Source organism: Nicotiana sylvestris, chromosome 11 (genome assembly GCF_000393655.2).
Source record: "Nicotiana sylvestris chromosome 11, ASM39365v2, whole genome shotgun sequence".
Classification (NCBI taxonomy): Eukaryota; Viridiplantae; Streptophyta; class Magnoliopsida; order Solanales; family Solanaceae; genus Nicotiana; species Nicotiana sylvestris.
Window position 1 is genome coordinate 111206243 of NC_091067.1, and position 72089 is coordinate 111278331.

The following is a 72089-nucleotide window of genomic DNA, read 5'->3' on the forward strand; positions in this document are numbered from 1 at the left end:
TCCGAGAAAATCTTGTTAACGTATTTCTTATGCATTTTATGCATTTATACATGTACATTGACCCATGACCAGATGGAGTTATATACACGTATATATGTATATTATATTTATATGGGATATGGAAAAAGGTTACGTCATTATATACGCACCACCACCTGATCAACTGGTATACGTTGATGATTTTACCCACATTGGTCGAGATGATATGATGGGATGCCCTCAGAGGCTTGATGATGTTATGAACACATGTACATGTGCACGACATGACATTCATACGCAAATGCATGATACTATAAGAGCCCGTTTGGACATACAAATTTTTGCTTTTTTCCAAAAAAAAAAATGAAAACAACGTTTGGTTATCCATATCTTACCAATTTTTCCAATTTCACTTGAAAATGCATTTTCACTAGTTTTTAATTTTACAAATTTACCCTATACTTTTAAAATATGAAATGACCCCATCAATTATTAATCTACAACTACCCACGTGTTTCCCCTCGACTATTAGATGAAGCTACTGCAGTGGATAATGAACCCTTTTCTTATGACGGCTACCATGTTGCTAAACAATAGCATGTTTGATTGTTTATTTCAAGTAGTATAATTAAATTGGAACGGTTTTGATATTTTTTACAATTTATGGGGTATAAATCATATTTCATAGTTTTGCAAAAAAGGACATTCAAATATGTTGCAAAAATTATAACCAAACACAACTTCATCTTCAATTCAAATTTTAGTGAAATTCCAAATTTGAAAATATATTTTGGAATTCATGGCCAAACACCAACTAAGTATTTCATGATTTACAGAGTTATCCAAACTTACAGGCTGAGCCATTTACTCTATATTTCTTCCATGTCTTTTATGTGCCTTACATATTTAGTACATTATTCGTACTAACGTCCTTTTTGCCTGGGGATGCTGCGTTTCATGCCCGCAGGTCCCTATAGATAGGTCGAGATTCCTCCAAGTAGGCTATCAGCTCAGCGGAAGATGTTGGCACGCTCCATTTGCTCCGGAGTTACTTGTTTGGTCAGTATGATTTAAACGTGTATTGTTTGGTATGGCGGGGACCTGTCCCGACCTTTATGATAAGTATGTACTTTTAGAGACTTGTAGACAGGTATCATGTATACGTATATTTGTATGGCCTTGTTGGCTTATATTTAAAGTATATAATGGATTACATTGGCCTTATACGTTCGTATATCATATGTATAAGATTTTATATCAGGTTGGGTTGTCCTATATTGAGTAATCCCCTACGTTAATTCTGGTTAGGCCATGACGGCCCGTTTGTCCCACTTGTCAATGAGAGTACAATAAGAAAGATATGTTTTGTTATTACTCGGTTAAGGTACCGGGTGTCCGTCGCGGCCCATAGGTTGGGTCGTAACAAAAATAGTATCAGAGTAGTTCTGTCCTTAGGAATCTACAAACTGTGTCTAGTATAGTCTTGTTTATGGGTGTGTCGTACACCATACTTATAAGCAAGAGGCTACAGGACATTTAGGAATGTCACTCTTTCTTCTTACTCTAGATCGTATGGTAGAGCTCACTTATAAGAATTCAAACTCCTAGCTTCTATTTCATTCGTAATAAGACGATACTTACTATTGGTAAGAGATTAAATGTGGCTATGGAAGTGTAGAGTTAGAGGGACTCGATTTTTCATGATGTTTATGATGAGTAAATGTAAGGACTTCAGTAGATCATGTGTGTACTAAGACGTGTAAGGTCTTCAAAGATAAGGAGCTTTAAGGCAAGAATATCTATCCACCTTTATGGTAAAAGACAATAAGAGATTCAAAAGATGAATAAAATTTCAAGAAGCAAGATAAAGAAGGGTACAAGGCACCCAGTTAATGAAGGATAACAGTATCTAAACCTCAGGCGGAGAAATATAAGCCTTTTGAATTACCTTCAACAGTAACAGAGGTATGTACAATTGACCATACCGATCTATAGGAGCTAATGTATATGGTTAAGAAAAGGACGGGATATCAGAATTCGACTGGGGTTAGAGTAACCCAAAATGGTGTATGCATTGTTTGTATTACTTTACGTTTCTAAAGGATATTGCAAAATTGCTTATAAATCTCCTTGTGAGACATCCAGATGGTGCACTCTAAAATAATACAACTATATATGAGTACTATAAAGATAGACACTGGAAGCCTTTAAGGGATGAATACTACCTTAGTATGGCTCCCGTCACTAGTAAAGAGAAAACGATGAGCAAACCGAAGATTCAATGAATGAAGCAAGAGGAGATAAAAGCAAAAGAACGTCTTGTTGAAGTTTTCAAAAGAAAGGATGTAACGACCCGGCCAGTCATTTTAAGAATTAATTCCCCGATCCCCTATTAATTGTTTTTGTTTCTACTATTTTGATTCGCCGGGATGTTTGGTTTTGCGTTTCGGAGTATTTTGGGACACTTAGTCCCTAAATGAGAGCTTAAGCTTTAGAATTTGGACCGTAGTCGGGGCAGTATGAAGACGAACTCGGAATGAAATTCTGTTGGTTCCGTTAGCTCCGTTGGGTAATTTCGGGCTTAGGAGCGTGTTCGAATTGTATTTTGGAGGTCTGTAGCTAATTTAGGCTTGAAATGCCGAAAGTTGAATTTTTGAAGTTTCCGGTTCAATAGTGAGATTTTAATATCGGGGTCGGAATGAAATTTTGGAAGTTGGAGTATCTCCGTAGTGTTGAATGTGACGTGCTTTCAAAGTTTCAGGTCATTCGGACTAGGTTTGATAGACTTTTTGATCGAAAGCGTAATTTGAGAGTTTTGGAGTTCTTAGGCTTGAATCCGATGTTAAATTAGTGTTTTGATGTTGTTTTGAGTGTTCCGAAGATTGGAACAAGTTTGAATGATGTTTTGGGATTTGTTGTCATGTTTGGTTGAGGTCCCGGCGACCTCGGGTGTGTTTCGGATACTCAACGGGTCATTTTGGAACTTAGAGAAATTACAGAAAATTGTGGCAGCCCAGTTCTGGTTTCCTTCTTCGCCTTCGCAAGTGGGGTCTCGCGTTCGCGAAGAGGAGCTAGGTCTGGGGTAGGTTTAATGCTTCGCGTTCGCGAAGTTTCTCCCGCGTTCGCGAAGCTGGTAGGTCTTATACCTACGCGTTCATGATGGTGTTCCCGCGTTCACGTAGGAGGAGGAGATTGTGCACCGCGTTCACAACCAAGGCATCGCATTCGCGATGAAGGAAAGCTAGACCAAGCGAAGTTGTGCTTCGCGAATGCGAGGTTCCTTCCGCATTCTCGAAGAAGGAAATACCTAGGCAGAATGTTTAAGTTCAAAATCGAGGGTTTAGCCATTTTTGTGAAAACTAGAGCTTGAGAGCTCGGATTTGAGCGAGGTTTTGAGGGATTTTCAGAGATATCAATTGGGTGATTCTTAACTCCTTTTTGCTTGTAACCCATTAATCTAAACATGAATTCATCATTTAATTTGGGAATTTGTATGAAAATTGGGGGGAAATTCTTAGACCAAAAATTCAGGTTTTGATTGGGGATTTGACGTTGGATTTGAAAATTTTTGGTATGGTTAGACTCGTGAGAGTATGAGGATTCTGAAAATGTAAATTTTACCCGATTTTGAGATGTAGGCCTGAGGGGCATTTTGGTCATTTTGCCTAATTTCGCGTATTAGCTTAGAATTTGTTTGTAGAATCAGTTACTTGAAGTGTTATTTATATTATGTAATTGAATTGAATAGATTTGGGTCATTTGGAGTTGAGTACTCGTGACAAGAACGTGGTTTCGGGTTGATTTTGAGCCGGTTCGAGGTAAGTGGCTTGTCTAACCTTGTGGGGGGGACTCCCCTTAGGATTTGGTATTATTGATACTTGAAATGCCTTATACGTGAGGTGACGAGTACGTACTTGTGCAAATTGTTGAAAAATCCGATTTTTCTTTAAATAAATTTAATTGTGTTTTTTTCCTGTTTATACTACTTGCAATTTAAGCATGTTGTTAGCTTAGGGAAGTATGTCTAATTGACTTAATTGCTTTACTTGCTCAAACTGTCTTATTTGGATTACGTGCAGCATGCTAGGCTAGAAATACCTGTTTTACCTTGGTAAGGAATTTGAATTGAATTGTGTATTCTTCTTGTTGTTGTGTGTTTACTTTGGGACTACGGAACGGTATCCCGGGAGATCCCTCCGTATGTTTACTTTGGGACTACGGAATGTTATTCCGGGAGATCCCCCTGCACATTTACATTGGAACTACAGGACTGCACCCGGTAGATTCCCCCTGTACTGAGTATTTACATTTGGGACTACGGATCGGTATTCTGGGAGATCCCCTCGCATTATGAGTTGGATTACAGGATGGTAACCCGGGAGATCCACTGGATATTTATATTTGGGACTACAGGACGGTATCCTAGGAGATCCTCGGTTGTTATTTCTGTGTTGAGCTGTATTTCTCTCTGTGTTTACTTTGCCTCTGTAGTAGTTGATGTTGTTCTTTCTATTCTGTGCTACACCTTACTATTGCACTTATTATACTGTCTTATTTTTACACTATTATACCTTGTATTTCATTTAACCTCAGTAGGGCCCTGACTTTCCTCGTCACTATCCAATCGAGGTTAGGCTTGGCACTTACTGAGTACCGTTGTGGTGTACTCATGCCTTTTCTACGCATGTTTTTCATGTGCAGATCCAGGTACTTCCACTCAGTCTTATCATCCTTGAGGCAAGGCACTTCTGTAGAGACTTCGAGGTATATTTACTGTGTCTGCAGATCGAGGATTCCCTTTCTATATTTTTGTAATAGTATAGCCCTTCAGTATTTTCCTTTTTGTTATACATTTCTGGAGTTAGAGCTTCTTATGTATCTCTTAGCTTGTGATTCATGGGGTTCCGGATTTTGGGAAGTGGTAGGTTGAGATTCTGTACTGTTATGTGCCAGGCGTCATCTTAAACACTATTTCATTTTGTTATTTCGGTTTTATAATATTTTTTTCCTGCAAATTGTTACTTTTCCGCATTTGTTAGGCTTACCTAGTCGTAGAGACTAGGTGCCGTCATGATAGTTCACGGAGGGCGAACTGGGGTCGTGACAAGTTGGTATTAGAGCTCTAGGTTCATAGGAGTCATAAATCACAATTCGGTTTATTAGAGTCTCGCGGATCGGTACGGAGACGTCTGTACTTATCTGCGAGAGGCTATGTAACTTTTAGGAAAATTCCACTTCATTTGATTTCCTTGTCGTGTGAGATTTTGATGTCACAACTCTAAACTTCTGTCTTCTATTATCTCACAGATGGTGAGGACACGTGCTACCCGAGATGATCAGGCATGCGTGCCCCCTATTGCAGTCGCCAGAGGTCGGGGCCGGGGTAGAGGCTGAGGACGTGCATGTGGTGCAGCCAGAGCACCCGCGTGAGCTGCCGCCGAGGTACCACCAGCAGTTCCAGCTGGAGTCCATGCACCTGATATGCCTACTACTACTACTCCAGCTCTTCAGGAGACTCTTTCGCAATTCATAAGTATGTACACCACTCTAGCTCAGGCAGGGTTGCTTCCCCCTGCTGCAGCCATATCTCTGGCCGGGGGAAAAGCACAGACTCCGGCCGCCCACATTCCTGAGCAGCGAGTGCATGTTGATCAGGTCCTAGAGATTATTCCTGTCTTGCCTGCAGTCCCAGTTCAGCCCGAGGATAGGGCAGCGGCTTCAGAGGATGAGCAGCGGAAGCTTGAGAGGTTGAAGAAGTATGATCCTCCTATATTCAGTGGGTTAGCATCAGATGATGCCTTGGGATTTCTGGAGGAGTTTCACCATATCATCTGCACTATTGGTATATCAGGATCGAGTGGGGTTTCTTTCACTGCCTTCCAGCTTCGAGGAGCCGCCTATAAGTGGTGGCGCACCTATGAGTTAGACAGTCCGGATGAGGCAGTTTCACTAACTTGGACCCAGTTTTCAGATATGTTCCTGAGAGAGTTTGTTCCTCAGAGCCTCAGGGATGCATGGCGTGTAGAGTTTGAGCATTTGCGCCAGGGTACTATGATTGTCTCGGAGTATGCTGTCTATTACACCAGTTTGGCTAGACATGCCCCAGCCTTTGTTTATACTGTTTGCGAGAGGGTTCGCCATTTTATTGAGGGGCTTATTCCCAGCATCAGGTCTAGCGTGGATCATGAGTTGGAGGTGGATATTTCTTATCAGCAGGTAGTGAGCATTACTAGGAGGATAGAGGGTATGCATGCTTGGGAGAGAGAGGAGAGGGAGGCCAAGAGGTCTCGAGAGTCGGGCTATTATTCTGGTGCTTGTGCCCCAGCTACAGGTCATCATTGTAGGGGTTATATGAGTTGTCCCATTTATACAGCTCTTCCAGCAGTCAGTGGTATTTCAGCTCCCCCTAGGCCTCAGGAGCCTTATTATGCACCACCAGTATCTAGTGCGCCTCTTGTGCGGGGTGCTTTCAGTGGTCAGTCCAGCAGACCTGGCCTGAGCTAGTCATAGCCACCACATCCTCCCAGAGCTTTTTTGAGTGTGGTCACACACGCCATATGGTGAGGGATTGCCTCAGACTTAGGAGGGGTGCACCTCCACAGTCTTCTCAGCCATAGTATGCCCCGCAGAGTTCTTAGACTATGGTTACAGCTCCAGTTGTTGCCCCACCTGCTCAGCCAGCTAGAGGTGGAGGTCGGGGAGGTAGAGGTCTCCCTAGAGGGGGAGGCTAGGCCCGATACTATGCCCTTCCTACACGTACCGAGGTTGTTGCCTCTGATTCTGTCATCACAGGTATTATACTGGTTTGTCATATAGATGCATCGATTCTATTCGATCTAGGCTCTACTTATTCTTATGTGTCTTCTTATTTTGCTCCGCATTTGGGTGTACCTCGGGATTCTTTGAGTTCCCCTGTTTACGTTTCTACTCTTGTGGGAGATTCTCTTATTGTGGACCGCATTTATCGGTCGTATTTCGTTGCTCTTAATGGTTTTGAAATTAGAGCCGATTTATTGTTGCTCCATGGTAGATTTTGATATTATCTTGGGCATGGACTAGTTGTCGCCCCATTATGCTATTCTTGATTGTCACGCCAAAACCGTGACGCTGGCTATGTCAGGTGTATCGCGTGTTGAGTGGAGGGTGCTTTAGATCACACTCCTAGTAGAGTTATTTCTTTCCTTAAGGATCAGCGAATGGTTGAGAAGGGGTGTGACGCGTATCTAGCTTATGTAAGAGATGTCAGTATTGATACCTCTACAATTGATTCAGTCCCAGTAGTACAGGATTTTCCTTATGTGTTTCCAGCTGATCTTCCGGGCATACCGCTCGATAGAGATATTGATTTTGGCATTGATCTGTTGCCGGGCACTTAGCCCATTTCTATCCCCCTGTATCGTAGGGCCCCTCCTGAGTTAAAGGATAAGTTACGGGAATTGCTTGATAAGGGTTTTATTCGGCCCAGTGTATCACCTTGGGGTGCTCCTGTCTTGTTTGTGAAGAAAAAGGATGGTTCTATGCGTATGTGTATTGATTATCGCCAGTTGAGCAAAGTTACAGTGAAGAACCATTATCCTTTGCCTTGTATTGATGATCTGTTTGACCAGCTTCAGGGTGCACGAGTGTTTTCTAAGATTGACTTGCACTCAGGTTACCATCAGTTGAAGATTTGGAGCCAGATATCCCGAAGACCACTTTTAGGACTCGGTATGGTCATTACGAGTTCCTTGTTATGTCTTTTGGGCTGACCAATGCCCCAACAGCCTTTATGCATTTGATGCACAGTGTGTTCCGATCATATCTTGACTCGTTCGTCATTGTCTTTATTGATGCCGGAGTCGGGAAGATCATGAGCAGTACCTGAGGACAGTGCTCCAGACTTTGAGGGAAAAGAAGTTATATGCAAAGTTCTCTAAATGTGAGCTTTGGTTGGATTCCATGGCATTCTTAGGCCAGTGGTATCGAGTGAGGGTATTCAGGTGGACCCGAAGAAAGTGGAAGCAGTGCAGAGTTATCCCAGACCATCTTCAGCTACAGAGATCCGCAGTTTTCTTGGCTTGGCGGGTTATTACCGTTGTTTTGTTGAGGGGTGTTCATCGATTACAGCCCCTATGACTAGGCTGACCCAAAAGGGTGCTCCGTTCTAGTGGACAGAAGAGTGTGAGGTGAGCTTTCAGAAGCTCAAGACAGATTTGACTATAGCCTCAGTTTTGATATTGCCTACAGGTTTGGGGTCTTATACCATCTATTGTGATGCCTCGAGGATTGGCCTTGGAGCGGTATAGATGCAGGACGGTAGGGTGATTGCCTATGCGTCCAGATAGTTGAAGGTACATGAGAAGAATTACCATGTCCATGATCTCGAGTTAGCTGCCATTGTTCACACCCTGAAGATCTGGCATCATTATTTGTACAGTGTTCCCTATGAGATTTATATTGATCATCGGAGCTTGCAGCACCTATTCAAGCAAAAGGATCTAAATTTGCGCCAAAGGAGGTGGTTAGAGTTGCTGAAGAACTATGATATCACTATTTTGAATCACCCGGGCAAGGCCAATGTGGTGGCCGATGCTTGGAGTCGTCGGGCAGAGAGTTCGGGAAGTTTGGCTTATTTACCAGCATCGGAGAGGCCTATGGCGATGGATGTTCAAGCCGTAGCCAGCCAGTTTGTGAGATTGGATCTTTCGGAGCCAAGTCGGGTTCTAGCTTGCGTGGTTTCTTGGTCTTTATTATTTTATCGTATCAGGGAGCGTTAGTTTGATGACCCTCATTTGCTTGTCCTTAAGGACAAGGTTCAGCATGGTGATGCCAGAGATGTGACTATTTGTGTACCTAATGTTGATGGGCTTCAGGAGTTGATTCTAGAGGAGGCCCATAGTTCGCGGTATTCCATTCATCCAGGTGTCACGAAGATGTACCAGGATTTGAGGCACCACTATTGGTGGAGGTGGATGAAGAAAGATATAGTCGGGTTTGTAGCTCGTGCCTCAATTATCAGCAGGTGAAGTATGAGCACCAGAGACCAGGTGGGTTGCTTCAGCAGATAGAGATTCCGGAGTGGAAGTGGGAGCGGATCACCATGGACTTCGTAGTTGGCTCCCACGGACCTTGAGGAAGTTCGATGTCATTTGGGTGATTGTGGATCGGCTGACCAAGTTCGCGTATTTCATTCCTGTGTGTACTACCTATTCTTCGGAGCATCTAGCGAAGATTTATATCTGGGATATTGTTTGTCTGTATGATATTCCAGTTTCCATCATTTCAGATAGAGGTACTCAGTTCACATCACGGTTCTGGAGGGCTGTACAGCATGAGTTGGGTACTTAGGTGGAGTTGAGTACCGCATTTCACCCTCAAACGGACGAACAGTCTGAGCGCACTATTCAGATTCTTAAGGATATGCTTCGTGCGTGTGTGATTGAGTTTGGAGGGTCTTGGGATCAGTTCTTTCCATTGGCGGAGTTTGCCTATAACAACAGCTATCAGTCCAGCATTCAAATGGCACCGTATGAGGCTTTATATGGTAGGCGGTGTAGATCCTCGGTGGGTTGGTTTGAGCCGGGTAAGGCTAAATTATTGGGCACAGACTTTGTTCAGGATACTTTGGAGAAGGTTAAGGTGATTCAGGATAGACTCCATACAGCCCAGTCCAGATAGAAGAGTTATGCGGACCGAAAGGTTCGTGATGTTTCCTATATGGTTGGAGAGCAGGTTCTGCTTCGGGTTTCGCCTATAAAGGGCATTATGAGATTTGGGAAGAAAGGAAAGCTGAGTCTGAGGTTTATTGGTCCTTTTGAGATATTGAGGCGTGTTGGGGAGGTTGCTTATGAGCTCGCCTTACCTCCCAGCTTGGCAGGGGTTCATCCGGTATTTCATGTTTCGATGCTCCGAAGGTATTACGGTGATCTGTCGCACGTGTTGGATTTCAGTTCAGTTCAGTTGGACAAGGATCTATCTTATGTTGAGGAGCTAGTGGCAATATTGGACAGGCAGGTTTGAAAGTTGAGATCAAAGAATACTGCATCAGTAAAGGTTCAGTGGCGGGGTCAGCCGGTCGAGGAGGCGACTTGGGAGACCGAGCAGGATATGAGCAGTCGTTACCCTCATCTTTCACTACTTCAGGTATGTCTCTATGCTCGTTCGAGGATGAACGAATGTTTGAGTGTGGGAGGATGTAACGAACCGGCTGGTCATTTTAAGAATTAACACCTTGATCCCCTATTAACTGCTTTCCTCGTGTTTGTTTCTGTTATTTTGATTCGCCGGGATGTTTGGTTTTGAGTTTCGAAGTGTTTTGGGGCACTTAGTCCCTAAATGAGAGCTTAAGCTTTAGAATTTGGACCGTAGTCGGAGCAGTGTGAAGACGGACTTGGAATGGAATTATGTCAGTTCCGTTAGCTCCGTTGGGTGATTGCGGGCTTAGGGGCGTGTTCGGATTGTATTTTGGAGGTCCGTAGCTAATTTAGGCTTGAAATGCCGAAAGTTGAATTTTTGAAATTTCCGATTCGATAGTGAGATTTTGATATCGGGGTCAGAATGAAATTTCGGAAGTTGGAGTAGCTCCATAGTGTTGAAAGTGACGTGCTTGAAAATTTTCAGGTCATTCGGACGAGGTTTGAGAGACTTTTTGATAGAAAGCGTAATTTGAGAGTTTTTGGAGTTCTTAGGCTTGAATCCGATGTTAAATTGGTGTTTGATGTTGTTTTGAGCATTCTGAAGATTGGAACAAGTTTGAATGATGTTTTAGGATTGGTTGGCATGTTTGGTTGAGGTCCCGGGGGCCTCGGGTGTGTTTCGGATGCTCAACGGGTCATTTTGGAACTTAGAGAAATTGCAAAACATTGCAGCAGCCCAGTTCTGGTTTCATTCTTTGCGTTCATGAGTGGGATCTCGCATTCGCAAAGAGGAGCTGGGGCTGGGGGAGGTTTAATGCTTCGCGTTCACAAAGTTTCTCCCGCATTCGCGAACCTGGGAGGTCTTATACCTACGCGTTCGTGATGGTGTTCCTGCATTTGCGTAGGAGGAGGAGATTGTGCACCGCGTTCGCGACCAGGGCATTGCGTTCGCGATGAAGGAAAGCTAGACCAAGCAAAGTTGTGTTTCGCGAACGCGAAGGTCCTTCTGCATTCGCGAAGAAGGAAATACCTGGGCAGAATGTTTAAGTTCAAAATCCAAGGTTTAGTCATTTTTGTGAAAACTAGAGCTTGGGAGCTCGGATTTGAGCGAGGTTTTGAGGGAATTTCAGAGATATCGATTGGGTAATGATTCTTAACTCCTTTTTTCTTGTAACCCATTAATCTAAATATGAATTCATCATTTAATTATAGAATTTGTATGAAAATTGGGGGGAAATTGTTAGACCAAAAATTTGAGTTTTGATTGGGGATTTGACATTGGATTTGAAAATTTTGGTATGATTAGAATCGTGAGAGTATGAGGATTCTGAAAATGTATATTTTACCCAATTCCAAGACGTGGGCCCGAGGGACGTTTTGGTCATTTTACCTAATTTCGCGTATTAGCTTAGAATTTGTTTATAGAATCAGTTACTTGAAGTGTTATTTACATTATGCAATTGAATTGAATAGATTTGGGCCATTTGGAGTCGAGTACTCATGGCAAGAACGTGGTTTCAGGTTGATTTTGAGCCGGTTCGAGGTAAGTGGCTTGCCTAACCTTGTGTGGGGGAACTCCCCTTAGGATTTGGTATTATTGATACTTGAAATGCCTTATACGTGAGGTGACGAGTGCATACTTGTGCAAATTGTTGAAAAATCCAATTTTTCTTTAAATAAATTTAATTGTGTTTTTTTCCTGTTTATACTACTTGCAATTTATGCATGTTGTTAGCTTAGGGAAGTATGTCTAATTGACTTAATTGTTTTACTTGCTCAAACTGTCTTATTTGGATTACGTGCAGCATGCTAGGCTAGAAATACTTGTTTTACCTTGGTATGGAATTTGAATTGAACTGTGTATTTTTCTTGTTGTTGTTGTGTGGTTACTTTGGGAATACGGGACAGTATCCCAGGAGATCCCCCTGTATGTTTACTTTGGGACTACGGAACGGTATTCCGGGAGATCCCCCTGCACATTTACATTAGAACTACGGGATTGCACCTGGTAGATTCCTCATGTACTGAGTATTTACATTTGGGACTACGGATCGGTATTCCGGGAGATCCCTTGCATTATGAGTTGGACTACGGGACGGTATCCCGGGAGATGCACTGGATATTTATATTTGGGACTACAGGACGGTATCCTAGGAGATCCTCAGTTGTTATTTCTGTGTTGAGCTGTATTTCTCTCTGTGTTTACATTGCCTCTGTAGTAGTTGATGTTGTTCTTTCTATTCTGTGCTACACATTACTGTTGCACTTATTATATTGTCTTATTTTTACACTATTATACCTTGTATTTCATTTAGCCTCAGTAGGGCCCTGACTTTCCTCGTCACTACCCGACCGAGGGTAGGCTTGACACTTACTGAGTACCATTGTGGTGTATTCATGCCCTTTCTGCGCATGTTTTTCATGTGCAGATCCAGGTACTCAGTCTTATTATTGTTGAGGCGAGGCGCTTCTGTAGAGACTTCGAGGTATATCTACCGCGTCCGCACACCGAGGAGTCCCTTTCTATCTTTCTGTAATAGTATAGCCTTTCAGTATTTTCCTTTTTGTTAGACATTTCTAGAGTTAGAGCTTCTTATGTATCTCTTAGCTTGTGATTCATGGGGTTCCGGATTTTGGGAAGTGTTAGGTTAAGACTTTTGTACAGTTATGTTCCAGGCGGCATCTTACAGGCGGCATCTTAAACACTATTTCATTTTGTTATTTCAATTTTATAATATTTTCTTCCTGCAAATTGTTTCTTTTCCGCATTTGATAGGCTTACCCGGTCGTAGAGACTAGGTGCCGTCACGATAGTTTACGGAAGGCGAACTGGGGTCGTGACAAAGGGATAGGCGGAAATATTAGCAGGGAAATAAGAATAGAGATAAGGAAGCATTATGAGTAAGATGCGATACATGGATGACAATGGTAGATCAAAAAGATGACAGTACTACAGAGTCTATAGTCAAGTGAAAGAAAATACGAGAGGTGACGGGACTTGAGGCAACAAGAGAGTATAGGTCATACAGTCACATCCTCATTTCGAGAAATAAGTTCGCGACTTTAACATGATTAACTGAAGGAAAAGTTAGACCCAGAGTAATAGAAACCAGTATGGATTTGTGAACAAGATAAACTAAACATGAATTAGGAATTGAGTGATTTGATAATAATCGGCATCATGAGAATTTTATATTTCATTCCGGCGATAGTAGAATGGACAACAGAAGAAGACTTATGAGAAATTCAGAGAATGATCATTCAGGAAGACGCTTCCCTAAAGCAAGCAATGTGAGCAAAGTTAAACTTAAGGGACTGTATGTACCAGTTACATTAAGTGTCACCCTCGCGAGTAAGGAATTTTGTTATCCTTGGTACAGAAGGATTATTGCAAGGCGAGTAAGGAATTTTGTTATCCTTGGTACAGAAGGATTATTGCAAGGCGAGTAAGGCTCATCGAGGATGTGAAAAGACGCCAGAGATGTAAAATATCTATACGTAGATCATCATAGCACTAAATCTTAGTACTCCCCTAAAGGGGGGATATGGAGTGATATGGCATTAAGACAGAATTAAGTTGTTCTAGTAACTATGGAATGGTAAAGGAAGAGTGCGATAAAAATGAGAAAGGAATAATATTGCACTTATCCAAATCCTACATATATGCTATGATTCCCAGAATGTTATGTAAGCACGACGTCATAAAAAGGAAGTAAGGGTTCCTGTCTGGAAGGTTATTGATAAATAAGCAGCCAGTGCAAGAGCTAGACAAAGAAAATAACCCAAGAGAGATTATGCGGAATATGGATATGAGAATGGGTCGACGAGTAGTTAGTAGTTGATTCAGGAAGAGCCTAGTCATGACTAGATAAGAAGTTATGGACAAATCAACAGATCATGCAAGATAAATGTAGTAAACCCCAACATGGAGAATTCAGCCTCGTAGTGATGTCATTAAAATACTTGAGATATATTCAAATAGGAGTCGGGGTAGTTAAAGGTACCGTATGAGTGTTACGGAAATAAAAAAAGAGTGCCACTGGGAAGACAGTCAAAATATCAGTTCAGAAGCAACCCTACAAGCCCAAGGGCGTGGAGGTAAGTAACTATGGATAAGTATAGGCAAGGAAGGACATCAGAAGGTCCGTCGAGTATACAATGTAATAAGCTCGCAGATTTAAAAGAGTCAGAGGGTCCTCCCTAAGTATTATAATGAAAGACTAGCTAAGGAAATAAGGAATAAGGCTACAACCTAAGCACAATGACCTAAAAAGGAAATGGTCTTGTAACAACAGTCTCACAATAACATTGTATGCACTCTATAAGAAGGTGACGCCTACCTTGGCTATTGAACGGGGAGTAAAATCAGAAGTGATATTCAAGATCATATGAGTTGTATGGAATTCCAATATGTGTGGGCACTAAGATAAGCTAAGTATGCACGCAACAAGTGGCAGAAAGACCAGGAGAAGTAATAGCTTACATTAAAAGAAAGCTAAGAGGGAACAGAAGGAATTATTCGAGCAATGATCCAGAGTTAGTTACGTTATGAACGCACTTAAGATTCGGAGTATTATCCATGCAACATATATGTTGATAATCATACAGCTGTAGAAGACTCCAGTATGAGTTAAAAGAAAAAATTGAGTCCAGGTCATAGACAAAGGATTGAATTGTTAAAGAATTATATCATGGATATTCCATAGCGCCCATAAAAGGCTATAAGTAATAACTGATACCATGAGCCGCAAATTGGAAGATAGCTTAAGCCTGCATAAAGGTTGATCAGAGGAAAGAGGAAACCAAAGAGTTACATCAACTAAGTAAATCAGGAGTTTGATTATTGCACCCAGAAAATTATGGACATAGTGATTGAGAGCATTGCAGCATCACTCTTAATATCAGAGGTACAAGAGAGATAATACAGTAGTCATATTTAATAATGGCTCTACGATAAATCCAGTTAGAGGAAGTACCAGCTTCATAAGAAGTCAGTATGAAGCTCTCACCAAATTGTGTATGTGCATCAGAGGTGCAAGTATTATAGTAGAGCTTCAGTGAATAATCCATACTTTGGAAAGAAGGCTAGAAGCGCTGAGATTCAGTATTGATAGTGGCGTCGTCAGTGCCATATCTTCCAGTCGATGATTTTTAGGTATCGAGAGGTCTAGTTAAAAGAGTAAAAGAAGAGTTTGAGATGATATGATGTCTCATTTGATATTCCAGAATAACACAAGGAAATTTATGGTGCAAGCAAGTTGAAGAAAGGTTGTGAGTAGTATAAATAAATATGTGTAGGTCACAAGCTAAAGTATGGTAAAGCGATAAGGTTTTAAGAAGATAGGAGTAAGGATAAGAAAAGGGCAAATGAGAAGGCAATGAGAATGGATAATACCTCAGGATTAAGCCCATGAAAAAAAAAGAGTTGATGGTTTCTCTAAGTTATAGAAAGTTCAGTATTTCCTGAATGAACTCAAATGAGTCTAAGACTAGTAGCGTTTGGAGGAGATGGAATGCTACCCTGGTAGTAGAATGAAGGTGTAATTGTGATAGATGAAGGATAATGTTTGGGCCTTCGATTGAGTAATGATTTCATGAATTGTACATGATTAAAATACCCACGTAAGGTAAATCATATTGGGATGCTATAACATACGGTTATGGAAGTATTTTGGAGGAGATGGAATGCTACCCTGGTAGTAGAATGAAGGTGTAATTATGATAGATGAAGGATAGTGTTTGGGCCTTCGATTGAGTAATGATTTCATGAATTGTACATGATTAAAATACCCACGTAAGGTAAATCATATTGGGATGCTATAAAATATGGTTATGGAAGTATAGTATCGCCCCTAGGTGGATCAATCTAATTACTCCAGATGTCCCTGATGAGACGTGTGCCCTAGCGGTAGTATTACATAAGAGATCAAGTTATCAGTGGTAGATGATAGATCAACATTAAGGTGAATCAACAGTGGATGGACAAAAGTCACAAAGTATGAGGTGATATTAGGCTGTCATTCTTAAGATGAACAAGTAATGAGGAAGCATTAAAGGACTTAGATTTATACATATGGGATAAGTAACGAAAGTAACCTGGAGTTCGGTAGTAGACCTCAGTAACGATAAATCGAAGTAAGAGTTATGGTATAGTATGACGAATGGATAAGCGGAACTGTGAAATAAGGTATAACAATATTCGTAAGTTCGACAAAGTACCGAGCGAAGAACTTCAGTATACCTACAGATGCCCAGAGGGACATTTTATCAAGCTTTGTATATGTTTTCAAAGTGAGGCCTAGAGATTGGCTAAAAGCTGGAGGAGATAGGAGAAAAGAGTCGCATAAGCACACATACAAGGAAAAAGTCGTACATGTTGCATGATAGAAGGTAGCAAAAGTTACGAGATTGGTGCGACAAAGAGGCTTAAAGGGGGGAATGCCCTAGCCTTTGGATTTAGTCACAGAGCAGATGCCTAGATGGCAAGGAGATTACTAAAGTATTCGAAAGACATAGGTTATAAAAATGATAAGTGCATCAGTCAACATTCGAGGATGAATGTTCCAAATGAGATGTTATATTCCGCATTTTCGTACGTTAAGGTTTCGTCGTAAGTTAATCGACGTAAGTTTGGGAATGAGATTTATTTTGGGATTATAAGCATTATGCTATTTAAAACAAGTAATTAGTAAATTCGTGAAGGTGAGAGGGGAGGCAAGTCAAAGAAAATGAATTTTCGTCCAAGTTTGACATGTTGGGATAAAATATGGCCCGAGCTAAAATATTCGGTATTTATGGACTAGTGTTATACAAGATACCACATGACCATGATAGTAAGGTGTATAAGGTATGTGAGAAGTGAGTAGTATTTTAAGTAAGTTGAGATAATTTTTAATTATGTGGATAATCGGATAATTATTGATTTTAGTAGAAGATTAACAATTAATTAAGGTAATTGGTGGTTAATTGTTGGGAATGGATAAGCATCACGTGGCAGCCCAAGTTTGTCTTGATCAAGCCAAGAAATGACTCTTAAGTCATGTAAAAAGGTGTCACATTTTAATGAGAATTTTATGACTAATCCTTATCAGGTGGGGCCCACATCATTATAAAAAGGGACCTTTCTAAGGTCATTCATTCATTTCTAGGAAAGTTTCATATGGATCTTCTATGGAATAAATAGCTTCACTTTCTAAGGTCATTCATTCCAATTTAGGAAAGTTTCATACGGATATGCTATGGAATAAATTAGCTTCAACAAAATTTCACACGATGTTATACTGTGTAATAGCAACGGAATTTTGTAATTCTAAGGGAGTACATTGTAATCTTTCTCAAGAGAATCGACTCGGGTATGTTAAGGCTATCGATACCTTCTTTATCTTGGCATGATCCATACGATACAAACGAAACGAGCAAATGCACAACTTCCATAAATGACTCTATTCATAGAAATACTAGAGATGCTTATGTTCTTGATTTCCTATGTGTCATATTATTATTATATCTTTTGTTCATGGGTCTTAGAAAAATGCGTATTTGATAAAGTTTATCCGAAAGGCATATGAATTTTTATGGCATTCCGAGAAAATCTTATTAACGTATTTCTTATGCATTTCATATATTTATACATGTACATTGACCCATGACCAGATGGTGTTATATACGCATATATATGTATATTATATTTATATGGGATATGGGAAAAGGTTACAGTATTATATACGCACCACCACCTGATCAGCTGGTATACGCTGATGACTTTGCCCACAGTGGTCGAGATGATATGATGGGATGCCCTCAGAGGCTTGATGATGTTATGAACACATGTACCTATGTACGACATGACATTCATATGCAAATGCATGATACTATAAGTATTTCATGAATTACAGAGTTATCCAGACTTACAGGCTGAGCCATTTACTCTATATTTCTTCCATGTCTTTTATGTACTTATTTATGTGCCTTACATACTCGGTACGTTATTTGTACTGACGTCCCTTTTGCCTGGGGACGCTGTGTTTCATGCCCGCAGGTCTCGATAGACATGTCGAGAGTCCTCCAAGCAGGCTATCATCTTAGCAGAAGATGTTGGTGCACTCCGTTTTCTCCGGAGTTACTTGTTTGGTCAGTATGATTTAGACGTATATTGTTTGGTATGGAGTGGTCCTGTCCCGACCTTTATGATAAGTATGTACTCTTAGAGGCTTGTAGACATATGTCATGTATACGGATATTTGTATGGCCTTGTCAGCTTATATTTAAAGTATATAATGGATTACATTAGCCTTATACGTCCGTATATCATATGTATAAGTTTTTATATCAGGTTGGGTCGTCCTATATTGGGTAATCCCCTACGTTTAATATGGTTAGCCCATGGCGGCCCGTTTGGCCCACTTACCAATGAAAGTACAATTAGAAAGGTATATTTTGTTGGTACTCGATTAAGTAAGGTATCGGGTGACCGTCGTGGCCCACAGGTTGGGTCGTGACAAATTTACAACAAGTTTTATTCCTATCCCTTTACAAGTCTCTACCATTAACTCTTTGCCTAATCCTTTAGACAAAGGATCTGCTAAATTAAACCTGAACTTCACATATTGAGGAGATATTATGCCTTCCTCCAATAATCTTCTCATGATTGTGCTTAAGATGAACTTGTCTTGATTTGACATTATAATAATCACTTGAAGCCCGAAATATAGCAGCTTTATTATCATAATAAATAGTTAAAAGTGGCACTGGCTTACTCCATAGAGGAATATATACCAGAATACTTCTAAGCCAGTCAGCTTCTTCTCCAGCAGAAGATATAACTATAAATTCTGATCTATTATTGAGTGAGTAATACATGTCTGCTTCTTTGGTTTCCAAGAGATTGTTGCTCCACCCAAAGTGAAAATCCAAGTAGTAATGGACTTAGAGTCATTCAGATCGGAATTTCAAGTAGCATCACGATATCCTTCAAGGACCGCTGGAAATATAGAATAATATAGGCCAACATTAATTGTACCCTTTTAAGTACCTTAATAAAAGGCATTCCAATGATCAACTCCGGTGTTACTAGTGAACTTGCTCAACGTTCCTACTGCATAACCAATATCTGGTCTAGTACAATACATGGCATACATTAGACTCCCGACAATCTGAGAATAAGTCAACTGATCAACACCATCACTAGAGTTTCGCACTAGTTTGATGCTAGAATCAAATAGAGTAGGAGCATGTTTATCGTCAAAATGACCAAATCTCTTTAGAACTTTCTCAATATAACTTGATTGAGTAAGATTTAAGACATTAGCCGATCTTACTATGTTAATGCCCAAAATCATATCAGCTTCTCTAAGATCTTTCATTTCAAATTAAGAAGCAAGAAATGATTTAGCTTCCTTGACTCTTTCAATATCAATTCCAAATATTAACATGTCATCTACATATAGAAAAATTAGAACACCAGAGTTTTCTTAAAATTTACGAAATATGCAAATATCACCATCATTAATTAAATAGCCATTAGAAATCATGTTTTTTTAAAATTTCTCATGCCATTACTTTGGAGTTTGTTTTAATCCATACAGAGATTTAAGAAGCTTACAAACTTTATGTTCCTGATCAGGAATAACAAATCCTTCTGGTTGTTTTATGTAAACTTCTTCACCTAAATCTCCATTCATAAATGCAGTCTTCACATCCATTTGATGAATTATTAATCCATGAAGTGTTGCTAAAGCAACTAAAAGCCGAATGGATGTGATCCGAGCTATTGGTGCAAAAGTATCGAAATAATCAATATCTTTCATTTGAGTAAAATCTTTTACCGCCAATGAGCTTTGCACTTATCTAAAGTACCATCAGACTTCAATTTCTTCCTTAAAACCCATTTGCAGCTAATAGGTTTACATCCTGGGGAAAGATCTGATAAAATCCATATGTTATTTGACATGATAGAATGCATTTCATCTTCAATAGCTTCACGCCAAAAAGTAGCATCATATGAAGACATTGCTTCAGCATAAATTTCAGGATCTTTTTCTATCAAATAGACTTGAAAATCATGTCCAAAATCTCTTGGTATGATTGATCTACAACTGCGTCTTGGTTGACTTTCTTCTAATAATTCAACTAATTTTCTTTTAAGAGAAGGTGTAGGAGAACCTGTATCTTGTTTTGGAGATCCTTCTTTCTTAGAAAAAATATGATAAAAAAGTTAGCATGTACAGATTAAATAATTGTGTGCGGGCTTGGAGTTTCAAAATTTAAGAATCTATACGCCTTACAAGTTAGAGAATAACCAATAAATACATTATCAATTCTTCTATAGCCAACCTTAGTCATATGTTAATCGGGTAATTTAACATGAGCCAAAAAACCCCATACTTTAAAATTATTAATATTTAGCTTTCGATTCTTCCAAAGTTCATAAGAAGATATATCAAATTTCTTGGAAGGAATTCGATTTAAAATATGATAAGCTGAAAGCTTCTGTCCATAAATTGTCATGCACACCAGATCCATAAAGCATAGAATTAACCATTTCTATGAAAGTCCTATTTTTTCTTTCTGCTACACCATTTTGTTGTGGTGTATAGGAAGTAGTCAATTGGTTCTCAATACCTTCCTTTTCTCAAAAATCAATAAAATATGAACCCAAATATTCTCCACCTCTATCAGATCTAATTGAATTAATCTTCAAACTCAAATTATTCTCAACTTCTGCTTTATATGTTTTGAAAGTCTCAAAGGCCTCACCTTTTGTTCTTAATGAAAAGACATATGTATATCGTAAATAATAATCAATAAAAGTAATAAAATATCTCTTTTCATTACGTGACAAACAATCCATCTCACAAATATCAGTATAGATTAATTCCAAAAGTTTGGATTTTCTTACAACTATCTTAAAAGGCTTTTTTGTTATCTTGCACTTACTATAAGTAAGACACTTAGCAATATGTTCTTTTTCACATTTTTTTATTAATCCATAATTTACTATAAGTTGAATGGATCTAAAATTTACGTGACCTAGATGTTCATGTCATAAATATAGAGACTCAAAATATAAGCAAAAATATTTCCATTATCAATATTGAGTTTGAACATGCCATTTGTAGCATAGCCTTTTTCCCACAAACATGCCATTCTTAGTAGGAGTGTTCAAAACCGATCCGAAACCGAAAACCGAACCGAAGAGAAGCTTAATGGCTTACTGGTAACGGCTTCACGGCTTAACGGACGGGGAACGGATTGAAATTTTTTTATTAACGACTTATCGGTTTGGGGGCGGATTATTCAATTTTCTTAACGGATAATCCGTTAACCCGTTAAGAATATATATATATATATAATGAGTCCAATAATGGAATATAGAATTGATCAAATTTTGCTAAATAGGAGTATAGGAATATATTCAATTTAACTGGAAGTAGAAGTTAAATAAAAAGTTTCTGATTTATTACAACACTAACAAAGATAAAAGAAATTGATTCATTATCTATCACTTCCGGAGAAAAATGACATACATAAATTGCTTATATTTTATGAACATTAATTAGATGAAACAGCATATCTGTCCCCGAGAAATTAATGAGACTAGACCTAGCTTCTCTTGTAGAATTAGTGCAATACGATTTCTGCGATCGAGGGAAAGTTGGGAAATCTAAAGAAAAAAGGAACACACGTTTCACAAACCTTAATGATTTCAAGAGGAAGCTGTTGTCGAAGAGAAGCGCAAAGAGTAACCATTTCTTGTCTTCTTTTTTAAACCAAAGTCATGTCAAGTCTATATTTTTTTGCTTATTTTCCTTCTTCTGGTAGTACTGCTGGATTCCTAAAATCATTGATAATTTTGTTAGGCCGATAAATCACCCGATAACTGCCCGATAAGAGCTAAACCGATCCAATCCACCCAATACCTTATCGGGCGGCTAGCAGATGAATACATTTAAAAGCCGATAGCCGATAAGTCAAACTGTTACCCAATCCGCCCGATAAGCAGCCCTAATTCTTAGATAAAATAAATTTATCTGACTCAAAAATTAATTGAAAACCATACTTCAAAAGAAGTTTACCTGACACCAAGTTCTTTCGAATATCAGGTACATGCAATATATCTTTCAACGTGACCATCTTTCCGGAAGTAAACTTCAACTCAATAGTTCTTTTTCCTGCAACCTTAGTAGAGGACGAGTTTCCCATATACATGACCTTATCGTCCCCCATTAATTCATAGATCTTAAAAGTATTTCGGTCACCTGATATGTGACGAGTTGCACCGGTGTCTATCCATCATTCGACTTGATTTTCTGCTATAAATGCTTTAGTGACCATCGTTATAAATTCATCATTTCTATTGTTGTTGATTTTTCCTTTCTTCTTTTCAGCTTTAAGAATTTTACAATCATGAGCATGATGACCAATTTTATGATAGTGATAACACTAACTTGACTTAGAATTTGCACTTGCTTGAAATTTACTTTTTTTTACCTTTGTAAATTTCTTGTATCCCTTTTAATTGATTTCACTTCAACCACATGATCTTTCATGACAGGTTCCTTGAAAATATTATTGTCACGATTTCTAATCTCTTGTTTAATTTGTAAATGTTGCAACAATTGTTCAAGAGTCAAATTGTCCTTCTTATGTAAGAGTTTACTTCTATACCCTTTCCATGACAGAGAAATTTTGAAATAATAGCATCATCAAGATTAATTCCAGAAATAGCAGTTTTATTAGCTATAATCTGGAATTCTTGCACTTGATCAATGATTGGCTTGTCATCAATTATCTTAAAATCCATATAATTTAAAACAAGAAAATTCTTTGAGCTTGCCTGTTCTGCCAAATAAATAGTTTGAAGAGTATCCCAAAGTTCTTTGGCAGATTTGCACTTGGCAGAATATTGATCATAATATTTGTTGGTCATTGCTCTAAGAATATAATTCTTGCATAAATAATCATCATCTTGCCACTTAATAATTTATTCTCTAACCGAAGTAGCCTCATTAGTTGCTACCTCAGAATTAGGAACATTGGGATAAGGTTTTTCAAGAACATATGTTAACTTCAAACGCCGCAGAAAAAATTCCATCTTTCCATGCCATCTAGGAAAGTCTTTGCCATCAAATATTTTAAAATTTGAATTTGGCAAAGATAGAACACCACTCGAAATTGTTGTAGTAGTTATAGAGATAATTATCTTCAAATTGTTAGAACAAGGATTATTACAATATTAGAAAACAAAAAAAAACTTGATTGGCTTAGAGGCACGTAGAGAAAACGTTTTTTAAAGATAGTTGGAGTCTCTTCCACGAGCAAACGGAAGAATAAATGACAACTCTATCTCCGGAATTTAACTAAACCACACAACAAGTAGCATTCAAGAATGTTGCTCTTCTATTCTTGAATCTATGATTTCACCATTTGATCAATGTCTCTTATAATAATTTATGGGAAACGTAATTTGTGAATTGCTTATATTTTCCAAAGAAAATCAGCTCTATTTATAGGATAAAGACTCTTGAAAGACAAGTTTATTATTTAATAAAGATCATGAATTTGAAAGATCACAATATATTTGCTAAAGCCAAAACGTATGTAGTAAATCTAGAATGAATTCACATTCATTCACTTTGGAAAATAAAGAGCTTTTTGATCAAATACATTAACTTATCAAATACATTATTTCAAATTTATTGAAACACTTATTCCAATAGGTACAAGAAACATTAGGATTGTACTTCTTCTTTCCTTTGAATTTTTGTTGTGGTTTTGCAACCTTTTGAGCTGAATTGTTGAATTTTTGGGTTGTTATTCCCCCTATTGACATCGGAGTTCTGAACCTCTAATTATTCCTTCCTTGTCATGTGGCCATGAATGCTGCAAACTCAGCTAAAAGTTGTGCATTAGGCTGCTTGCCCTGTTCAACAACTATAAAAGAAGCAGAATCTGAGGTGAAATGTGCATTTGCATAAACTTCTCTTAAGTTTTCATCTTGCAAAAGAAGTGAATATGCACCATCCATACTAGGCAAAGGACTCATCATGAGAATATTTTCTCTTTCCTGTGCATACACATCATTCAAACCCAAGAATTGAATCAACCTTTGATCTTCTAAAGACTTAGTCAATTTTGCTTTTCTCCCACACACGCATACACATGAACAACATATGATTACATCTAATGCATCCATTTCATCCCGCAGTCATTTAAGTTTAGTAAAATATCCAGCAATGTCACGGTTACCTTGTATTAGACCTGATAGTTCCTTTTGCAGGTGATAAATTGGCACCATTTGATTTGCCAAATCTCTCCTTCAAACTGTCCCAAACTTCCTTTGTTGTCTTGGAGTATATCACACAGTCAACAATGTCCTTTGATAATGCATCCAAAATTCAAGATGTGACTATATCATTAACACAACTCCATTGCTCATATTCAGCAAACTTTAGATCTGGAGATTTGCAAGCTACATTGATGAAACCAAGCTTTTTCTTGGCTGATAAAGATAGATCTCCTCCATCCTGGATATCCTCTTCCATCAAACACAATGTTGACTAGAGTCATACCAGGTGAATAAGAGTTATTGAGATGATAGGAATGATTGATGTCATAAGTGACTGCCTTAGCTGCATTGCTTGATTTTGCAGATGATGTCATTGTTGATTCAGGCATTTTCCGTTATTGGGAAAACATAAATGAATTTGATATTGATGAAACGACTGTTGGATCGAGCTTCTTGTTATGATACCATATAATAAATTGAAGAAGAGACTGTAGAAACTTTGAAAAAATTTCTCTGTGTGTTTATTCATTGCTTTGTACACAGAAAAAAGAAAAGGAAAAATACTAATTACACTTGTCCTATTCTAATTTGTCTAATTGTAACAGAAAATCCCTATCCTAACTACTTATGTTCCCTCACGTGTTATTCACATGAGTGTAGGAAAGTTCTAGTATCAAAATCATCAAACGGTAGAGATTTAATCCATCATGTATTTGATGCGTGGTTGTGATGCATCCATATTACCAAATAGAATCGGACAACCAAATAAAGGAGTCGGGCACAAACATCCTAGGTTATATCGAACACAACATTAGTTTGGTCGGTTCTCTTCCCTTCTCTAATAATCTTGAACTCTAGTGATGACCAAATTGAAATGGAGTTTCTTCTTTTTAACAATACTAGTTTCTATGTGCGTGCCTTACACGTAAACCTTTAGTCTGTTTTGTGAAAGAATAACCGGGAATAACCTCCAAATTTTCATTACTATTATAGTTTTCAAGAAACTATATTTTATTTGTATTTGATTCAATTTTTGTTATTTTATTTGTATTCGATTTTCTAAAAAATTATCGATTTTTATAACCTTCAAAAGTTAACTTATTTATTAAATAAGATAATTCTATGTTGGATAAAATTGTACTCCAATATTTAAGACTTTACACAAATATTTACTTATCTAGTATTTTGAAAACAACTAAGTTTTTGTGTCTATGTGAAGTTTTATACGCTTCTAACAACTAAAATCGATTCTCATACGGACTCGTATACTTTTTTTAGTGGCTCTATAAAAAAGAGTTCTCTAACTTGTTTTCTCTATTAAAGTAATCCTAAGACTTCTTTTTTTCTTCTATTAATATATTTTATAGAGATCAATGTACTACTTTAATTTTTCATTCCATTTCGTGATTATAATTTTTAATCTTTTATTCCATTGCTCTCTTGGGTAATAGATTGATTACAATAAAATACTATTGTTAAATTGAATTATGACAATCATTACTTTTATATATGAAGTCAAAATTATATATATTACTATTCACAAAAATATTTGCATGTTTATTTATTAAAGAGAAGTATGATTTGATCTTGTCAATCTCACAAGTCACATCCGATTTTGCTCGAGGGTTTCTAGTTTGTTTCTTTGGTTTATCAATTCTTTTGCATTATTGTATACCTTCCCCCCCCCCCCCCAATTGCGACCCCAAGTTCTTGTTTTTCGTTTATTTTATTTTGACACGGGTAGGAGAAAAGCAAGTGTATATACTGGGTCACTGTTGTTTTTGTTATTTTGACACATACTTACATCACTATGCATCAACAACGTTAAAAAAGGACTGTCGCTCATAAGCCCCACCTCCTTATTTCCATGCAGGGCAAATTATGAGTTGTTGTTCATTCACTAAGTAAATTTTTAGGTATATTAACAAACTAATTTAGGTAAATTTAAGTTTGTAAATAAATAACCAATGCAAATAGCCACCATTAAAATATAAGAACTAAGCTAAAATATGTTTTGAAGCGCTGGTCCAGAAAACCAAAAGTTTAGTTTCTAAAACTTACAACCCATCAACTTAAAATTGGAAGAGAAGAGGAAGGCACACACAAGAGTCAAACGAATACCAAATTAAAGCTTAATAAGAGATGAAAAATAAAAAATAAAATAAAATAAAAGGCACCAAGCAGGATGACTTTGAATCAATGCAACAAAACTATATATTCTGGGTATGTTTGGATTATAAATGTAGAAACATGTACAATGCAAATATAAAATCATTTGCAATACTACACACAATAGTGTCACGACCCTAAAACTGACCCGGTCATGATGGCGTCTATCGTGAAACTAGGCCAGCCGATACAACTCCCGAATTAACCATTAAATCAATAACAATCATTTTTAAGCCTTTAATTACTGAGATATTTCATATTGAAAGTCTAGATGAACAGCGCGGAATAAAATACACAAGCCCGACATCAGGGTGTCACAAGTCACGAGCATCTACTAAGGTCTGAACACAATGAAGAGTCTGAAAATATGCTAAAACAATCTAAGGAAGACAAGAGGGAGAAGAGCAGGGCTGCGAACGTTGGGCAGCTACCTTGCTAACTCCGATGACTCTGCCACTGAGCAACTAACACTTGCTACCGGGTTCAGAAATACCTGAATCTACACACATGGTGCAGGGAGTAATGTGAGTACGCCAAATCAGTAAGTAATAAAAGTAAATGAAAGCTTAGCGGTAAGAAAACACGTAAACCACGTCAAAATGCTACAACAAATGCAGGATATTTCCAACACAGTACAAAAATCATTTACTTCGTAAATCATGTTCAGTTTCGGTAAAACCTTTTAAAATAATTTTTCAATAGTTTCAAACGAGTGATAAAACAGTGAGTAAACATGATAGAAACGTAAACAGACCCTCGGGCAAAACATGTACTATAAACCGCCCCTCGGGCACAATATCAACAAAACCAGCCCCTCGGGCACAATATCAACAGAACCAGCCCCTCGGGCTACCTCACAATCACTCGTAATCAGCCCCTCGGGCATAACATAAATTAAGAACCGCCCATCGGGCAAAACATGGATCAAGAACAGCCCCTCGGACAATAATACAAAACAACAACAACCCCTCGGGCTACATCATATCACTCACACTGGGTACCCGCGCTCACTGGGGTGTACAGACTCCGGGAGGGGCCATTTACGGCCTAAGCGCAATATCAATCCATCTCGTGGCATAATCAAACAAGCACTCAGCCTTATAACAAGCCACCTCGTGGCATAACAAATCAGGCCCTTGGCCTCATAGTCATGAATCAGTACCACACTATTGCGGCGCGCAGCCCGATCCCATAATATCCTCACAATACAGGCCCTCGGCCTCACTCAATCAGAAATCCCTCAAACCACTCGGCAACAGTAAAACATGATGCTCAGCCCAAAATATCATTGAAAATATAAAAAACGAAGTAAAAATGGCTGAGTTATGAAAACAGTAGAATACAGCATGACTGAGTACAAATATAAAGTCAAAACAGTGAGGAATAGTAGTAAAAATCCCCTAAGGGTCCAAAACAGTTGGCACGAGGCCCAGATATGGCATCCAGCCCAAAACATGATAATACTTTCCAAAACACAATGATATCAAACAAGTTTTAATCAAATACGCGACTTAACAGTCATACGGGACGGACTAAGTCACAATCCTCAACGGTGCATGACCCCACGCTCGTCATCTAGCGCATTTGTCACCTCAAAGTAGCATAACGATGTGAAATCCGAGGTTTCATACCCTCAGGACAAACATTTACAATCATTACTTACCTCGATCCGGTCCAAACTCTAGCCTGCGATGCCTTTGCCTCTCAACTCGGCCTCTGAATTCTCCAAATCTAGCCAAAAGCAGATTCATACCATCAAAATATGCTAGGGGAACAAAACTCACTTGAAAATAACCAATTTATATCAAAAATCCCAAAATTGGCCAAACCCGACCCTCAGGACCACGTCTCGGAATCCAATAAAAAAAATACATCAATAAAATCTTTATCCTCTCACGAGTACATACATACCAAGAACATCAAAATCGGACATTAAATAGCCCCTCAAATCCCCAATCTACACTTTCCAATTTCAAGCCCTAATTTCTCAATTTTAGGCTTTAATTCCCACAAATTTAATGTTTAAACAAGTAAGAATCAACATAGGATCGAGTATTGAGTTCAAAAATCTTACCTCCAAGTGTTTCCCTTTGATTCCCTCTTCAATCCTTCTCAAAAAGCTCCAAAATCGCTCAAAAATGGTGAAAGATAGACCAAAATCGCGAACACGACTATTTAAACATTCTGCCCAGGCCAAAAATTCCTTCTTCGCGAACGCGGTCAAAGCCTCACGTTCGCGAAACACAAATAATTCACAGCTCAAATTTCCTCTTACGCAAACGTGAACACTACCCTCGCGAATGCAATGCCTTACTCAACTCAGCCTACGCGAACGCATTTCTTCAGTCGTGAACGTGATGCTTTAGGGTCTGGTGCCCAAGTCTACTTCACCCTTCTACGCAATGTGAACCATGCCACGCGTTCGCGATGCACAATCAGATTCAACCTTCACGAACGCGGGACCAACATCGCGAACGCGAGAGCCCTCTCGCAAACGCGAAGAGCAAAACTCGGCAACACTGATCTGAAGAAATCTGCAATTTTCAAAATAAGAATTTGATCCGTTTAACCACCCGAACCTCACCTGAGGCCCTCGGGACCACAACCAAACATGTCAACATATTTTATATCATCATTCAAACTTGTTGTAACTTTTGGGATGCTCAAAACAATATCAAAACACCAAAATCACATCGAATTCACGCCTAAGAATTCCAAAAACTTCCGAATTCCGAATTCGATCAAAAAGTCTATCAAACCTTGTCTGAATGACCTGAAATTTTGCACACACAACACAAATGATACAACGGACCTACTCCAACTTCTGAAATTCCATTCGGACCCCTATATCAAAATCTCACCTATCAACCGGAAAACGCCAAAAATCCCATTTTCGCCAATTCAAGCCTAAACCTTCCGCGGACCTCCAAAATACATTTTGATCATGCTCCTAAGTCCCAAATCACCTAACGGAGCTAACCAAATCATAAAATTTCAATCCAAGATCATATACTAACAAGTCAAAACTTGGTCAACCCTTTCAAATTTTAAGCTTCAAACTGAGAACTGTTCTTCCAAATTTATTCCGATTACCCTGAAAACCAAAACCGACGATTTACATAAGTCATAACACATCACACGGGGCTAGTCATGTCCGAGAACTGGCGAGTGAAGTGCAAAAGCTCAAAACGACCGGTCGGATCGTTACAAATAATTATTATTGTGAATACTAAATACAAGGTAAAAAGAACACAAAGACGTAAAAACTTACCTAATATATGCTTTGAAAATTGGATTCTAGATACCCAAAAAATAACGGCGGAGTAGCTCAATTAACTCCTAAAAGTATATGTAATTATAGTGGGTCCTTTATTCAGATTTGGAACAAAAATATTGAATAACTTCATAATAGAGGATATAGAATAAATCAAAATTCACTATAGTTGTTACAACATCAAAGAAAATACCGCACAAGACTAATCTTTGAAAGAAAAATCACGTGTTGAGGGAAATTAAATTGCCTATTGGCTATAGAAAGACCAACATTCCAACATTCCAACATTCATAGGTACTGCTTGTTCATAGTTGGTATAACTTTGGAATTTTAAACATGGTAGGAACTGATTTAAAGATTCTCAACAACACTTTTGCCTGTTAAAACTAAAGAAACAACAACAACACAACAACAACGACCCAGTATAATCCCACAAGTGGGGTCTGGGGAGGGTAATATGTACGCAGACCTTACCTCTACCCCGAAGGGTAGAGAGGCTGTTTCCAGGAGACCCTCGGCTCAAAAAAGCAATAGGAGATGATATATTAGTACCATAAAAATGCGTAATAAAAATAACAACAATATATAAGAGATATGAAATATGAAATACAGAATACGAAATACGAAATATGAAATAGATGGCTGGTATAGTACAACTAGAAGGTAAAGCCCTGCTTCAATAGACGACCAATGACATTCCTAATCAAACTCCTAACTGGATAGTCTCACTCTATTGTGCTGTAGAAATATTCACACTCTCCCCTAACCTACAACCTTAATGCTCGACCTCCATACTTCCCTATCAAGGGCCATGTCCTCAGTAATCCTAAGTCGCGCCATGTCCTGTCTGATAACCTCTCCCCAATACTTCTTAGGTCTTCCTCTACCTCTCCGCGTGCCCACTACAGCCAGTCGCTCACACCTCCTCACCGGTGCATCAGTGCTCCTCCTCTGAATGTGCCCGAACCATCTGAGTCTTACTTCCCGCATCTTGTCCTCCATGGGGGTCACACCCACCTTCTCTCGAATATCTTCATTCCTAATCTTATCCATGTTAAAACTAAAGAAAACCCTTTATATATACAGACAACATAAGCTTCGAATTGTTCTTCTCCTAGTCGGATTGGAATGGTTCTAGAATTTCAACATAAGCAAAAGTTCTTGTCCTCGTGAGATTGGACTGGCTTTAAAATTTCAATACAAGTAGAAAAGAATATCGCAAATAGCTAAGAAGTTCAAACTTAAGAGATATTATTATCTGAAATCTAACAATTATGTCGTAAAACTAATAGGATTATAAGGCTAAATATTTAAAATTTCAGTTATCTTCTTTTATTATGAGTTATTATGCTTAATATTTTAAGATTATTTTTGTAAACCGATATTGTATTCATACTTTTATAATAATATAAATAGATATAAATATAAATATAAATATAGATAAATAGATATAGTCTCTAGCTATTTATCCGATCCAAAACTAAAAAGAAAAGGACCATCTAAACTATTGCTTGGTCTGCGTGCAAAGGATCTCAAACTGACATAACATTCCATATTCCTTGTCTATTTCCAGTTTAAGCAGTTAGTGGATGATTATTTGAGTTAATTTTTATATAAAAATTTTTTTATCGATTTTGAAATTTAGAATGGACAATAATAAAAATAAGAAGAATTACTCTTCTTTTAAATTTATGGTTAGCTAAAGCACTAGCATGATCAAATATTTCTAGTGCCTGAAGTATATCTATTAAATACTTATATTATCTGTTCCTGCAAAATTTATTTACAGCCAAATTTTTTTTGCGATAATGTAAATCACAGCCCAGCCATGAGGGTAAATTAGCTCAACAAATCCTTACAAAAAATTTCTAAAGATAAACAGTGAACTCCAAAAATATCATTTTCATGAATAGAGGCACCATCAACAGATAACAGGTTTCTAAAAATATTCTTTCTATAAATAGAAGGCAGGACAATATAACTCCAATCTCCATTTGCTCAAAATTTCTCCCCAAAAAAGATCAGAATTCCAAGTTTAGGACTCTTGTCTCCTCCTCAATTGTGGGTAATCTCAAAAAGAAAAACCCTAACGAAATTCATTCTTTCCCATTTATCACCAGTTCTTTTGAAAAAATTCCGTTCAAGTCCCCTTTCTGCAACTATAGCATCAGGAAAATAGGGGAAATTCGCAATGTCGGAGCCGCCAACGATCACTCACGTTTCGGATAAGAACACTGTCGGCGAATTATCACCGCCGACGAGCTCAAAATCCGTGACCGATACAATTAACGGCTCGCACCGTTTCGTGATCCAAGGTTATTCGTTAGCTAAAGGGATGGGAGTTGGAAAACACATCGCTAGTGATACTTTCACCGTCGGTGGTCACCAGTGGGCGATTTACTTTTATCCGGACGGGAAGAACCCCGAGGATAATTCGGCGTATGTTTCGGTGTTTATTGCTTTGGCTAGTGAAGGAACGGATGTTAGGGCTTTGTTTGAGTTGACTCTGGTTGATCAGAGTGGTAAAGGAAAGCATAAGGTTCACAGTCATTTCGATCGGTCTCTTGAGAGCGGGCCTTACACCTTGAAGTACCGTGGCAGCATGTGGTAATTTGTTGTTTCTTGTAATTTAGCCAATTTCTTGAACATAGTGTTGCCTTATTCAAATTGATTTAAGTTATATACACAGACAAGTGTAATGCATTTAAATAGAGTTACCTGCATTTTAAATGACTTTTTTTTTTATAACTATGGTGTTCGGACTAGCTTGTGCGCGCCTCAACTAATTCCACATGATACATGTCACTTTCCTCCAGCAACATGTACTAGGTAACTTTGTCCACCAAGGCTTAGATAGATGGAAAGAAATCACCTAGTATTTTTTGCCTCCGCTAGGATTTGAACCTGGGACCTCGTGGTTATCACCTACTTCATTGACCACTAGGCCACATCCTTGGGTGCAAATGCATTTTAAATGACTTGATTGTGTGAAAATATTTTTTTTACACCATCAGTGCTTACAACTTAAACTATCCAAACTACTTCCAAAGATATTGCAAATGAGGAATTAAATAAAATACATGTTAAATGTTCAAGATATCTTTGAGTTCCAATTTGATACTCAAGCAAACAAGAATAGTTAGATTGGTTGAAGTTGATCACCAAGATAGCTAGCACAATGCTGCAGTCGTTGCTTTCCAAGAAAAGTAAATTTTTGGGGGCTGGCATAGGCATTATAGAATTGATTAACTGAAAGCTACTGTGGCTGTTCTTATAATAAGATCAAGTCATCAGAATTTTGTTAGAACCTTAATAACACTCCAAAAGCTAGTTGTCGAGTTGGTAGAGATAGAGCCCACATTGAAATCATGTTTGTGTTAAGTCAATTATTGTTGCTTTTCATTTACGGTCAGAACCAGAATCAGTATCATGAATCCAATCATAAAAATAGGTAATGATGCGGTCCTCCAAATTGCCTTATTCTCCTTGCTAGTCCTCTTACCCCAAGTGGTGATTGTCTCATTCTCCGTCCTTGGTGTGACCCTTGTAACTCGAACAAAGAGAGTGGAAGATGCCATATCTGTGCTGCTAGTAGTCCTTGTCCTTTATGGACCAAACCTAAGGTTCTACTGCTAAACCTATCCAATTAGCGTAATCGATCATATGCCTCCACCCAAATAAATACGCGCTAACCTGCCTAAAATAAGGTAGGAAACTTTTTCTTATACCCTTTGTACGGGACTCCTTTCTCATACCGTTTCCCCCTATTGCTAGTTGCAAACAGAAGTGCTTCCCTTTTGGGCTAGGAATCAAATGCTCTCAATTGACTCGGGGCTTTATCATCAAGAAAATTTGTTGCAGGCTGAGGTATCTATTTGAGTGAAAAGTATTTGAGGTATCTTCCATTGTGGCAGGAACTTGAAGAAAAAAGAAAATAGAAGAATCCTGTTTATTGCATCTTGAATAACTACTTGAGCAAACTTTTCTCCTCTTTAATTGTTATACTTCAACTCAAGACTTTCTCTGAAGTTGTTATCTTATCTGTCTGATATGTAGGGGATACAAACGGTTTTTTAGACGAGGAATGCTCGAGACTTCAGATTATCTGAAGGACGACTGCTTGAAGATTAATTGCACTGTGGGAGTTGTGCGCTCTACGATAGACTGTTCGAGCTTGCATACAATTCAGGTCCCAGACCCTGACATTGGAGCGCATTTTGGCATGCTTTTGGAAAATATGGAAGGCTCTGATATTGTCTTCAACGTGGCTGGTGAAAAGTTTCATGCCCATAAGTTGGTATTGGCTGCTCGTTCTCCTGTATTCCGCTCTGAATACTTTGATAGACAGGATGTTGATGAGCAGGAAATTGTGGTTACAGATATGGAACCTGAGGTCTTCAAAGTGAGCATTTACTTTTATCATATTATGGCTATTTCCGTCTTAGAAATTTTATTTCTTCTTGTTTTCTCAATGTAAATCTGTTTTTAATATCATTATCATAATTCTCCGTCTCTCTTGCTGTAATTGCTTCTTCAACAAAACATTTGCTTTTGGCAAAATAGATTGAACTCTTTCTAACTAGAAATGGAGCTCTAACTCGCTGTTCTTTGGAATGTTCTATTTCTTCTCGTGCAAGGTTATGCTGCACTTTGTATACAAAGATGCTCTTGTAGAAGAAGAGCTAGAAGCAACTAGTACTTCTTCTTCTGCCCCCTGCATATCTGATACTGTGACAGCAAAATTGCTATCAGCAGCTGATCGGTATAATTTAACACGACTCAGGAGGTTGTGTGAGTCTCATCTCTGCAAAGATATCTCTGTCAACTCTGTTGCACAAATACTCGCTTTAGCAGACCGTTACCATGCCACTGAGCTCAAAGCAGTTTGCCTAAGATTCGCTGCTGAAAATCTTGCTGGTACGAGGCTTTTTATATTTGCGTCATGTTCCCTTCTATGCAGAGAACTCATGCTTTTGGAATAACAATTCTTTTGCATCACCACATGGGTTGGATTGGAACAAAAATAAATGTTATAGTTTGTTATATCTTCTCATTTCATAGTCTTATCATGTTTGTCATTGTTGTACCACTCTAAGTTGCTCGGACTCGGGTATCCGAGACGGGGACGGATCCGAGTATCGGATTTGGAAAAATCTAAATTTTTAGATTCGGGGATGCGGATGCGGATGCGGATGCGGATATGGATACGGGTGCGGGGATTCGGCTAATAAAAAATAGAGCTATAAAAATATTGTAAATTTTGAGAGATATTTTGTGAAAAACTTACGTGAATATTGTACAATTCAATCTTTCATTCTCCAAGATGGACATTATTCTTTCATTGTTCTAAATATGTTTTATTTTTGATTTTGAGAAATCAAAATCTCAATTTTTCTCCCAAATTTATCGATGGACTCCGGTCAAAGTGTCCGAAGTCAGTTGACCGTATTCGGGACGTATCCGTCCTGTATCCGGACGGGGCACCAAAATCGAATAGTCCGTGCAACTTAGGACTACCACTACTTCAGTCAGTATTCCTTGTCAAATATTGTTGCCATCCACTTGTCTATCTCTTTTCTTTTATCTCTGTAGTGTAATCTAGCTGTAGTGGGCACGGATACAATTTCTAATGCTTTTCGATGTTTTGCTTCTGTCTCTCTTATTGTTCATTCTTGGGCACTATAATTTCCACAAAGTAGATCATCATTTTAGACTGATCGTATGTGCGGATACTTGGTAACTCATGACAAAAGGATCCAATAGTATGATTTTGTATGTCAAGTCATTTCCCGTGGATCACCTAGTGATTTTTTTTGGTCTACGCTGGGATTTGAACGCTGGTCCTCTAAGGTTTTCATCCACTTCATTGACTACTAGGTCACACCGTTAGGTGTTTCAGAAATTTCAATCTTAATAAAAACAAAGGCCGCCTTAGTGTCTTTAGATAGCAATCGAGCTGAAACAATTATACTGAACTATTCTTATAAAAAAAAAACAATTATACTGAACTAGTATTGAGGAGAAAGAGAAAATTACAGTTGGAAGGCTTAGTCTTTGTTCGTTGATAGGGAATTCTATCTTCTCATGGAAAAGCAGAGGAAACTGAAAGTTGCATCTCCTGAGGTCAGATAAGAGAGCTCTTTCAAGTTGACTCTGTTCCGAGAATTGTTGGTTTCTAAGTTGTTTTCTTTGAGCAGTGAAAGGACTTCTTTCTTTGTCTTTCTCTCTTATTTCTTTCCCCACTCCCTTCCTTCATGCAAATATAACAAAGGTGCAATTATCCCGGCTATATACCTCTGCATACGTCCCAGCAAGCCCCATATAAAAAGAACTTCTGATCTCCAGCCAATCCCCTTTTTGTCACTTTGACATTGGCAGAACATTCACAAGGACAAAGCAAAAGAGGAAAAAACTCAATAGTGAAACCAATGAAGTGACTTATCAGGAAAATGAAATGAATGAAGTGGATCACTATCCTCATCTGGCAGAGCTAGGACAACAGAGATAGATTTGAGCTTGTGAACTTTGGCATGGACCCTCTTGTCACTTAACTTGCTGATGCAGACATCAAATCCATTATAGATGATTTTATGGGTTAATACACCAAGTTAACTTTTACCAGTCACTACATCCCCTTAAATTGCACCTGCGAGCTCCCTGGGAGAGGGGATAAGAAAAAGCTCCCATTTTGATTAGAATCTCTTTTCTTGTTTAAGAATGAACCCCAACTCAATCTACCAACCACAAAGCACGAAGGTCTAATTCGGATATTAAGCGTCTAACATGCCTTGCTTGTGTCATTTCCACCTGCCAAAAGCACCAAAGGAAGTGAGCTGATTTTGCTATAAAACCTATATCTTGCCTTGCATTTGTCTTCACGTTTCTGGGTGTTCCACTCTTGTGCATCTCTATATTCAGGCCTAGTGGTTAGTTATATTTTTACCGAGATTAATGGGTGCATATGGGGTCCAACACCTATTTTGAGAAATAAAAATAAATTATCTTCAGAATGTATGTAAATAAGGAAATTGTTGACTTTGTGTCGAAGAAGAAATTTCCTAACTACCAAACCATCATAAACTGTTAAAACAGAATTGGTGGGTGTTGAGTTGTGTCCCACATCAGTGGGTAATGGGTGTCTTGGTCTCCTTATATGGTCTTGGGCAATCCTCACCTCATAAGCTAGCTTTTGGGGTTGAGTTAGGCTCAAGGTCCATTCTTATCATGGTATCAGAGCCATGCTCATCCCAATTTATTGTTACCGATGTTGGCCCCTATTTATATTGTCCACGCTCCAGTTGCAGGCCTGGGCGCGAGGGAGGGGTGTTGAGTTGTGTCCCACATCGGTGGGTAATGGGTGTTTTGGTCTCCTTATATGGTCTTGGGCAATCCTCACCTCATAAGCTAGCTTTGGGGTTGAGTTAGGCCCAAGGTTCATTCTTATCGGTGGGTACACAGTTATATTAGCTTGAGTGTGTTGTAATTGCAAAATCACTTCTAATGATAAATAATTCAGATCATATTAGCTGAGTGCAATGTAAGATCAGACAAGAAAGTTAATTTGCAGAATGAATGTAATATAATGAGCAGCAACAACAACAGCAAACCAAGTGAATTCCCACAAGTGGGGTCTGGGGAGGGTAGTGCGAACACAGACCTTCTGAAATTAAATTAGCTATCCGCTGAATAGTCGTAAACTCGGGATGACATTTAATGTTTCTATAAACTAAAATCAATGCGATTTTAAATGACTACTAATGACTCTCAAAAAATTAAATCTTATATATGTGACAACTATATAAGATCAACTTATCTGCAAAATTAATGTAAATAATGAGGACAGTGTAAACTTTCCTGTGAACTTTTCAAACTGCTGAAATCAAAGAAGTTATCTGCTGAATGATTGTATAATAATTAGGACATTGTGAACTATAAACTAAAATAGAAATTTCCTTCATTGCAAAACCACCATAAACTCTGACAGAATTGTTGGATACTTAGTGAGAGAGTGCTATTTGTTTGAGCACAATATGATTGTAAATGGCTGTTAACGGCTCTCTAAAAGAATGAGATCATATATAGCTTTGCAATACATGTAAATAGTTGCTGGAGACTCACAAAAAGAATTTGTCCCTATTTAGCTAATTGCAATACAGTGAATGAGTGGTTTTGGTTGGTACTTGGAGTTCCATCTTTTATACAAAAATTTTAACAACCGGAACTACCTTTTACGGAAACTGATGAACATGATAATTTAAAATGCGTCTGCACGGGTATATTGTTCTCTCGTCCCTGCCCCCTCCCGAAAAATTGCTGTAAATCAAAAACGAAATGTTTTTTCTATCAACAAGGTTCTAAAAACTCTCTGGGTAAGCTGTGGTGCTCATGCAGAGCCAGCTTTTGGCTTGAATGTTGAGTATGTCTCAGGTGAGCTTAATAAGGATTTTATAGTACGGATGGCAAGAAATACACACGTCAAGCAGCTTTGGCACTTGGGGTGCCACTAAAGGGTGCACTATGGAGTCAAACCTCTTGTAAGGATGGAGTTGGAAACTATTTCCAGTTTTTTTTTTTTTTTTACCTTATCAAAGAAAAAAGGAAGAAGAAGAAGATAGAAGCAGAAGCTAACAACTTTTTTTTATGAAGTAACTTAAATTCATTAAAAAGCACCAAGAAGATGCAAAGAGTACAGAAACTAACAACTTTTCATCTAAATTAAATTCATTAAAAGGCACCAAGAAGATGCAAAGAGTACAGAAACTAACAACTTTTCATCTTGATATTGAAACAGCTTTAGCCATCAAAAGACCATACACTTTTAAAGCAAAAAGTAATGGTACTTAGCAAAGCAGCTTTTTTGGCTCGAGTGTGAAGGGATGTTAAATGGCTTTGTCGTAGCCTTTCGTAAACTATTTAGGAAGGAATAATGCACCCTACCACCCCCACTCCCCAAAAAAAAAACCGATAGGATGTGTAATTGGGTGCAAAGCATAGATCGGCATGTGCTATTTCTGGTGCTCTTGGTGGGTACTATGAAGCCCGCTTCTTGTAAAAGTAGATTTTGACTTTTGTTTGCAAATAAGTTTTCTGGTAAAACATCTGAAAGTGATTAAGAGGATCAGAAATTTCTAGAGAAATGTGAAAATAACTTCTTGAGGTCTATAACTTTTTAGAGGGTAAGCTATGCTATCCAGTAAGAGATTTCTATTAATTTTAATGTTGCTATGAATGCGGCTGTTACACATTCCCTTGCCTATCTAATGGCTGAAGACTGTCATTAAGTTGCCGGGCTTTGACCACTGCCATATTTTGAAATTTGCATCTGTTGTATTCTGTACTTCTCTTGCACCAGAGGTTTTCACTCATATATTACTTGGTTATATTTTGCAGCTGTCATGCAATCAGATGGGTTCGAATACCTTAAAGAACATAGCCCGTCTCTTCAGTCAGAGCTTCTTAAAACTGTGGCTGGTTGTGAGGATGATTGTAGCAGTGGAGGTGGTAAGTCCAAAAGTGTGTGGGCCCAGCTTTCAGACGGTGGTGATACCAATGGAAGGAGGGTTAGGCAAAGGACCTGATTTTAGAAATAGGAAATTGTTAAAATTTGTTGTATTGTATATTGAAGGGGATGTGCTGGAAATGTTGGGAAATTACAACATTAGCAATAGAAAGGTAAATGTTCATTAGTTGTCTGTAAGATATTTGATGAACATCTCTTGTGTGATACTGGTAACCTGAAAAGTGACAAATAGCCAGTTTGTACCTTCATAATAACCAGTGACAAATACATATTCTCTTGCTATTGCTACTATGAATAGGTAATTCCTCCCAGTTGAAGGATAGTGTTGTTTGTATTTCAAGCATATGTTATCGCATTGTGCAATCTTGATGAACAGCCTAGTTAAAAGGTGAGAGCTTCCGTAAGAACTGGAGGAAGCAATTTGGCTTGTGATAGCTGGCTGGGAACTTTATAAGGTCCTCTTGATTGTGATCTGGACTTCTTACTCTTTGATGTTATGCTGATATATAAGAGTTTGCATATATTTCTTCTTTTGGTTGATAAGTAGGCTTTTGCACGAACTATAAGGTTTTACTAGCCAGAGTTGTTTGGAGAAGTAATAGTGTTGGAAAAAGCATATTTATCTACTATTTAATGGGTTTTATTGTTGTTCTGAGTAGCTTATACTCCATTTCTTTTTTTTCCCCTTTTTTGTCAAAGCTGCGCAGGGCGGGAGGAGAAATTGTTCAGGAAAGAGAAGAAGAAAGTTAATCTTGTGATTATTGGCCAGAAAAAAAAAATTGTTCCTTAATGTTTGCTGTTCTACTTAGTTCAGTTATCTGGAGACGAATATATTCGGTTTGTACTTTTTCTGGTTATCTTTGAAATTATTGTGTTCGCACATTTGTTAGTAAAGGTTAATGTGTTCAGGCATTTCTCATGTAATTTCTGAGTCTCTGAATGTTAAAAGTAAATTAATTCATCTAGACTGAACTGGTCTTTGCCTCAAGGTTAATTGGCAAAACTAGCTCTTTGCTCGAATGAATTGAACCTTCGCCTGATCTGTCTCAAACTTTTGCTTTCAAAATACAAAAGAATTTCAACTATCAAAGTCAATACTAATTAACTAGGAGAAAAGATTGTCGTTGATTTTAATTTTTGGCCAGTCTTCTCATGAATTCACTTCAACAGACCGTCTTAAGAAAAAATAGAATAAGATTATTTTCTCGAATAGTAATGCTCAAAACTTTTCCCAACCCCTTCTCTCCACATATATGCTATGTTACATGGAGTGTGACAGTGGTGAAGGTTCTTCGTAAAGATTTTTCAAAATCACCAAAAAATAACACAACTACATGTACTCCTAGCAAATAACCGAGTTCACGTAGCATAACATATACTAACATGTAGGAATATAAGCTTTTAGCCCTTAAAACAAGGCTGTTTGTGCAACAACAGTAGCAGTGCAAACCTGTTTGATTCATTTAGTACTACAAGACTGAATTGGCAGAGTTATAATAGTCTCCAGAAACCGGCTCTCAGGCAGTACTGAAGATGACAACAGTATATTACTAACAAGATCAATGCTACCCACAACGGATCTTCAGACAATCATAAAAGTGAATGTCACAGGTGCTTTGCATTCCTAATCAACACAGTGGAATTGAACAGCGAGAATATAACGCAACATAGAAGAATTCGTGTTTTCAGTTGATTTCCACAAACGGTATGCAACTCCATTGGATGCAAAATATTACATTGTCTTGTATAGTCGTTTCAGCTGTGAAAATTACATTTTTATCAAAATGGTGTTGGTAGCACATTAGAAGTACCGTACTCTCATTGAGGTTAATGGTTATTGACTAGACAGTGGACACAGCATCCCGCAGAAGAACCAAGTCCACAACCAGATTATGTGGTACTTACCATTTGATGGAGTCCCTGCTGTAATCATTAAAAAAAAAAAAAAAAAAAAAAGAACAGACCCGAAAGCATATCTTAATTCCATATGGTTCTTACCCCTGTTCTGTTGTGGGACAAGGAGAGCAAAGCACGAATCCATCCTGGAATACAACGGGTGGTTTGATAACTAACTCAACCTTCTTCTGCTTAACCTTGAATCATTCAAAATCATAGAGAAATCTAATGACATAAACAGTTGTACACGTTCAACTCTGCAGATAATTCTGATAAGTCAAATCGATAACCATTCTCACCAGCCACCATCGCTATTGACTGGGGGGCTCATCCAATGAACCTCCGTAGGGGTATATTCACTCAACACTGATGCAGCAGAATGTCCTAAAGGAGAGATTGGGTTACTGTAAGTTCCCCACTGTGTCTCTTGGAGATCAGGACATGAATCATCCACTACATCACAAGAAGTCTCCTGATGTGAATTATGCTTTGAAGCTTTGGATGTTTGTGATTCATAAAGTACAGCGTCCAATAGACCACTGTTCCGAGGTGACAGACTGCCCGAATCAGCATGCTCATTTGGAGGGTATTGAATCAAAGTATCGAAGGACTCAAGTGAAGGAAGTGGGGAAGGTGAACCCCAATTTGCCATCTGAATTTGGAGTGAAGGGAGCTCCAGCTTCTTAGCCCATTTGGGCTCTGAAGAAGAAGAGTTGCCATTTAAAGGGGCATGGCTGCCAGGAATTTCACCGGAGAATGATGGGTGATTATCAGATGTCAGATTATGTGTATATGACGAGGAAAACCCCAAGGATTGAGCAAACAAAGAACCATTATTTTGATATTGATGGCAAGCTTGAAAAAGATTATCAGTCATACCAAAGAACCAAGATTCTGATCCTCGTATACGCTTGGATGGATGCATTGTTGAGAGGCCAGAACAAGTATTAGAAGAACTAAGAGCCTGAGCCAGCAGGCTAGTTGCAGGAATATCAAAAAAGCTACTAGCAGCAATATTAACAAGTGCCCAAGGATACAGCTGCTGACTAGGTTCCAATTTTTTGAATTCCACAGTTGGAATCTCAAAATCGTTAATAGGCAAGAAATCAGGATGTGAATTTGCAGAGGAGAAAATTCCCAGCTCATTATTTTGTTTGTTCTCACTAAATGCCTGGAAACAAATATCCGGAGGATATATTTGCAAGCCTACACGCCGTCGTTTCTTTATTCTGGTATTCCAGTAGTTCTTTATCTCATTATCTGTGCGACCTGGCAACTGGAAAAATGGAAAAGCCATGAAAAATTTAATAAATAGCCGTTATTCAACTTTAAAGAATGTGTCATATAGCACTAATCACTCAATTGAGAAAGTTCACAGAAAATCAGGTTTAGAAAGTATCATCTGAAATAATGAAAGCTACAAAACTAAGTCTCTTGAAAGAAAGAGGAGAGTCCATATTTTTAGTCCACAAAAATTTATATCCAAATATGCTTTGCATACAAGTTCTGCCAAGCATAAGGTCACCATTTTTTACTGCATAATATATACTGCAAGAGTTCAGCCAAAGCAACATTCAGATGAAGGAGAACAGACCAGGATATTACAAAAGATAGAAAAGGAACAAAGAGAATCATCATTCTGTAACTTCATTCTCTCCTTTTTGCCTGGAAAAGATATTGGCTGCTACTCCACTCATTTGAATCAGAACTTATTCCGTCCTGGCCAAGGGAGCACTAACAACCAACCAACCAACACCTATGTCTCAATCCCAAACTAGTCAGTGTCCACTGTATGGAACCTCTATATCAACAAAGAAAAGGATGAATCCTCTATGTCTGCCCTATTCGGACCATCTCCAAAAATGGTAACATTTTGTCTTTTTAGGCAATTTAAGCTAGCGTTTGGCCATAGATTCCAAAATTTGATTTGGGTGAAATTTGATTTGAAGATGAAAATGTGTTTGGACATACGTTTTCAAAACATATTTCCCAAATTTATTTTGGAAAAACATGTGTATTATTAGGGATTTAGCCCAAAACCAGCTATTGAGCTGGTTTTGGGATTTGGATTTTGCCTATGTGTTTGCCAAATAAAGCCCAAGTTTATTTTGGCAAAATCTATGGCCAAATGGGTCCTTAAGAGTTCACTAAAACAAGTAGTCCTCTAAATCTAACTGCTACTCCTACCCGGACCTAATGTAAGTGTAAACATAAGTAAACCTTTTTTTATAAGGTGGTATTAACCTGCCAACCACATCACAATATTACATAAAAGTATGTCAAGGCTGAAATTTAGAGGCGGACCTACATTCAGACGTAAGGGTGCAACCGCCAGCTTCTGGTATGTCTCATGCAAATGTACAGAACTTTTAAGAAATAGGATATATAACTAAACTAAAGCGGCATCTGCCATCACAACATTCTAGTGGATGCACAAGGCTACTTAAGCTCTAAAGGCTGCACTAGTCTAGAAAAGGCTCTAAAGGCCCTCTGATTGTGAAGAGCTAGATTGAACCACTAAAGAAGGATAACTTTTTCAAATATCTTCATCCTGCGCAGGAAAGCTCTTTCTTTTCCTTGTTTCTTTTTCTTTCTTTTCTTCTTTTCAAACTAGTCATTTCGATGCTTTTCGCCCTTCACAACATTGTTGCATGTAGAGCACTTCTTGTTACTACTATTTAAAGTCAACTTGTAAAACATAGTATCTATCCAAATAAGGTGCAAACCCAACATAACATATGGAAACAAACAACAGCTCTTACTTAACAAGTTCCAGATTCATAGACGATGATTGCCTGAAGTCTACACTTTACTCCCAACTTCTTTCTTCTTGTAATTTTTTCTAATAATTTACTATTAGGATACAACAGTATTGGCAGTTCATCACAAAAGGATATTAGACAATGATCGAGTCTAAAAAATCTCAGATCTGAGAACTTGATTAGGAAATAGGAGCAGGAGGGCTCCCCCCCCCCTTTTTTGGGGGGGGGGGGGGGGGGGGGGGATTTCTTCCCCTTAGCATAGGGTGTAAAGAAGATTAGTGGAAGGCTGTCCTAAAAATGATGGTGCAAGATTTAGATCAAAAGGAGGCCAGGATCATGCCATTCCAAGAGTCACCAACTTTCTTGTAAATTATTAGGCATACAGAATTCTGATTCCCAATCCAACCCAGAGGACTACTCATCCAGACTGGTTTCAAAAAGCACAGCTTTTACTCTCCGTCCTAGTAGAGGAGTCCTAAAAGAAAATTTGATTGTTAAGAAGACTTAAATTGTCTTACCAGACTGCACTCGGGCATACAAATATCATTGTGGATCACCAATTATAAATTTATAAATAAAAAAAGGACTGCCCTATAACTAACAACAGAGGCACACCAATAGCTAACAACAGAGGGAAAACAACACATAGAAGTTCAGATAGCATAGTCACAAGCAGAAGTTCCCAGAAAAAAGAAAAGACTATGTAATCCAAAAAGCTTGCAATGTTCAAGGTTTAGGCATACAAAGGTGAAAACTTGGAGAGACGCAGAAACTTATAAATAGATGAAAATAAGGAATCAACATTAGTCACTTCTTCCCAAAACGTACAGAAAAAATACATATATACATTTAAATTACACAGACACGCGCGCGCGCGCGCACACACATATAAGTACTTATCTAGGTGTATCAAAAACCATTTGGATGGTGTTGTGGTGACTACCAACTTAGAATGACTTTGTCACAGAAATGCAGTCAGCACAAATTTAAGGTGGGTAAGCATCCGGTACCAGAAAGAATTGATGTAACAGAAGCAGAAACTTATCAAGCAATTGACGTGTGCAAATTGCCTCATTTAAAAACGTGAACTATTAGAGCACAGACACTATTAATTATTTTGACTCCACAACAAAACACCTCATGAGTGGCCTAATTTTTTTTCTTGGGCCAGCTACATTTATAGGTGACAGTGCAAACCAAATCCATGATCTTTCTGCTTCAATACCATCTTGAATTGTGAGAACCATTTCATCTAAAACCTTAAATTGTAAGAGATCAGCCACATTTATTTATATAAGTTAGCTCCAACAGAAAAGAAGGGGAATCATTTAAGACCAGAGTGATTACAAACTGTTAATAGAGAAAGACAAGGTTTTCAAACAACTATCCACCAAACCCAAAGACTGGAACTCTACAAGCACAATAGACAATATCGTAGTGCATTGCACCAATTATAGACATATTCTTGGTTTTTTTTTTTTTTTGGCTGACCATGAATCCTGTGTATGAGTTATTCTTTCTTGCTTTTGACCAAGAAATGATACCATAGTCTACGTGCATAATTTGCAGTAACCAGGTAAGGACTTGGATCAAGAGTTAAATGGTAATTTAAACAAAGGAGATTGTTATATTGAACTGTTTAACCAATATCCTCGGAAATAAATTTACATCAGATAGCATTCTTGGCATTTAATCATCTCACATCATTTGTCTAAGTAGCTGCTAAAAGAGATAGAGGCATGATGCAAACCTTAGCAGCTATTTGTGCCCATTTGTTTCCCATCTTAGCATGCAGTTCATTTATGCGACGCACTTCCTCTGGAGTTAAAGCACCTTTCTTTAAATCTGGTCTTAGGTGATTTGCCCAGCGCAAACGGCAACTTTTCCCACAACGAGCAAGTCCTGAGTGCTTCTGGACGGCACTCCAATTCCCTTCCCCATGTTTTCTGATGTAATCCATCAAAACCGCGTCTTCTTCTTTAGTCCAAGGACCTTTTTTCAGTGGGACACCTCCTCTGGTATTTCCTCCACCGCTAGCTTCTTCAACAGATGGCGAACCCACGCCAACTTTTGAAGTCATCCTGTCAACGCATTCACTTGTCATACACATATCTAAAACTGTTGAACAATTAAAGTGCAGTATGTAACGGCCAATGAAAGGGATATAAAGTTGTTAATATTGAAGTCAAGGCAGAAATAAAAGCAACGTGCCAAATTGCGTGACCTCGTCCATGACAAAGCTAGTTGAGTGTCCAATCAGAAGCGGGGGACAATAAATAGATGGCCAACTTTGAGAGGAAAGATTTGGATAGATTCTCGGAGAACAACAAAGGAAAAGATAAATAATGAGGAACATGGATAACTTATTCTGAATTTAGCAGACACAGATAGACCAAACTTTTGAATTCCCATAAGATCTAATTATCTCATTTAACTACGAAATAAGGTGACAACCAGCTGTTGGGAATAAAATGAGGAAACACGGACGAAAATCATTATCTCAAATTTGCAAGGAAATTTTCACTGGTCGAGACCCAGAAATACGACAAGGGAAATGATATTGACCATAACGCTAGTAACATACTTTTAAACCTCATAACATTAAACAAGAAACCGCAAATAGCATTGTCAATCATTTAAACACCAAAATCAGCATCAGACAAACTCGAATGATTTTGCTTATAAGGAACAAAATTTAAAAGGGGAATCCACCATTACGCAATTGCTGGCTCCACTGTCAAATTTCCATGTAAGCAAGTATTAACAAACGCTTAAAAAAATGTTTGAGTTTGTTGAGACTGCAAAGCAAAATCTCAGTCTCAAAATGAAATCGGAGGAGAACCAGGAGGTCTCAGGTTCAAATACTAGCTAAAGCAAAAAAAATCTAGGTGATTTCTTCACATTTGCATGTGGGCATGTGGAATAGTCGAGGTGTGGCCAGACACCAACATCTTCCCCAATTTCATAATTTATAATCCAATTGAAAGGAGCAACATAATTTATTTATTTTAAAAGCAGCTAAACACAACGAGTTCAAGCTAAAATATTAAAAGCTAAGGTCTCCAAAAATGTTAAACATAACCAATTGCGCATTTTAGATCTTTTACCTGATGATTTAAGCTGAATAAGCTGCCCACAGAGTCTTGGAGCAAATAACCGGTGATCAGTTCCTCAAAAAAAAAAAAAAAAAAAAAAAACTAAATAGTGGAGAGGACCAGAATTCAGTCGAATTGAACCCAGAAAAAAATCGCCCCCCAACAACAATAGACTCATACAAATAAGACCAAGGTAACCTTTGTGTTTCTGTGTTATAAGCCCGGGAGAAAAAGCGAAAGAAAACCCAGGCAGCTAGAATGTGAAATCAAGAATACTCAACTCAAAACCAAATGGGTAAAGAAGGAAAATTATACAAACAATTCTTGGGACCGATATATGTCAGGTGGATTAATAGCTTGTTTGGCCAAACTTGTTATCTTTTTTTTTGTCAAAATCACTTTTGGCAATGAGTTGTTTGGCTTTGGAAAAAAAAATGTTTCTGCAGAAGCAATTTTGGAAAGCAAAAAAAAAGTAATTTTTCTCTATTTTTTTTTGTTAAGTTTGGCCAAATACTAATTAATTCTCAAAAATATATTTTAAACTAATTAGCCAAACATAGAAAGTACTTTTGAAAGAATGCAATTCTCAAAACCAAAATGGGGAGAGGGGGGGAGAATAGCTAGCAAGAGAAACAAATCATTTCATTGGGTAAAGAATCCCAAATGGACTTTAACTCTTTTTAGGTAGCAAGAGAAACAAATCCAGAATCCCAAATGGGCTCTTAACTCTTTTAGGTATTATATATGAAACCAAAGTTGGACTTATAAATCAGGTCAAGTCAGAATTTGAAATTTATAAGTTTTGAATTTGTCACAAAATTATAAGTTATCTTAATTATTGGATTTACGATTAAATATTTATATATATTTAATATTTCTAGCACAAATAGTACTACTATTTAAGCAAAAATGATAGGATTGGGTCGAATCTAGTTATAAATGCAAGTAATACCACTTCCTAACTCTGAAGGTTGGTGTCTCTTAAAGAATTAGGCTAAAGCATCCCATTAGTTCATTTTCTCTTTAAACCATTAGTACCTCAAATATGTATAGTCCTAAAAAGCAACCTGATGTAGGATTTGAGGGTGTGATATATACATTATGCAAATATTCATGGCTGATTCTACAACTCTATTTTTTTTCCTTCAAGTCCATTAGTACCTGAGTGTGCCACGTGTTCCTCACGTGGCTATCTTTAAAGACATAAGTAGCTTTTTCATTAGCTCCCTTCCCTACTCTTAATAAATTAATATAATTGTCTATAATAAGACTACTATCTTATTAAATTAGTCTATATTAAGGCTATCCTGTTTATTTAACTGTGGTCAATGATATCTAAGATTCATTAATTGCACTATTGTAGTAAATCGTAGGCTCCACAACAACGATACTTTTGATCTAGAGACGACATTTATGAAACCGGAACAAATATACGTCCTCGTTTTAAGAAGAAAATTTAGAAAGTTTTATATTTAAAAATATCAAACCAACCAAAATATTCAATTTAAAGTTAAACAAAATTTCACTGCCACAATCCAATAATAATGCAATGATACATGGAAACTAATGGTAAAATACAAATTCAACACACATTTTGGAAAAATTACTTCTTTTTCTTCCACCGATTTTTCTTTATACAATTGTTGTTTCTACTTCATGTTGTAATTCGGAGAGCTTGCTGAATCTTGAGGGATATGTTCGAGTATGAAAGTAACATGTATTATTATTGAATTTTAAAGCATATGTGTATACGGTTAAAATCGGACCTACCTGATTTTATTAGTTGATCGAGACCAGGGAGTTACATCGAAGGTCGGCTTCGTAGAGGATCAAACCAGAGCACGAAGACAAAGTACCGAGTTCGAGAATCTAGGTGCCCGTCAAGATCTAGGCCAGTGGCGATCGAAACCAAATAGGGCAGACTTCGAGGAGAGCGCAATAACAGAAAAGCGAGATATCCGTGACCGGTCGAAGATCGTGGCAGAAATTCCGGAATAGATCAAATCAAGGGCAGTTGTTTAGGTTAATCATGAGATTTACTTCCGTAATTAGAATTGTACCACAGATAGGATTTCTACTATATAAAGAGTATTCTAATCATTTTGTAGGGACCTTACATTCACACATTGTTCTCACGTATTTCTCACGTATTAAAGCAATATAACACTTTCTCTTTAGCTCATATTCTTGTTCATCAGCTTGTTATATTTTTAACTGCTCTTGCACCAGTTAGTTCGAGGGTATTCAAGCTCGAGGGTTGAATTCCATTCAAAGAATGTTTTGCTTTATCTTATTGTCAATTTCTGCTATTAATCTTCGTATTTATCAATTGGTATTAGGTGAAATCGTGTATCCTTAAAACCACATTATAAGTTTAATTGTTATCCAATTTTACGGGTAAATAGTTTGGCGCCCACCATGGGGCTAAGGATAATAGTGATTGTCTGGTATTAATTCTCGTAACACACACTACTTTACGTTTGTTCTTGTGAGTGTTTTTGATTCCAGGATCGACATGTCTAACTCGCAAACAGTACCACTTACGCCGATAACGACCTTGGTTTCCATGGAGAAAATGATAATGTAGTCGCCCCAGGGATCGAAGTGCCTCAGACTGGCCATGAGGGAGTACCAATTGTAGACCTCGTCGATGTCAGTTCGCATGCCGCCCTAAATGCAAATATGGGCATTGATCCTGAAAGTAGCGTATGCAGGGAAGTTCGATCAGGTGGTCGAGGTACGCAGGGCGGAGAAGATGGTGGAGTTAGCCTCCAATTGATATTTGAAATGTTACAGGCTCAGCAAGCCGCTATAGAGCAACTACAGAATCAGCATCGAGCACCAAGTGGGATCAAACTAGAAACTGTTCGCAGTGCCGAACCTATACCGAAGAGATCGAACGCCAATGATTCGGGGGCTAAACCTGCTATTATGAAAATGCTCTAGGAGCTCACACAGATTGAATTAGGAGAGAAGAAAATCGAGGCAAATTATAAAAAGATAGAAACATACAACTCCTAGGTTGACCAAATACCGGGGGCACCACCGATTCTAAAGGGTTTGGATTCGAAGAAGTTTGTGCAGAAGCCTTTCTCCCCAAGTGCGGCTCCAAAGCCCATCCCGAAAAAATTCCGCATGCCAGAAATTCCCAAATACAATGGGACCACTAACCCTAATAAGCATGTTACTTCTTATATATGTGCAATAAAGGGGAACGACTTAGAAGACGATGAGATTGAATATGTTCTGTTAAAGAAGTTTGGATAGACTTTATCGAAAAGGGCGATGATATGGTACCAAAATTTGCTGCCCAACTCCATTGATTCCTTTGCCATGCTTGCATACTCATTCGTAAAGGCACATGTCAGAGCAATAAAGGTCGTGACTAGGAAATCAGACCTCTTCAAAGTGAGACAAAAGGACAACAAAATGCTAAGGGAATTCGTATCTCGGTTCCAGATGGTACGCATGGACCTACCCCGGTCATAGATGATTGGATGTATAAGTTTTTACTCAAAGTTTGAACGAACGAAGTTCGATAGCATCACGACAACTAAAGTAGAACTTAATTGAATATCTAGCTGTAACCTGGGCTGATGTACATAATCGATACCAGTCAAAGATCAAGGTCGAGGATGATCAATTGGGAACTCCTTCTGGTTCTGTTTACCCGAATAGTCCCGTCGGTAGAATTCAAAGGGACATCAACAGAGAACCCCGATTGAACAGATATCGATACCAACCATATAGCACAAATCAAAGAAACAACGGCCTAGGACGTAACCTCGTTCGAAATTATCGAATGAATGATCGAGGACAGAGCTCCTGAGGACTCATGAACAAAAATGGCTTTGATAAACATGTCGAGCACACGGAAGCACCTCGACTATCATAATACAACTTCAGCATCAATGCATCGGGTATTGTATCGTCCATTGGACGGATCAAGGATACTAGATGGCCCAGACCCCTACAGACCGATCCAGCTCAAAGGAACCCTAACCAAATATGCAAATACCATGGTACCCATGGTCACAAAACCAAAGACTGTAGACAGCTAAGGGAGGAGGTAGCCCACTTATTCAACGAGGGTCATCTTCAAGAATTCCTGAGCGACCGAGCTAAAAATCACTCCAGAGACAGGGATGCAAACAGGAAGAACCACAACACGTAATTCATATGATCGTTGGTGGGGTCGATATTCCTCAAGGATTGGTATTTAAACGCACCAAGGTTACAATCACGAGGGAGAAGTGAACTCGGGACTACTTACCAAAAGAAACCTTGTCTTTCAACAACGAAGATGCAGAAGGGATCGAACAACCTCACAATGATGCACTGGTAATATTTATCCATATGAATAAAATTCAAGTTAAACGTGTGTTGATTGATCCAGGTAGCTCGGCAAATATTATTTGATCAAGGATCGTAGAGCAACTCGGCCTCCAAGATCAAATTGTGCCCCCAGCTCGGGTACTTAACGACTTCAACATGGCAAGTTAAACCACCAAAGGGGAAATCATTCTGCCAGTAAATGTGGCCAGGACCATCCAAGAAACAAAGTTCCATGTGATCGAAGGCGACATGAGGTACAACGCGCTGCTCGGAAAGCCTCAGATTCATAATATAAGAGTAGTACCAAATCAAGTCAAGCCAAGCCAATTCAATCCAAACCAAGTCAAACCAATCCAAGCCAAATCAAGCTATGTTAAGCCATTTGGGTAAGAAAAGTGGGATGGGTAGGTAGGTCGGGTAATTAATTTTAATTTGATAGGTATATATTGTAAAAAGTGCATGTCACACGTTATTTGCTCACCCTCATATAACTTGTACCTATTTTCATTTTTTTAAAACTTGTACCCATTGTTTAAACAACTCCAGGCCTTTTTCTCCTCTTCGACGAGTAACAATAATTTTATATGGTGTTTGTGAATATATTTTAAGGTAGTTTATGATGTTTTACAATGGTAAGTTGTTGTGGTGCTTTATTTTTTACTATTGCTTAGGGTTTTTTTCTTAATTAGTTGCAAAATGTGTTCGTTAGATTTATTGTTATTTTGGCAAATTGATGATTCAGGTTTGTTCTTGATGATATTTGGAGGTTATGTTTCAAATTTGAGCTCATTTGGAGTAGATTTAGGTATTAAATCGTATATTGGAATGTTAAAATTCGAAGAATAAATTTCTGTTTTTGGGCAATTGACACTTTAGGCCTATTTGGCTTTAAGTACATAAAAATGCTGGTTGCACTTCAAACCTTTTGGTCTTAAGTTCATTTGGAGTGTAATTTTTCACTTCAGACTTATTGGCCTTAAGTGTAGGGAAATGTTTGTTGCACTTTAAACCTTTTGGGCTTAAGTGCATATAAAGTGCAATTTTTCACTTCTGACTTATTGGCTTTAAAGTGCATGAAACTATTGGTTGCACTTCACACCTATTTGGCCTTAAGTGCATCTGAGGTGCTATTTTTCAGTTCAGACTTATTGGCCTTAAGTGTAGGAAAACGTTTGTTGCACTTCAGACTTTTTGACCATAAGTGTATTTGAAGTGCAGTTTTTCACTTCACGCTTATTGGCCTTAAGTGCATGAAATCATTTGTCGCACTTCATACCTATTTGGCCTTAAGTTGTAATTTTTTTACTTCAGACTAATTTTTTTAACTTCAGACCCGATAAGTCTGAAGTTGGAACTTAAAGTGGGTAGACTTACAATTTTTTTTTACAAAATGGTTATAGGTTCAACTATAATTCCAAAACCAGTTATAGATGCAAAAACCTCGTATATATTATAATTAGTTTTCAAATGCGCTTAAAGCCTGTTTGGATTGGCTTAATTTAAGTGATTTTAAGCCAAAATAGCTTTTAAGTCATTTTTAATGTTTGGATAAAGTAAAAAAATACTTTTAAGCAATTATTTTTAAGCTAAAATGATAAAATAAGCCAAAAGCTAGAATTACTGTTTTTGGCTTAAAAGTCACTTAGAACAAGCCCATCCAAATGGGCTCTTAAGCTTAGTGGCTTCATAAATTGCGTTAAAATAGCACGGTCTAGCCAGTTTTCAGATTGGTCATTCAAAAATAGCTAGTGTTTGCCAAGTTATTGAAAAATAGCCACTATTTTGCTGCAATAGAGACCGGTCCAGCATAATACTGGAGTTCGGTGCACCTGTATATGAACTTCCAACATATTATGCTGGGCTGGTATACTTTGCTGGCTCCAGTATAATATACTGGAGACTGGAGAACCGATGCTCCAAACTCTAGTATATTTTGCTGGATCGATATATTATACTGGAACTCCAGTATATTATGCTGCAGTATTTTTTCATATTTTGAATAGTATTTTCGTTCAAATTTATCTTTATATAAAAACTAACTAAATTTTGATTACTTTAAAAAATGTGACTATTTTTAAATGACTTATAAATCTGCCTATTTTTGAATTGCTCATATTTTCCTCAGTACTTCTAGGCCACTCAAGTCGCTTTAGCTAGTACCGCCACCGGATCTCCAATTCTCTTTCTCTCTCTCTCTTAATTCACCTAATTTTTTTCTTTTTTTACCCAAATTCGAATCCCTATATTCGAAGCAAATTTCGAAGGCATTGTTCTTCTTCCTCTTTAAAGGTACCTTTTTATATATCCGTTGATTCATTTTTTTCTCCTTGTTGTGTGTTAAGATATTCATTATATTTGTCCTGCTTAGATCTGTTTATACCCCTTTTTAAACAAAAAATAAAAAAAAATCCCTTTTGTTCACTTTTTTTTTTTGGGTTTAAAGGAATTAATTTTCTCTGTAGGGGGTTGTCTTGCAAGCTTGAGTCTTTTTACAATTTTTGGTTCTTGAATAGTGTTTAATGTCCTTTTCTAGTTAAAGGTTCAATCGGGTTGCCTCTTTTTTTCTTTTTTCTTTTTTTTGTATTTTTTCTAAGGTGTGAATAACTTGCTGTTTTCTTTGCAGAAATATTGATTTTTTTGCCGATTCTTGAAATTTGTTTTAGGGCTCCTCTGTTGAATATTTAGGTTTAGGAACCACTTTTATGGAATTTGAATGCCAAAGAGGTACTAAAATTGGTTTGAAAGATTGTTCTATAGATTGTGTAGACTACCCCTGCAAAGGAAAAGCTGATTCTAGTTTTATTGAACCTTCAAAGAACCGTAAGAGTTTCGCAGAGAAACATAAATCACTGTGGAGATTGGATGGGAAAGGTGGTAGTTTGAGTTTGAAACGCGAGGAGTCACTCGCTGTTAAGGAGGTTCTGCTTGATTGTCGGTCTATTACTGACCTTCCTCCGGCATTGATCTCAGAAATACTTAATTGCTTAGAACCGAAGGAACTTGGCATCGTTTCTTGTGTGAATACATCATTGTATCGTCTTGCTTCTGAGCACCATGTGTGGAAGGAGTTCTATTATGAGAGGTGGGGGCAGCCAATATTGCTGGCACCTTTGGGCGCAGAGCATGCGGATGAGAAGTCGTGGAAGGAGCTTTTCGTGGAGAGGGAATTCCGTAGTAAAACATTCATGGGACGCTATAGTATGGATACATTGCATGGTCATACTGAGGCTGTTAGAACGGTTGTTGTTTTATCTTCAAAGAAGCTTGTGTTTACTTCAGGGTATGATCAGATAGTAAGAATGTGGGACCTGGAAGAAGGTTTATCCATTGCATCATCTCGCCCTCTTGGCTGCACAATTCGTGCAGTTGCAGCTGATTCAAGGCTCTTAGTGGCAGGGGGTACAGATGGATTTATACATGGCTGGAGAGCAGAGGATGGAAATCCACATCTCTTTGATCTTCGATCACCTCAGAACCAGAACATGGAATTCAGAGTTTGGAAACATGAAGGCCCAATAACATGTCTTGCATTGGATTTAAATAAGATGTACAGTGGTTCATGGGACATGAGCATACGTGTTTGGGATCGATCTTCTTTGAAATGTTTGGAAGTTTTAATGCATAATGACTGGGTTTGGAGCCTTGCTCCCCATGATACAACAGTGGCGAGCACTGCTGGTTCAGATCTTTATGTCTGGGACACTAATAGTGGATCAAAACTTGCTATTGTCACCAATGTTCATGCTGGTAATGCTTTTTCTTTAGCGCGAAGTCACACAGGGAAGCTCCTGTTCAGTGGAGGAGAAGATGGAGCTATACACATGTTCGAGATCATTGGAAATGTTAAGTTTCATGTCAGGCGTGTGGCGACATGGATTCCTCACTCTGGTGCTGTTTATTCTCTTGCTTTTGAGTTCCCTTGGCTTGTTTCAGCTTCTAGTGATGGAAAACTCTCACTTATTGACGTGAGAAAGCTGTTGAGGACAAAGCAGAGTTATGTGATGGAGAAGATTTGGAAGGTTGACAATTGCGTTAAAAATGTAGAGCTGCCCCAAAGAATGCTACATGGATTTGGGAGCAATCTGTTTGCTGTGGTTGTTGGTCCTGATCGTATTGTGTGTGCTGGAGAAGAAGGCGTTGTTAGGATCTGGAACTTCTCAGAAGCTTTGGAGATTGAGCAGAGAGTTCGAGCATTAAGAGGGCTAAGGTTAGAGAACAGAATGAGGAGGCGTAAACTTCAGTCTGTAATGACTGGTAAAGGTAGTCGCGCTGATCAGTGCTCAGTTGCTGCTAAGAAGAATCAAATGAATGGTGATAGGAACAGCTGGCGCAACAAGCGTAGGTTGACTGGAAAGGTGAAGGTCTAGAAATTATTGCAGTTTGTCAATAATTCCTAAATATGCTTTGCTCATTTCTGTAGTTTTACCCATTTCTGATTTATATTGGCATTTAAATTGAAGGAACAAGCTGTTACCTTTGACAACCTTTTCCTTATTAGGTTGATTTCGTGCGGGTCTTATGTCACTGACAAGGGTCTACCAATGTTAATTCCTGATATATTTAAAATGTAAATTGTTTCTTTTCTGGTATGGCTATCAGCCTCTGTTCCTGTTTTTAATTCATGCTGGCAATTAAGAAGTCACATTTTGAACAGGTAAAGTAAAAAACTTGGCAAGAGGCAATTAAGAAGTCAGATATATCATCAACAATAAAAAAGAAGAAGTCAGATTTATCATCTGCGGTTGTTGCTCAACTTGATATAACTTGCCTGCAGATTCTTGTATTGCTTTAGCATACAGTGAACTCTTTAAATTGTATTTTTAATCTGACCGGGAACAATGGCAGACTGGCTGTTCTATGATACTCGCCCCAGTACTGGATACAGAGGGGCATATCCATTTTCTGCACTAGGATTTTAACCAATCTATTCACCTTTTACACTGTAAAACAGCCTGAGGTCTTATACCAGTTCATCTTCATTGCTTTTGGTGTTACTAACAGCTTTTTCAGTACCTTCTTTCATGTTAACTACTACATTGACATTCACATAATCAGAGTCTTCATCCGTTGCAATATTTTGTTATTCTCTCTGACATCTTTTCCATGGGCAAAAAAACTCGGTAACTGATGTTGCCTTGGAATGCTCTGTTAAAAGGGCTGTAGGTCATCTTAACACTGTCGGCTGTCCTATGCCCAGCTGCTGGTAAGAAACTGGATTAGTTCTGTATTGAAGACCAACTTGTTTGGAACACGTTTTATATATTTAGAACATTATTGGAGGTTAATTGAAGCTCTTTTTGCTGCAATATGCATTTCTACCTGATGGTTCAAACTTCCGGGGTTTAACGAAACACTGGGTTCTTTGTGTAAGAATGGTCATTGTGTATTTCAGTGTCATATGAAACTTGAAACAAAAGCAGTTTCTCCTTTCATTTTCTTGTGTTTTTCTTAAGCTTTTTGTTGGGATGGGAAAGAGGGGGTGGTCTTTTTATAGTTTGTTTTTGTTACAGTTCATGATAATTACTTGTTGGAGCCTTGGAGAGTTGTAGTTTGGTTTATTGTAAGGCCTTGTTTGGTGTTTCAACACTTCTCTGTGGATTCACCCTTTCTTTCCTCATATTTGCAAATTCTTTAACTTTAAGCTTCATATTTTATGCTTAATGATAAATTGTTACAATAATAGTGACGTCATGACATATTTAATGGGACTATGGTGTTTAGAAACATTCCAAGAAGGGAAGAAACGTGCTGTGCTTATATATAAGAAAAAGGGAAAGAAAATACAAAGTGTATGGCCTTTGTTATGGGGGAAAAACAGGTGGTTCACATAAATTTTGCTTCAAGAGCCTTCGTTAAAACCTTTCTAAAAGAATAAATGCTTTGTTTCATATGTGACTGCTCAATCAATTTTTAAAAAGTAATACTTGGAAATCATACACATGATAATGAAAAAATTACCACAAACGAAAAAATTCACAATCTTAAAACTAAAACACTTGTTGAAAGTAGATTCAATATTTTAAAACCACTTTTAATGTTTATAGGTATAAAGCGACAATAATAGAAGAAAACAATAATAACAATAAAATTACTCCATCAATATATTACAAATACAAAGCTAGCGTTTAGACATAAATTTGGTTGAAACTTGAAAAATGAGTTTTTGAAGTTATGTTGAAATATAGTTTTTGGAAGTTGAAGTTGTGTTTGGACATATATTTTATTTAAAAATAAGTTGAAGTTATGTGAGTTGGAAGGAAAATTTTCACCCAAAAACTATCATAAATCAGTTTTTAAAAACTTAGAAAAAATGAACAAATATTATTTTGTTCTTTTTTTTAAAAAAAAAACAAGCAGCCAAAATCTATGGCCAAAGGTCCTAAAAGATGACCATCAATTAGAGCGACTCAATTGCTACCATCCCCCTGCTCCCTTCTCATTCCTTCCTAAATAGTTAATCCTATCCTCCTGTAATAGAAAAAAGAATTAATCCAAATAGCCGTTTACTTAATTACTTAAATTAAAAATAATTGGTGAATATATAATACGTATATGTGTATAATTTATGTATCATATGTAGGTTGACAAATGGACGGGTCGGGTCGGATATGAGCGGGCCAAAACAGGCAATTTAAAAAACGGATACATTATCCGACCCGACCCGCATTTGAGACGAATGAAAAAACGGGTTTATCCGGTGGATAATATGGATATTATCCATGACTTCTTAAATATGATCACTTATGGGAGAATTCCTTGTCTTCCAAACTTGAGGAACTCCAATTTGAGGTTTTACAAATGTAAAATTTAAACACGTTAGTTATCCATTTGGTTAACCATTTTCTAAGTGGATAATATGGTTCTTTATCTATATTCGATCCGTTTTTAAATAATTTATTATCCAATCCATTTTTTGATGAATAATATGGATGAATAACTATTTTCTTTTAATCATTTTGTCCCCTCTAATCATATGTGTATAACCCGTATAAAATTTACTTATAGCAGCTAGAAAAAGTAAATAGTGAAGTTTGCCAGCTATTTGTGTTAAACTCCCTTTTTTTTTTTTTAAATGCGAGGGGCAAAGATAGTTTTCAGTGTAACTTTTCAAAGAAAACACTGCTCCTAAACACTTAATAAGCTGTATTTCAGGAAGAAACCGGGAAAAAGAAACGAACCCAGAAATCCAAATTTTTTATCGCAATGCGGTTCTTGAAAGGAAGAAGATGGGTTCTTGGATCAATTTTGTATGTGGGTTTGGTGGTAATGATGGATTTGTGCATGGGAAATGAGGAAATGAATAATAGTTCGTGGTGGCCAACAGTGACAGGGATGTACATAATGGGGGATTCATCTGTTGATTGTGGAGATAACACTCCTTTCTACCCCATTCTTCACCAAAATCTTTCTTTACACCCTTGTAATGGCTCTGATCAAACTCTCCTCCCTCAGCTTCTTGGTACTCTCTCTCTCTCTCTCTCTCTCTCTCTCTCTCTCTCTCTCTCTCTCTCTCTCTCTCTCCCTCTCTCTCGTTGCCTTTCGTTTTTCTATTTGGTGTGTATTATTTTCTGTGATCCTTTCTTGTATTGGGCGTTATGCTGACGAGAAGTTTCAAGAAATGCTTGAAGTTCCATTTTTTTTTTTGTGTGTTCTTCCGTTTTTCCTTTTTTTTGGAGGGGGTTGGGTGGGTGGGTGGGGTAGTAGCTTTGCTAATTTTTTCTTGAAGTGGGTATGTCTAAATTTGGTGCTTTTGTTCTGTTTCTGGAAGCAGCTAAGTCCATTTTAATATGAGGCTTAGTTTGAAACTTTTGGTCTGGGAAGAATGTCATTTCCAAGAAATTGGTGGAATACTGACTTCTTGATATAACTTGAAACTTTGTTGATATCCTAATGATTGGAAAGCCCAGGGACAATTAAGGGTATGATCAATTTCATTGACTCTGTTTCTCAGACATATACTTTATTGTAGCTCGGTTATAATAAAATCACATGTAAATGCAGAAGTTTGGAAGTTTACAGTTTTTGTAATAAGTCTGGATATTTGCTTGTGCATCTTGTTTTTTTCCTAAAACTTCTGATATCATGCTTAGTCCGGCTGAAAATGCTGAATGATGATAATAACCTCGGTTGCTGCAGCTAAGAAGATGGGATTGCAATATGTTAAACCATTCTACAGCCAGAATGGATCGATTGAGGAACTTCTAAATGGAGTGAATTTTGGTGCTGCCCAAGCTACAATCATGTACCCTAGAAGTCGAAGTTATCAGTCGCTCAACCAACAACTACGCCAAACATTCGAGACCATCCAGTTACTGCAGCTTCAGCTTGGCCAAGAAACTGCCAAAACTCTAATTGAATCCTCCCTTTTCTACCTGTCCTTTGGAAAAGATGATTTGATTAACTACTTAGTTGATGATGAATCTGCAACAAGTCCTGGATATGACGGCTTAAATTTCACCCGTATTTTGGTTGACCAGATGATAAATGTCATTGAAAACCTTTATGATGCAAATGCCAGGAAGATTGTATGCATGGGCATACTGCCTTTGGGATGCTCACCGAGCGTAATGAGCATAAGGCACAATTCAACAATTGGCGATAAGCTGGGCTGTGAGAACGATGTCAACTTGCTAGTTTTGGAATTCAATACAAAGCTAGAGCAGAAGATTCTTGACCTTAACCTCAAAATGCGAGGTGCCCAAGTCATATTCTGTGATATCTATCGAGCAATGATGGAATTCATTTTTCATCCTCAAGCCTATGGTAGGACTAATGCTTCATACACTTCTCAACATCAAAAGCCTTTCTAACAAATTGCCTAACAATTGGAAATAGTACAAGATTAACTGCTTTCTGCACAAATCATTTGCTGGTTGCGACATCTCTGATTTGCATCTCTTTGGGTGAACTCGTTTGTTGGCAATATGCATTTACTTGATCATGCCAATCTAAAGCATTTTGCTATTAGGATAATTTGAAAATGCCTGAATGTTGATCAGTGTTGCCTTAAACTGGACCGAATGTTGTTTCTGTAACGGACATTATATTTGAAGTGTTACACTATTCTCTCATTGCATATTGGACGATATCTTTAGATAGTTGATTTATTTGCCTTCCGCACTCAAAAGAAGCAGATTTGTTTTAAGGATTTCATATTAGGTTATTCCACATACTATTTGGAATTTCATCGCGCTTCAATATTCCACATACGATTTGGAATTTCCACTATGCCTGGTGAATTTCATTATAACTTCACATCTCTATCTGTGTGCTCCTGTAGTCCTTCTTTCCTTTTGTTATTATCTCTCTGTCATCCTTGATTCTGATCCGAAACGCATAAAGAAAGAACACCTGCAGTTCTGATTTTTCTTGTACAAAATTTGGTTTCTTTCCATATATTTAGTTATACTAAATCTATGCAAATCTCTAGCCGTTCTGGTTTGTCGTTATCGATGACCATCTCACTCTGGTGTGAAAATGTTGCAGGGTTTGAGGATGCAAGGAATGCCTGTTGTGGGCTAGGCAAATATGGTGGGATGAAAGGCTGCCTGTCACCAGATATGGCATGCCAACGAGCTTCAAATCATGTATGGTGGGATTTATATAACCCTACTGAAGCTGTGAATATCTTGCTAGCTAACTCAGCATGGTCCGGCGATCCATTATCTTCCATCTGTCGTCCATTCACTCTTAAGGCATTAGGATCCTCTTCATACTAGAAAATCATAAGTCAATGCCTAGTTAGCTCTGCTTACTTTCTAAATTTCTCTTTCTTGAGAGTTTCTGTGTGTATTGTGTATTACTTGTACTCAGAAATATCTTTGTTCAAGACTTTTGAGAGAGGATGGAATTAGGAGAACCCCACTTTTGATTAGGCTTATAGTAGATGATATGAGTAGTGCATTACTGTGTATTCAGCAGAATGTGGGATGATGAGAAGCAAACTGGGTTGGAAGAATGAACATAATAAAATGTTCAGTTTGATATCGTCTTTGTGGCCTATTAAATTAAGGCTAGTTTATCTAACTTGATGTGAATATACAGAGGGTGTTTGGATAAACTTATAAGCACATTTTCACTCATATAGTATACACATTTGGTAAGTGTCAAAAGTGCTTATAACTAAAGGTGTTAAGGGGCGGGGAGGGGCCGGCCAGGCCGGCCGGGCTAGAGGAAAAGGGAACCAGCCCGTTTCAGTACCGGTTCGGTTACCGGGTATACCGGTTCCGGGCTTAGCTAGTGCTAAATTGAACTGGAAACGTTCCGGGCCTAATGAGCCGGGTCGGTTTTATTTAATTTTTTTATTTTATATTTTGTATAACAATTGTAATTTATATTAAGATAAAGTAAAAATGTAAAACACTAAAAAATAACGTATAAAAAGAATGTTTGAATAAATTTCAAAGGCTTTAAAAGCCTTATATTTGAAATTTTGAATAAAACGTTAAAAACTTCAAAGGCTTTAAAAGCCTTATATTTAAAAAATTCATTACAAATTTAAGATTATACAATGAACATGAAAAAAAAATATAACTTATAATTTGCAAGTTTTTTTTATTTATTTAAACTTGCAAATTAAAGTTTACATTTTACAACAACTAAATTAAAGAAAAAAGAGAAATTTGAATTTGAATTATTAAATATAATCTTTAAAGGCTTTGCATTGCTCTAGTAAGTTCTTCATAATCAATGTGAACTTCTTGGCCATCTACTAGAGTGTTGAAATTTGAATTTTAAAATTTTAAAATTGAAATTAAGTGACTACATAAAATTATTTAATAAGACCAATATGTAAGGATCATACTTTAAAGGCTTTCATTTCATGTTTTCATTGCATAATAATACTTCAAATTAGCTTGTCTAATAAACTAACACATTAAGCTTAAACAAGTCTAATAAATTCAAAATAACACAAATTGTCTCAAATCAACTTAAATATAAATTTCTAGAGAATGATCAAGACAACCCTTGATATGCCTCCTTAAACAGCCTGTGCCCTCCCACTTTCCACGAACATTTAAGACTCGACCACAGTTCTTGCATTCTACTTTGCGAACTTCTTCATTTTCTTCTGCCACCTCAAAGTGTTCCCAAATATATGAGCGCACTCTAGAAGTACAGGGCATGAATTAATTTGAATTGAGAATTGAGAGATGAGTGAAGAAATGAATAGGGAGAGGGGGAGGTATATTTATAGTTTTTCAAAGGGCTAAATTAGTAAATAATAAGTGTTATTTTTGAAAAAAAAATGCCAAAGAAAGGGCTATTCTTGCAAATTAGCCGTTGGGCGACGATCAAAATGGCAGCTGACCGCTGCCAACGGTCAAGACTATTAAAAAAAAATTGAACTAGCCCTTGAACCGATCCGGGCCGGTCCGATTAACCGGTTCACTATTGACAAGACCTTACTGGGTTGGACCGATCCGATTACCGGTATTGATATTTTCCCCGGCACAGACCGGTTCCCGTCCCAACCTAGCCCTGCCCGCTCCCCTTACCATCGGGCTTATCCGGTCCGGTTTAAAACCAGTCAGGGCCAAAAGGCATAAGTTGGTCAACTTATAAACATTTTTGGTTTGACTAAAATTTTTATTATTTTATCCCTAGTATTTTTTTATATTCCCTGAAATACCCCTCCCAAAAATCAAACTCCTACCTCCTCTCCACTCAATTTCGGAAATAGATTATTAATTAGGATGCTAAATTTGTTGTTTATTTAATTAGAGCGTGCTCTAGGTTATAAAATTAGGTTAATCTTAACCTTCTTTATAACATTTTAAACCTTCCTTCAAGGCTGTACAATTCCATGATCACATGTGATATTTATGCAAATTTCATCTCATCTCATCTCAACAATGAAAATCTAAAAAGTCGTTGAAGACGATTATAATAGTAATATTTATATTCATGCGTCGTGTCTACACAGTATTCATGCTTTATTATTACATACTATTACTTTAAGATACGCTTTAACTGTTCTTGGAAAAAAAAATATTCAATTCTAAGAAAATAGATTAATACCTTATCAGAAAATTTCAGCGAGTATCCCTTTTAATTAGGGCCGGTGTTACATTTTGTCTTCATTGTAAGAAGTTCTGTTAGTATATATCAAGTGGCATAGTTTCCCCATCTTCCTCCTTCCGAAGCTTTTTTTTTCCCACATGATGTTCGGTATTCACATTGGAGTCCGACTATACGGATTTGCGCCGTGTAGGGCCCCATTTGTGAGGAATCGTTTCATACCAAAGATTTTTTCATACCCAGGGCTCGAACTCGAGACCTTTGATAAGAAAAGAGCAGTCTCATCCACTGCACCACATCCTTTAGCGGTGCATTAAATGCTTTCTTTATCACATTTGACGACAAACCCCCTTTCTCTTTCGTAAGCTCTATACTAAATTCAAATCAAATAGCTAGCTCATAAATATAATTGAAAACAAATACGTAGAGACCTTTGAGCTTTTTGTGCAGATTTTACAGAAACAAAAAGGGACCTACAAAAGTATGACACGAAAAAAATTGAAAAATCAGCCAAAAAACTTATTAAGCTGATTATCTTCTTTAAGTATTTCTTATATTTAAACAAGAGAAAAACCTCCATGTAACCATATTTTCTCCAAAAAGATAAAAAAAAATAAAAATTGGACAACTCATCTTCTTATCTTTCCATTTCTCCATCCAACTCAAATAAATGCTTCCCCATTCTATTTTTCTTTTCATATGCTTTCTTTTATTATTTTCAAAGGGATTGCTTCTATATTCCTAAAGGCATATATACATTCATTTCCAGCTTGCAGGATTAAAACCTTGTGGACCACGGACATATTATGTCACATGGTGCCAATAAAGGACGGGTTTCTTGTACAAGTAAATACCAATATAATTGAGGAACAAATTAAATAATGTGGCTAAAATATTATTATTTTCATTAATTTGCATTAACAATGATGTTCCCTAGCTAACTACTACGAAAGCTTTGAGATTACTGAAGCTTTAATTAACTGCACTAAAATGGTTATAAACCATTAAAATGGAAGCAACCTTCGTTAAATATATAAAATTTGTGATACCTTAGTGAAACCGGAGTTATCTTCGTTTGAGAGGATATGAAGAAAAGGAAAGATCATAATTCCCCAAAACTTTTTTGGAATTAAAATTTCAAAACATAAATGAATAAAAATTTTATGGACTACATAATTTTAAGACCTCAAAGTTTCTGGATATCTTTTGTCGAGGAAAAGACTTGGAAAATCCCTTAACTATGCCTATAGGATTATTTTTATCCCTTATCTATACCATTAAATATAAAATATCCCTTATTTTTGTAAAAGTGGACAAATATAGTCATACCCCTTAATAGGGCTTGCAAAACTAACAGATATGAGCCTCTATTTGGGTTAAATATAACGGAGCTTTACCCCACCAAAACCCGGTTAAAAATAACGAACTCTCTCTCTTTCTCTTCAACCGTCGACCCCTTTTCCCCTAAATTTCCTATCACACTCAGAGGAATTCTGCTCCATTGTGAACCTAACTATGGACCGCAACTTGAAAATTTTGCAATACAAAAATTTCAGCAGTATAAAAATTTCTGCACAACGAAATTTCTGCAAATCTAAAAAATTCTGCAAAAAAGGAGGAATTCTGCTCCATTGCGAACCTAACTATATATGGACTGCATTTTGAAAAATTATGCAACACAAAAAATTCTGTTGTATAAAAATTTCTGCACAACAGGGACTGCAATTAGGGATTTTCTCTTTTCCCGCGTATATGTTTTCAGTTTTTAGTTTAGCACTATTTATTTTAACTCTATTTAAGGTTTTTCTGCCAGTTTTGTAAACCCTGTTAAGGGGTTGACTATATTTGTCCACTTTTACAAAGAAAAGGGATATTTTATATTTAATGATATAGATAAAGGGCTAAAAATACTTTTATAAGCATATTGAAGGGACTACCTAAGTCTTTTCCTCTCTTTTGTCACTTGAATTAGTTGAAGTTCCTAACTTTGTTAGAGAATATTAGAAAATTAAGCAATTTTTTTTGTTGGTGTACAAGGAAAGCTAGACGTTTATATAAAGTATGTCTTTCAAATTCTCACGTTTAACACTTTTTTCCTATACGCATTTCATATATCTACTCAACACCTAAAAAGGGATATAGAAGAAGAAACTATCTGAACCACTTTAGGTTTACTCAGTTTAATTTTGATTGTGGCGTAGTAGACCAATTCTCGTGCATATAATGTTTTCTTTATCCAACGGTTTTCACCCTTTAAAGGTAAGGCTCATTCTTGTTAATTAACAATGGAGTACAATAAAAATTGAAGGACGGGAATTGTTTGAGACAAGATCTCCTTTATCCTTACCCTCTTGAAAAGACAGAAAAAATCAGAGCATTACGGCTATCTTTGGACAAGTCAAATTCAACATTCATGAGCTGTATACACTGTAATAATTAAACGTAACAGTTATTATTGGGTCAACAATTGAACCTACGTGTATATTCTATTAGGGACGGAGCCACCTTCATCCGACACCGTTTGGTTGGAAAATTTTGCTAAACATAAAGTATTTGATTAGTAGCAAAAACGACATAACTAATAAATAAATTGAAATGATGTTGTTCTTCACACACGAAGTCTCAGCTCAGACGGTCAATTGCCTGAAATAAATACTAGTGACATGTTGCGGGTTCGAACCAAGTGGTTACGTGTGTTTTGTTTTTAAAGGTTTGATCATTGTTGGTTGTTGGGTCTATGGTCTTAGTGTCAAACAAAAGCAAAGAATTACTAATTTAATGTCTTTTGGAATGTAATTGTTTCGTCAAATTTAAGACCCCAACAAAAAAAATCACTGCAACTTGTAATTTTGGGGATTTTGTGTGTTGCTTGCAACTATTTCTATTGTAAGTTATCTTGCTATCCTTTTTTTTTGGCGACGAAATTGATATTAAAAACAAATGAATAGTATTTTGGTGATTATGTTTGATTCTTACCTACAAAAAGAAGTACTATTTTCAATTGGAATATTATAAGTCCATTCCAAAAGAGTAAATAAACACTCACTGAGTAGAGTTATAGTAATGTACTTTATTAATATAATTTGAACTGTAATATTTTAGTATATGATATCATTATATTTGATTTTTCATCTATTTTTTTAAATATCGACATCGCTTACGAGAAATCCTGCGTATGCTCCTGTATTCTATTCAACAAGTGAAAATTTACATTGGGTACGCGTAAGCGTAACTAGCTTCATTTAAACATACTAGTTTGAATTCCATATATGAATTTGCTTCCATCTGTTTTATTCTTAGGTAAATCCGAACTGCTTCCTAGAAGTTTTTGGTCTTTTAGGTTTTTCACCATAATTTGTTCTTAACGGTTTAGTAGTTAGTTGTCCGCTAGTTGAGCAGTTGAGCTTAATTAGATTGATTTGGTAGGATCAGAAATGGGCAAAGATCACTTCTAGCCCGCAACCGAAACTATTTATATTCGAAATATACAAAAAATATATATATTTCGATTATTATTTTGAGAGCAACTATGTATTGTTATTTTCCCTTCTAAAATCCCATCATTTTTTTCTGGGTTGTCATAATTAATTTTAAATCACATCATGACTTGAGAAAGATCTATAATGTTAGCCATCAAAATTTAATTTTCAAAAATTTGAATATAACTGAATTACTAAAGTCACATTAGCTTTCTTTAAAAGTTAGGAGTCCATATCATAATAATTCAATCTTCCAGAATTTATACTTTTACCATGAAAATTGTTTAACCAAAAATATATCTTTTGATCAAAATCTAATTTTAGAAGAAAACGGGTTACTGATAACCAAGTTTTACTTCACTTTCTCTATAATTTCAAAGAAAAATAATAAGAATAACTAAGGAAATAATTGATTGCAAAGTCAAGGTAGAGAATTTCGAGAAAGCAGAAAAGTAAAGAGTGTATTTCAATATTGTCTGAGATCTGTCTTTACAAATAGAATTTTGTGCCCTTATGTAGGAATATACAATAGTAACGGGTTTCCCCCCATAATTCGGGTTAATTATAGGCATTAATGATATTGATTGCCCATTATTTTGGACATCTATAACTGACATATTTATTGCTATAAATGCCTCATATCTGTTCCGATTCTCCTTCCTTATTTCCTTCTGGTTCATGTATCTTTCCTTTTTTCTATTATTTATTCATTCCTTGCTAACTGTTAGGCACGGTACCGTCACGTGGGTATTTCTTCCCGTGCCTTTTCTTTCCTAACAATTAAGACAACCACGTGTCGATATATCATTGTCCCACGCGTCATGTCATGTCAGCAGTCTAATACTCCACGTGTAACGTTTTTTTACCACCAATACAGATAGTCCCCATTCTATGCCGCTATTTTTTTCCGAATGTAATCATACCCTTTTCTGAACTGATGCGACGTTCTTCACTTTCATTTAATGATCATGTCGCGTGGCTTTTATCAACTGGTCTTTTAGTTCTTCAGCGTTTTTTAAATTTTTTCTGCAACTGCATCAGTCACGAAGTGACGATTCCATTATGACGCTTCATAATGACCTCAATAGTCGTATCTTCTTATAAATACTTCATCCCTTTTTTGATTTTCTGAAGCCTTCCCTTCTTCGTCTTCTTGCGTTACTCCTTTTTGCATTTTTTTCTTGTTCTTCTTTAGTTAATCATGTCTTCCCCTGATCCTCACAAAGTCGTAATTGTTGACGAGTTTGCTTCCTCTAATGTACCTACTAGAAGTTGAAGAGGTGGTAGGCTGCGTAGCCTCAGTTCTATTTCTAACTGTGGTTCCCCCTCTCAAAGTAGTGCTGTTAAATATGTCTTCTTCTAGACCTAGGGCTTCTGTAATCCCATGATCTTCTTCTAGAGATAAAAATTCAACTGAAGCTTTACGTGAACCCACTGTCGATGAAATTGTTCCTCAAGAGCTATCCTTTGTGATTGATAGTGAATCCATGAAGAGTCAAGTTTCTTCCATGGCTGCTTCCCTTGATCGTGTTGATCGTTACCCAACTTTGATTACTACAGGTCTTTTCGCTCTCGTTCGAAGGGAATGTTGTTGGAAACCTGACTTTCCAATTTTAGTTCCTGGTGCCAACCAAAGAATAACTTTATATCAAACTGGCTATTCCTTCATATACACATATCCTTTTACCCTAGGCTTTAAACCTCCTATTGATCTAGTGATTATTGAGTTCTGCCGTTACTTCAATGTGTGCTTAGGACAGATTGGTCCTATTGTTTGGAGAGTTGTTGCATGCCTCCGTCATTTGTCAAACTTGGCTTTTATGCCTTTTACTTTCTGTCATCTACTTCATCTTTACTCTCATAAACTATTTTGTGAAGGAGTTTTTTCCCTTGTAGCCAAAAGTAAGAGAGTATTAGTTAGCCTTGAGGATGACATAGATCGAGGCTAGTATGCCCGCTTTGTTGCTGCTCCCACTAGTGCTTTGGTGGGTGAAGAAAATATGTCTTTTCTAGAAAAAGTGAAATTTTGCGCGTAAGTATTTACACCTTATCTTTTTTCTTTCTAAAAAATGATTCTCATGTATACTTGTGCCTACTTTTTCAGCAACTGTGAAAGTTTTTTAGGAGATCCCTAACTTCCGTGCTTGGATAGAGAAGTTGCTATCTGTTGCCCCTATGGAGAGAAGATCTTGGAAGTATCTTTCACAGAGATTCGATTGGAAAGTTAAGACATGCAGTACTTTTTCCCGCTTAGTCTTTTTCTTTTTCTCTTTTGCTAACTTAAGAGTTTCTTACCATGCTTCTTTTCTTTTGTTAGGATTTCCTATTCGTGGTGTCAGTCCTGCTTCTGTTTCATCTACAAGACTTACAGTGAGTCTTGCTCAAGAAAGAATTTTGAGCTCTTCTTTAAAAAGGAGGGTTGATGGAGCCCGTGGCTCTGAGGGAGAAGAAGAACTAGAGAAGGGTTCTTTAGTTCGTAGGCCTCGAGTTAGGAGGCATGTTATTCTGACAATAAAACTACCCCTCCATCAAGCTCAGTTCCTTCCAGACCTTTGGATGAACAAGAGAATGCTCCGTTAGTTATTTTTGATGAAGAAGTGAATGATCCCCCCTGCTTCTACTGAACAACTGTTTGTCCATGGCTTCGAAAGTGATGAAGCCTTTAAGCCCGTTTCTGAGGAGTTGCCCCTTACCTCTTTTCCACCGTTAGTCCCCGATTATCCTCAAGTTCCCTTACCTAAAGTTGTTGTTGATGCTCCCCCCGTGACTGCTTTTACTTCAACTGCCATTTCAACTGCTACCACTTCTCACATGTAAGTTGATCCCTCCAGTAGCAAGAAGGCGATGAAGAAAATTGTTGTTGAGGTTCCTGAAGGAGGGAACTTATTGAAGAAGTTAGGCCAAGCCAACGTATGGTTGAAGCCTTTACTAGGCCTATGGAAAAGGCAAAGTTGGAGAGCCACAGTTCATTGACTTGGATGAATGATATTGTTCATTCATCTCTGAAGGTTCGAGTTTGATTTTACTCCTTCTTTCTTCTCTTTTCGTTCTATCCATAACCTCTTGTCTTTCTTTATAGATCAACTTGATAGATACGGAACTCATGAAAAGAATCGTTCATGCTAACCAACAAATTGTTGATTATCGTACCGAAGCTAACAATTGGAAAGAGCAATTTGAAGGTCTTCAGCTGGAAAAGAAAGTATGGCAGAGGAGAAGGATGCATTAGAGCAACAAATGTATGTGATCCCTACTGAATTAGCAATTGAAAAAGCTTCTTCAAGCCAAGTTGGTAAGGATAAGGATATCCTTGAGTCTTCTTTTGCTGAACAGCTTTCAAAGGCAACCGAAGAGATAAGGAGTTTGAGGGAACTCCTTAACCGGAAAGAGGCTTATTCAGGAGAGTTGATTCAAAGACTCACTCAAACTCAAGAAGACCTTTGTGCCTTTACTGATAAGGTTAAGTTCTTGGAAAGTTCCCTTACTCCTTTGAGGGAAGCTTTTGATGCTTCTAAAATAGAGAAGGAGGATTTGATAACCGAAATTGATCAGTGGGAGAAAGACTATGAGGCTCTCGAGGATAAGATGTGACTTGAAGTAAGTAGAGCTTTTTTGAATACTCTCCTCGAGACTCTAATGGAAGCCACCCAAGAGGGTTTTGACCTTAACTCTGAGATTGCTAAAGCTAAAAAGGCAATTGAAAAAACTCAGCAAAGTCAAAGCTTTCCTTCACCTGAAGATGGAATTCCCGAGGATGATGAACTTTCTCCTGGTGAAGCTAATATTCAAGCCTCTTCTTCTCAAGATGATCCTTCTACCTCCATCAATAATTCTCCCCTTACTGACGTTCCAATAGATGATGCCTCTTAGTATTTTTTGTTATTCGATAGTTTTTTTTAGAACTCTTTTAGTGGGAAGTTTTTTCTTTTCTTTTTGGAATAGTTTTTGGTTTACCCCTATCTTGTTTCGGGGTTTGATGACAAACATATGCCTTGTTTTTGCAAAGTCTAATATATAATCTTGGATTTCCTTTCCTCCTATTTTGATGTTTGAGTTTATGTCCCACTCTTTGTCATTCAATTTCGCATTAAAAATGCTTTAATATTCTGTGATTCTGATAGATACAGAATTTTAATAAAAGAGGGCCATTTTATAAACGACACTGATGAAGATGACGTCTCATCTTCATATTGGTATAAATATAAGAAAGAAGTAGAAAAAAGAAATAATTTGAGGAAGTTTTATGCTTTGAACTTTCAAATTGTGTACATCATTCTTCATTTATGTAATACAATATTTACAACTCTTTCACAACTGCTTTATTTTTAACAAGTTTCAAAATTTTGGGTCTATTATCCCGTGACTAATTATTGACCTCAACCTAAAAACTCATAAGAACTTGGAGTATATCTTGTATCCATCTTGTGCACTTTTTTCGAGTTTCTTCAAAGATTTTCGAAGGTTTGATTTTTGGCTCTTAGGCTGATTCAGGCTTGAATTCTGACTTTTTGTCTTCTTTGCCTCTTCATATATATATATATATATATATATATATATATATATATATATATATATATATATATATATATATATATATAGATAGATAGATAGATAGATAGATAGCGAGTTTCTTCAAAGATTTTCGAAGGTTTGATTTTTGGCTCTTAGGCTGATTCAGGCTTGAATTCTGACTTTTTGTCTTCTTTGCCTCTCTTTCTCTCTCTCTCTCTCTCTATATATATATATATATATAGACAGACAGATAGATAGATAGATAGATAGATAGATAGATAGATAGATAGTCCCCTCTAGAGTTAGAGCTTTGAAGTATGAAATATCGAGCACTGGATTGTTTCTTCCTTGGGTCCATTCTACCAGATGTAATAGCTCTGCTGGCGATGCATGTTTTTGACATATCGTTGTCATTTGTCATACTTGGCCACAAAACTTTCTGCATCTTCTTCCATTTTTGGCCTATAATATCCTGCTCTAATTAGAGTTTTTACCAAGGATCTTCCTCATGCGTGATTTTCACAGTGTCCCTCATGCACTTCTCTCATCACATATTCTATTTGAGAAGGTCCGAGACATCTTGCTAAAGGCCCTCCGAACATCTTTCGATACAAGTTTTCACGAACCAAACAGTAATGGGCAGCT

At 37.5% G+C, this 72089-nt stretch overlaps 4 protein-coding genes across 6 annotated transcripts; 2 read left to right on the forward strand and 2 right to left on the reverse strand.

The window, feature by feature from the left end:
* Window positions 1-23958: 23958 nt before the first annotated feature.
* On the reverse strand, window positions 23959-24770 carry LOC138881491 (uncharacterized). The gene is made up of 3 exons (XM_070161722.1): window positions 24543-24770; window positions 24342-24469; window positions 23959-24235 (listed from the first exon to the last, which is right to left on the reverse strand). Exons 1-3 carry the CDS (start codon window positions 24768-24770, stop codon window positions 23959-23961), a joined length of 633 nt encoding a protein of 210 aa, XP_070017823.1.
* A 6959-nt stretch (window positions 24771-31729) lies between these two features.
* On the forward strand, window positions 31730-39655 carry LOC104221774 (BTB/POZ and MATH domain-containing protein 4-like). Its single transcript, XM_009772901.2, has 4 exons — window positions 31730-32431; window positions 33881-34226; window positions 34462-34741; window positions 39215-39655. The coding sequence occupies exons 1-4, from the start codon at window positions 32016-32018 to the stop codon at window positions 39400-39402; spliced, it is 1230 nt and encodes a 409-aa protein (XP_009771203.1). The 5' UTR covers window positions 31730-32015; the 3' UTR covers window positions 39403-39655.
* A 1357-nt stretch (window positions 39656-41012) lies between these two features.
* Window positions 41013-47496, reverse strand: LOC104221775 (transcription factor GAMYB-like). 2 transcript variants are annotated; one of them, XM_009772903.2, is made up of 3 exons: window positions 47110-47496; window positions 45753-46083; window positions 41013-42516 (listed from the first exon to the last, which is right to left on the reverse strand). In XM_009772903.2, the coding sequence occupies exons 2-3, from the start codon at window positions 46080-46082 to the stop codon at window positions 41536-41538; spliced, it is 1311 nt and encodes a 436-aa protein (XP_009771205.1). In that variant the 5' UTR covers window position 46083; window positions 47110-47496; the 3' UTR covers window positions 41013-41535. The 2 variants fall into 2 exon arrangements, with proteins under 2 accessions (XP_009771205.1, XP_009771204.1); XM_009772902.2 differs by lacking the exon at window positions 47110-47496 and having other exon boundaries at window positions 45753-46112.
* A 6075-nt stretch (window positions 47497-53571) lies between these two features.
* Window positions 53572-61423, forward strand: LOC104221776 (uncharacterized). Of its 2 annotated transcripts, none has more exons than XM_009772904.2 (5): window positions 53572-53721; window positions 54056-55787; window positions 58585-58891; window positions 59569-60195; window positions 60919-61423. In XM_009772904.2, the coding sequence occupies exons 2-5, from the start codon at window positions 54135-54137 to the stop codon at window positions 61149-61151; spliced, it is 2820 nt and encodes a 939-aa protein (XP_009771206.1). In that variant the 5' UTR covers window positions 53572-53721; window positions 54056-54134; the 3' UTR covers window positions 61152-61423. The 2 variants fall into 2 exon arrangements, with proteins under 2 accessions (XP_009771206.1, XP_009771207.1); XM_009772905.2 differs by having other exon boundaries at window positions 54096-55787.
* The last annotated feature ends 10666 nt before the right edge of the window (window positions 61424-72089 follow it).

Excerpts from the sequence above, each read along its gene's own strand:
- LOC138881491 (XM_070161722.1), bottom strand. The coding sequence starts at position 24,770 with ATGCCTGAATCAACAATGACATCATCTGCAAAATCAAGCAATGCAGCT. Across the intron at positions 24,470-24,542 it reads TGCAAATCTCCAGATCTAAA|GACATTGTTGACTGTGTGAT; the intron begins GTTTGCTGAATA and ends GCATTATCAAAG. Across the intron at positions 24,236-24,341 it reads ACTATCAGGTCTAATACAAG|AAAAGCAAAATTGACTAAGT; the intron begins GTAACCGTGACA and ends CGTGTGTGGGAG.
- LOC104221774 (XM_009772901.2), top strand. The coding sequence starts at position 32,016 with ATGTCGGAGCCGCCAACGATCACTCACGTTTCGGATAAGAACACTGTC. Across the intron at positions 34,227-34,461 it reads TGGAACCTGAGGTCTTCAAA|GTTATGCTGCACTTTGTATA; the intron begins GTGAGCATTTAC and ends TTCTCGTGCAAG. Across the intron at positions 34,742-39,214 it reads CGCTGCTGAAAATCTTGCTG|CTGTCATGCAATCAGATGGG; the intron begins GTACGAGGCTTT and ends TATATTTTGCAG.
- LOC104221775 (XM_009772902.2), bottom strand. The coding sequence starts at position 46,112 with ATGTGTATGACAAGTGAATGCGTTGACAGGATGACTTCAAAAGTTGGC. Across the intron at positions 42,517-45,752 it reads GGGCACAAATAGCTGCTAAG|TTGCCAGGTCGCACAGATAA; the intron begins GTTTGCATCATG and ends CCATTTTTCCAG.
- LOC104221776 (XM_009772904.2), top strand. The coding sequence starts at position 54,135 with ATGGAATTTGAATGCCAAAGAGGTACTAAAATTGGTTTGAAAGATTGT. Across the intron at positions 55,788-58,584 it reads AGCGTAGGTTGACTGGAAAG|GAAGAAACCGGGAAAAAGAA; the intron begins GTGAAGGTCTAG and ends GCTGTATTTCAG. Across the intron at positions 58,892-59,568 it reads TCTCCTCCCTCAGCTTCTTG|CTAAGAAGATGGGATTGCAA; the intron begins GTACTCTCTCTC and ends CGGTTGCTGCAG.